Source organism: Glycine soja, chromosome 19, assembly GCF_004193775.1.
Source record: "Glycine soja cultivar W05 chromosome 19, ASM419377v2, whole genome shotgun sequence".
Lineage (NCBI taxonomy): Eukaryota > Viridiplantae > Streptophyta > Magnoliopsida > Fabales > Fabaceae > Glycine > Glycine soja.
This window is the reverse complement of record NC_041020.1, coordinates 13368466-13440554: the sequence shown is the minus strand read 5'-3', so window position 1 is coordinate 13440554 and position 72089 is coordinate 13368466. Positions and strand designations below refer to the sequence as shown.

Sequence of the window (72089 nt, the reverse complement as noted above, 5' to 3'; positions counted from 1 at the left end):
GTCGAAAACAGACACTAATTATAGAACAAATTTTGAGGCAAAACAATAAGCACACTTCTCGTTCACTTTTTTTTCCTAGACACTAATTTTCTTGCCAAATTTTATGATTTTTCTTATTTTTTCCTTTAATCCAAATTACTTGTTTCTTTTTTTCTAATTTTTTTTTTCCAGATGTCTAGAAAATTCAGTAAAAATTTCAGCTCAAAATTCACAGTGATCAATTCCCAGTAATGTTTACAAGTTCGTATGTTCAAGCTACCAGCACCAGCGATTTCAGACTTTGAATCTTTTTAAGCATGGTATATTGATTGCCTTGGGTTTACTTTCAACTTGCCTATATATGTTAAACTCAATAGGCCTGTTTACCATAGTTTTAAGAGTTCAATATTCACTTAGGATCAAAATTTCAGCCTGCAATTCAATCACCAAAACTCAAATTCATAATAGACACGATCATAAGGAAACCTAAAAGTTCAAGAAAAGGTTCACAATCAAAGACTCTCTAAGAATTATGCATGAACATGTTAAGGACTAATTAGCATGCAAGATTTGACTCAAATCAAATAATAGCCAAAAAAAAATTTATATACTCATGAACAAATGAGTTAGACAAAGAAACAAGAAAAAAATAAAATTCAGCACAACATAAGGAATCTTATGTGACAAGTTTCAAGACTAGACAACACTTCTATGACAAAACTACAATAGGTGAACATGTCACTCTAGATTTTTGAGGTTTTCTTCTACTTTAATGTTTTTGTAAGAATTTTATGGTTCAGGTTTCAGCCACAAAAAATAGCAATACAAAACTCAAAGGAACCTAAACTCAACACAATTCATGGTTTAAGAACAAGAACAAGAAATTTGAACCATAGAAAATCAAATCTAGCTTCTATAGCAAGTTTAATCGGTGGAAATTCTAAAAAATCATGTTAACAACATTCAGCACAAGACATGTGAGGAGATACATGGAGAAAAATGAAGAAATAATAATGGAGGAGAAGGTAAAGCTGAAAATTAATGGAGGTTTAAGGAGCACCTAGTTAAAGCTCTTGTGCTCTAATTACCACTTGATGGAAGCTTGCTTGAGAAGATTCTATAGAGGTTGGATCTTTGAGCTTCAATAAGGTCTTTCAATGGTGATTTTCAGCCATGGAGTTGCAGCAGAAGATAAAGGAGAAGAGGTGAGAGGAGGCTCCATCCACTAAAGAATAAGCCATGGAAGGAGAAGCTTCACCACCAAGAGAGTGCCTTGGATAAGAAGATTAGAGAGGAAGCTTCAATGGAGGAAGAGAATGAGAGAGAGAGAGTGGCATGTAAATTGAAGGAGAATAGGGAGAGAAGTTGAACTTTGAAGTGTGTCTCACAAGTTTCTCATTCATCAAAGTTATGACAAGTGTTACACATGTTTCTATTTAGAGCCTAGCACATGGGAAGCTTCCTTGAGAAGCAAAGAAGGTAGCTTCCTTGGGAAGATAGAGGAAAAAAGCTTCCTTGAGAAGCTGGAGGGGGGCTACTCACACCCCTCCTATAGCTAAAGTCACCCCCATGCCAAAATACATGAAAATACAATGGGAAGCTTCCTTGGGAAGCAAGGAAGAAAGCTTCCTTGAGAATCTAGAAGGGGGCTACTCACACCCCTCCAATGCTAAGCTCACACCCATGCCAAAATACATGAAAATACAAAAAGTCTCTACTACAAAGACTACTCAAAATGTCCTAAAATACAAGGCTAAAACCTTATACTACCAGGGAACCCTTAACTTGTACCCTTAATTAGTAAGGTACCCTACAAATCTAAAATGGCCAAAATACAAAGCCCAAAAGAAGGAAAACCTATTCTAATATTTACAAAGAAAAGTGGATCCAACCTTGGCCTATGGACTCAAAAATCTACCCTGAGGTTCATGAGAACCCTAGGGCCTTCTTCAGTAGTTCTAGCCTAATCCTCTTGTAGTCTCTTGCTCATGGCTCTAGCGACTGGTCCCTTCCTAGGGAGGATTGCATCATCAACGGTCTTCTTGAGAGCTCTATGAGGTCTTTTCAAAGAGCATCTTAACCTAATTTGAAGCAATCAAAACAGAAAACCTGAGCAAATCTCTGAGCGAGAAATCTATAGTTTCTACTTCAACCCTCTCTGTGAAAGTGACCTACTTTTGTATTGTGCTTGTAATATGTAATAGATAGTAGATAGAAGTGAAAGACTATATTCCTCAGTGGGATCCTACTATAACGAGAATGATCTATATTTGTGTAGTCAAAAACACAAGAACTCTTTATTGTTGTAAGCCTAGTATAGGTTGGCAAAGTCGAAATCCAATGGTGTTGTTGGTTTAATCAATACTAGGTTTGAAGGACAGTGGGAATACTAGCTGGTTGTTGAAATCCATTGATTGTTGGCCAAGCAGTGGTTGGTTGTCTTAGTGAAATCTCATCTTAAAGGGTAAGGACCAGAAGTATCCCAAGGTTGGGGTAAACCTATATAAAAATCACTGTACACTCTTGTTTTTTCCTCTCTTGGTTTTGATTTTGAACAAGATATGTTAATTATTTTTACTAAGCTCCAAAATAGTTAGTCTTTTCACAAATACATCTGAAACCAAACTTGTTTTTATCAATGTCTTTTCAAATAAATACTCTCTTTTAAATTAGATCTTAGATGCGTTCAAAAACAACTTTTCTTTGAATTGTTCGCAGTTTCATTCTAAATTGCTTGCATTTTCATTCTAAACTAGTTATTTCTGAACTTAAATTAGAAACCTCTTTGTTTTTAAAAGAAGAATTAAAAGTTTATAAAATCCCAAATCAATCCCTCTTCTTGTGGATTTTGTCACTTAATAAGTCAGTTTGTCATTCTTCTTCAACAGCTTGGAAATTGGAGGTGTATGTAGATTTTTGAGTTTGCAGCTTCCTCAATTGCTTTAGGTCAGCTACAATGGAATGATATCGGCATTGGTGCATATTATGATTAAAGATCAGGTCTCTAGTAGCCATGTTGATATAATTGAAGAGTTGGCGTCTAGATTCAAAGACATTAAGAGCTTGAGCTATCTTAGCAAAAGATAGTTGAACTGACTTCAACACAATAAGATCAGAAGGAACATCACCCAACATGAATTGTTCCCCATGGAAGAAATGGTCATCAATGAGTGATCCATTTGAGATTAGTGAAGCAAAAGAAGCAGGAGATTAGAAATATTCAGCTAGAGCTTCTTTAGTGATGTTCAAAAGAATAGGGCATATAAAAGTCGAAGATGGATCAGGAGTAGCCACCAACATAGAGGTATGGCAAAAGACTCATATGGTACTTGGGAGGGTTCTTCAAACAAAATTGATTCCTAGGAGATAATAAGAAATTAGTTGATGGTCATAGAAAGAAGGAATTAAAATACCACAACATCAAGGTACTTACAGGCAGAGGTGTCATACAGACCTAAGTCTCAACCTTACTGACAATGGCTATAGGCAGCGGCTGATTTCTGCAAAATTAATGAGTCAACAACTTGGTAATAGAAGGATAAGATAAATAATAAGTCATATGTCGTACCTAAGTTGAAGAAGGTTCAGGAACAAAAGTTTTCTTGGCAGCAACAGATTGGGTAGTTTAGACATGACAATGGGGCAAGGCAGGAACGGGTATGTGGTTCCTCATCCCCGCCTCCCAAAACCCATCCTCATCCCTGATGGGTATGGTTTTTGGTTCCCCATCCCCATCCTCGGCGGGTATACCCGATACCCATCCCATACCTGTACCTGCCTTATAATTTTAAAAAATAAAATAAGAAACATAAAAAATTAATTTTAAGAAAGAAAAAATGAAACAACAACATTTGATTTTCTATAAAATAGTGTCACCACATATATCCAAAAAAAGGCTCTACCACTCCACCATATGCATATCTGATCCCAAACTTCTAGTCCTATCACCTAATGAACATAAGAATCAATCATGGTCTAGTAATTGTTGTAATAAAAATCCTAGAGTGACTTGAGTATGTGCTTCAGTTAGAAAGACAAACAATGACAAAAGGCTAATTAAGTAATATATGTTACATAAAATAAGGATAATTTAGTTATTACTCATATCTGATACGGCAATAGGTACGAGTACGGGGCAGGTATGTATATACACATGCCCATCCCTATACTTGTTTTTAAATATTGAGTATTACCCATACTTGTACCCATCCCCAATCAAAGTGGGGATTCCCAATCAAATTTTGGGTAGGGTGGTACCGTGGATACAAGTTTTTTTGCCATGCCTAGGTAGTTCTTTTAAAACTAATAGGATCCAATTCTAGATAAGTTCCTTCATCTATATTTTCCAAGTCGATTGTTTCAATTCAATGTTTGACTAAGAAAACAAAAGTGGTAGCCGAATGATAACAAATATACATAAAAGAAGGGTAGAAAAACTTGTAGAAAATAAGCTGGAGAGGCTGATGGAGGATTGATAGTAATATATGCTAATTTTTTCCTTTTCTTTTTAGCTAAAACTAAAGATAGATGAAGGGAAGACTAAAGTTTGCTTGAATTTTTAGAAGCAACAGGTTTTGCATTCAGTTCCACCTAAGGTTTGTTATCAACCTGCATAAGGCAGAAGAGAACCATTGTGTAAGGCCACTAGTTAAGAAAGTTAAGGGTTTTCTTTGGATCAAACTAGAACAAATGGAATTCAAATAGGTTGAGCAACCATTGAGTCAGGTGAGTGAGCTTCTTCACCTATTCAGCAGATAATGAAGGATGCGAGGTAACACCAAATTGATGAGCCATAAATTGGGGATTGTAAAGCTCAACAGAAATCTTGTTATATATGGACCTAAGTTTGATGCCACAGGACAACTCCCTAGTTGATAGGATGCTACCCCAATTGGCTAATTGCATGAATTTAGCCTCCAAATCAACAAGAGGATCCAATTTCATACAATTAGGGATCGCATGATCAATGGTTGGAGGACTCAAAGAGCATCCACATTGTCTAGTATGTTAAAATTAGCTTCTACAAAATAGTAAGCAGAACCTGAGGTGGTAGACTTAATTCGAAGCACTTTGCCTAAGGTAGGATCCTAGGCATCTTGGTCTAATGTTGTAGCTGATTTTGGTTGCTTTGCTACAAACATGGGAAAATAACTAGTAATCCAAAGTTGTAGGAACCAGAGGGTGCTAGAGGCACTAGTTATATTCTGACCAATCTTCATCCTCTCCAAAATAAAAAAAAAAATGGATTTGTAAAGATAAGACCAAAATAACACTTCTATGGCCATTGATTTGTTCGATTGAAGCAACGAAATATGGGGAGCATATTCATAAACCATGGTTTTAGCAAAAGAATAGATGAAGTACTTACATTACCAATACAAGAGAAAGGAATTGTTTTCTGGGGCTAAATAGTGGTTGCCATCTTCATGTGGGTCTTGATAAAGTGAGGATAACCAATAGTAGAACGATCAAAAGAGAAACCCAAATCTTCATTAGTTTAATTGCGCAAAGAAGGAATTTCATCACCAACAATAGGGAAACCCAACATCTTGTAGAGTGATAGTCATGAAACTAAAAGGAAATACAAAGGTATTTATGGAAATCGACCAGAAGCTCAAAAAGCTAAAAATCAAGGGGTAATTCCACTCAACATCATGACGAGTCAAATGGATGGCATCGAAGATGCCCCCTCTCTTCTAGTTGGCTTCTTTTGTGGCAGTCACCCTTTTGAGCCACCTATAGTAGGGATCAGAGCCCCTAGGCCAGGTACTTGGTATAATGCTTAGCTGAAAGCAAGAAGTAGCGGGAATCGAATAGCTGGCATGATGAAGATAGTAGTCAAGAAACGTGATGACATCCATAACATCATCATCACAAGGATGAAGGTAATAATGTCCCTCATGAGCTTTCAACGTATTTTTGACACTCCCAAGGATTTCAGGCTATTCTTGGTCGTTGGAGAAACTGGAAGACAATTTTGAGGACGAGAAGTCGTCATTAAAGCCATCGTCATATTCATGGGGCCTTGATTGAGAGCTATTAGTGCTGGACATGGTGGGGTAAGGATTGAAAATTACTCAAAAAGAAAAGAAAAAGAAAACAAGGTTTGTAGTAAACAGAACTAGGGTAAATTGGATGGTCGAGCAATAATGAAAGGGGGTTATTTAAAGTGACAAGACTAATGAGCAGATGCTGCGTAACGACTAAGTTTTAAATGCAAGCCAGTTGCAGAGATTAGAAAAGGGGGGAAATTGAAACACTTATATCGTAACCCTTTGATTCAATCGATCAACGTCAAGATATAGGGTGCATTTGTTGTCACTCAAAATATGGTGATAAAAAATTAGTTAGCCAAATGGATGAGATTGAAATCATAGATGAATGGTATTGGTTGATATTTCAATTAAATGATTAGATATGTGCATTGGATAGGTAGTTCAGCCAATTAATTGAAAATTTCAAAATTCAATTAAGGTTTTTTAGACAATTATAGATCAAGATACATACTAAAGCCAAGGTTGAAAAACAAGGGGTTACGATAAAAACAATTATTAAAAGTATGAAGTTGGAGAAAGTCCATGATTTAGGAGAAGTTCGTAAGAAATAGGATTAAGATGAAGAACATGGAGCACACGCTCATCTTGCCAAAATAGGCTTAAGGTAGTGAATCAGTGAAGGACAAGCTAGAGTTATCAAAACGAGTTGGCCCAACTCACCACGACCCATCCTATAAACGGGCCAACCCAACCCGACTTACTTATGGTTGAGTCTTGAAAAAATTGTCCTGGCCTAGCCCACCATGGGTTGACGGGTTAAAAGGGTTGGTCCCCTAGCCTACCTAAAATTAAAAAAAATAATTTTTTAAAAAAAAGAGAAAACTCAACAAAAAAAATCAATTTTGTAGAAAAAAAAAATTTGAATAAATTAGAAAAATATTAGTTAAATTAAATCTCATTATCCACACACCACACCCACAACAAGACATATTATCACAAGTTAGAACTAAATAACAAAAATTTAAAAAAATGTCAAACTTGGTCTAGAATAAAATAGTCTTGAACAAGACATTAAATAAACAAAATTGAAGTCTAGAACTTTGAACTTTTAAGTCTTAAAACAATGTTACAAACTAAAAGTCTAAAACTTTGAAGTCTTAAAATAATATTACAAATACTAAAACAATAAAAATAGACTTTTGTAACGTGTATGTCTTTTTAGGTGAGTTGGTGGGTCAACCCATCCCACTACGGGTTCAACTTAGGTGGACCAAGTTGTAGGTGGGTCGGGTTCAACTCTCAAGCTAACTATGCATTTGCTTTCTTTTACTATCCAACCCAGCCCAAACCTGTGGTGGGCCGGGTTGGCCCGCAAGGTCCATTTTAACGGCTCTAGGACAATCCAAACATGATAGAAACACGATCTAGTATCGTCAGTTAGATTTTACGGTATAAATAAGTGTTTCTGAAACATTTATAAGAACCTTCAATCAAATCAACCAATGTAATTATTTTTTCAATTTATATTCTTGCCGAATTTATTACTTTTCAAATTTAGATTATGTTTCAATTCATTATTCAAATTTTTGTTAGTTTCACCACCAACTAAGTACCTTCTTTAGTGACTCAAGAGCTCATACAAGGTTAAGAGATAGATTTCCCTTCTTAACAACTAAAATACTTAATTCAAACATTCAAAATTTGGAATCGTATTGAATTTGAGTTAGTCAAAGTTTCAATTTTTACGTGACAAAAAATATATTAAATTTTTTATACATTCTGTGCATGTGAATTTTTTTTTTCATGACTCTCCTTGAACCACATTTTTCGCTGGATCCAATCCGTCAATTATGATCTATACCCGAAAAAATGTTAATATGCGATCTATCTATTATACTAATAAGATGGATATTTTCATGTATACATTATATTATAACTAATTCGTAAAATAGTATAAAGGTTCCAAATTGGTTGGATTTTTGTGAACCAGTCGATATAGCAAAAATCCAGATCATGAATTTCCTAAAGTAGCAGTGCTTTTATGAAACTTTCCCTAGAGGTGTCAAAAATGTGAATGGTTGTAGGTGTGAAATTTTAAGGAACTGATAATTTGATCAGAAAATGAGTGGTTAATATTGTGAAGACTGAAGATGTTAGGAAGTGGTCGCTTTAACTGAGTTTTATTTGTTTAGTCTAAACTGAGGATAATGATGCAAAATAATGAAATTTCTCCAAACGAGTATTTCCCGCCAATGACAAAAAGATTGGTCTCCATCCATTTTAGGGAATGACAGAAGCATGCACCTTTCAAAGAGTGTACAGAGAACTTTGTTGTAAAGATTCTTTCCGACTATAACGTTATCTGATAGATTTTGTATGAAAATCTTCATGAATGTCTAATTAATAACTAATTAACAAGAAAAAATGAAATTTAAAAACTGTGATTACTTAATTAACAAAACTTGATAAACTCTTTTTACTTTTCAATTCCCGCTATATATGGGTAAACTCATTCGTATAAAACAGTGTTATCAATATATAGTGTTAGACGTGAAGCATGGTAGGTCAGATTGGGGGGTTAAAACCACAATATAAACTTACTTTTTGGTGAACGTGCTAATTAGAAATGAGAAACTGAGAATTAGAAATGTAATTAGAAATGAACAACTTAAATTATGACGGAACAACATTAAATAATTTGTACTAGTAGAGTCGATCAATTGAATCTTCCACTCTGCATAAACTGAATCCCTCAATTCATTTCTTTAACATATAATTCAATTTTCAGATGATATGTCTTTTTAATAAATTAATATAATTTAAAATGTACCACAAGTAATACGAACAGCTTAAATTTTGAAGAAACACAACTGGACAAATAATTAACAAGTATGGGAACCCCCGTTATTCATTGGTTTGACTTACAATCACAACTTGTTATTTCTGTTTCAAATGGCTACAGGTGGGTGTTCAAGCAGGAATAGTTTGATATTTTGAAAATCATGGATATATAATTTCTTAAATTTCATTTGTAGTCTTGTTTTTCGTCTAAGGAGATGACTTTTTCTTTGTCTGCTTAATTGGAAAGTTATTCCTTAATTTGTAATGATGAATAAAATGTTATTCAATTCGTAGGCTTCAAAGAAGCATTTTGTTAAAAGGAGTGTGGTGTTATTTTAATTTGTTCAAGCTTTAACCGGGTGGGAGTATCTTTTCCCTTAATAAATTCGTTGTTAGATATATAGAACAATTAAATATGAGCATTACATCATTTGTATTGTACTTTAAATTACTTCAAACCTATTTCCATCTTCGTCTCCATTCCCGGTGAATATGGATTTTATTTTCTCATCCCCATGCACATTGGAGATACGCTATACCCGTCCCATACTTTTCCTTGTCCAATAATTTTAAGAAATTACAAAAAAATCATAAAAATAATTTAAATTTTTTAAACAAAGTTAAATATATTATTATTCAAGAGTCAAACCTAGACAATCAACTTTTAATGCCCCAATATAAAATCATATCATAATAAAATTCTTTTTATAAAAATCATATTCTTATCACTTAAAAACTATTATGAAACATGAGACCTGAGAAAGACGATAATCTCTTATAATTTATGTTTGTCTTAGAGTTTTAGTTTAGTATTAAAAAATATATAAAATAGACCATTAGTAAGTATAAAAATTTAGTAAAATTAATTATGTAATATACATAATATAAATTAAGAGTAATTTAATAATTACATTGTCAGGTACGGGACGAGTACAAACAATGGGCGAGTATGTACATACTCATATCCATCCTTATTCTTGTTTTAAAAAAATCAGATATTACCCATATTCATACTTGTATCTGATCAAAGCGAAAATTTACGGGTGCAGAACAATATGTGCGAATTCGGGTTTGTTTGTCATGTATATGTGTTTCCTTGCAGCATATATATATATATATATATATATATATATATATATATATATATATATATATATATATATATATATATATATGTCGGAGTGGCCAGAGAGGATCCATATTCCCCATTAGATAGTTGTATAATTGGGTCATTTGATTGGATCTTTCACACCTCACAGTTAAGCTTATTAATTATAATATGAGGCTGATAATATTTCTAAGGTTTAAATATGAATTTATTTTTAATAATTTTTTTTTATTTTATTTTGATGTGCATATATTTTTATTTTTAGTCTCTTCTGTAATTTTCCTTTTCGAACGATAATTCTTTTATGATTTTATTTTTAGTTCCTCTAAATTCACACTTTAAGACTAAAATTGAAAAAATATAAATAAAAACCTACATTCATATTTATTAAGTCTATTTCTAAAATATATATCTCATCTCTTTTCTTCTTTTGAAGAAAATGTATAGCATAGATACCTGATGTTCAAAGTGCAAGTGCGTGACTTGAGAGTACGTAAAGACTCTTGTCTCTTAAGCTATATAGTTTGCCAAGAAACCTAAATCATAGTCATGCATGCATATGTTATAACATTATAAACATAGTTAGGTACGTAAAAATCTCTCGTTGTCCCTAATAAAAAAGTTTCATTACACTTATCAAATGACTTGGCCTTGCCTCTATTTAAACCCTCCAACCCATCATTAAGATCTCAATATCTCTCTTCCTTTCTCTTTATTCTCTCACACAAAATAATGGACAAGAAGCTTGGCAACACGTCTCATGATCCTGAAGTGAGAAAGGGGCCATGGACAATGGAAGAAGACTTAATCTTGATCACCTATATTGCCAATCACGGGGAAGGGGTTTGGAACTCTTTGGCCAAGGCTGCTGGTAAACATATTTTTCATTCTCTTCAACCTTTTTTATTTATTATTCTTTGAGTATTCTCTTTCTATTTTCTTCTTCTTCTTTTTCTTTCGTTCCAACTAAAGCCCTAGGCCAGAGATATGACTCATCATGCTTGAACAGGACTTAAACGTACCGGAAAGAGTTGCCGGCTCCGGTGGCTAAACTACCTCCGTCCTGATGTTAGAAGAGGGAATATTACACCCGAGGAACAGCTTTTGATCATGGAACTTCATGCAAAGTGGGGAAACAGGTGAATTTATAACAATTTTATATATGATTAAGAAGAAGAAATTTTTAAAAAAGAAAAATTACATAGTGCACGTGTGTTCACTACCAAGATCTTATATTTGAAAATTCTTACTGGAAAAATATTTTGAATCATCAACCTTCTCTGTGTTCAAATGGTGCAAGAAGTTTAACATGCATTATTTTGTTTTGGAGACATACGAACTAGAAGGCACATTAATACACTCTTGGAAGACTATTTGAGTGGGAGAGGGTGTTATCGAGTACAGAACTGTAGCCAAGAGAATGGTTGCCAAACAGAGGGTATATTGAACTTATGGGCACAAGTATTTGTTGTATAAAATCTATAACTAAATTTTTAGAGCCTCCAAAATGAGTTTTTCCGATTCTTATCCATCGATAATTCCATATATATATATATATATATATATATATATATATATATGTATGAATGAATTGGTTTTTTCTTTAAAGGGTACATGTTGTACATCTATGCTTAGTTGCTTAATGTTTTCAATCCTCCCCTCTCTCACGTCCTTTGTTAATATGATATATAATATTGATCTGTTTTGCTGATTAAAAAAAATATGATATAACAAAGATAAAAACATAGGTAGTTAATTTTAATTTCCCTGGACCTCCATATGTATGGGCCAGGCAGATGGAAGGGAGGTCCTTGGATCTATCAAGAACTCTAATTTTTAGAGAAGGAAAATCAAACTGCTGATCTGAAGCGATAGAAATACGATTGTAAACAACAAGAAATTAGTGTTATGGGATAATTTTGGGTGTTTTACGGGCTTGTACGGCTTTTTGTTTTTGGGTGAAATTCCGGGCTTGTATCTGTTTTTTTTATACTTGTAATTCATATGGACCGGGCCTACTAACACTGTCTATGTTTTAGTAATTATCTTGCTTCTTCAAAAAAAACAAAAACAATGATAAGAAATTAGAGTTATCTTCCTAACGAAAATAAATAAATTTCACATTTAAATCAACATTTATTCTTTAAAAAAAATCTCTCATTATATTTTCTTAGATCCCACCCTTATTGCCCGTTTGGTTGATATGAAATGTTGAGGAATAAAAGTGAAAGAGTAGAAAAAGAGATGAAAAAAAGAAATTGTGGAGTTTGATTGATATGAAAGACGCGTGAAAGTTTCAAAATATACATAGGGTGCACATGACAGAGTTTCATTGCAAATGTGATCATGAGAAAAGAGAGGTGCAAAATAAGCAGATCATAGCATAGGGGATTGATTTTCTTCTTACAAAATCATCCTTTGCTGCTTGGCTACCATGAAAGCTGAGAGAGAAAAGCAAAAAATAATTATGTAAACATGGGTAAAAATGTATTTTTGTTAATATACTAATTTTTTTTACCTACCAAACCACTTTAATTCAAATATATATTTTTTCTCTTTTCTCCTATATTTCACTTCAACTAAACATTTTTACATTCCACTTTCTTTCTACTCACTCTATTTCCTTTTTTTTCATTTCTTTTCTTTCCACACAATTACCAAATACAAGCTTACAACACTCTTTAATGGTAAAAAATGGGACACGTGGAAGAAAAAGAAAAAGAAATATACCTCTAGGAAGTGTTTACAACTTGAGAAGGAAGAGAAAAAAAAGTAATAGAAATAATTAATGATATATTTATTCAAAAATAATTAATGAATGATATCATAAAAATACAACATATAGATAAAGAAGTATAAGGTTTCATTTAGGTTCCTAAAATTAATATTTTTTTCATTTTTATGGCTATTGATATATTATTATTATTATTATTATTATTATTATTATTATTATTATTATTATTATTATTACTTAGTCTCTAAACTAGATACCAGAATGAGAAAAACATGAGTTACTTTTAGAGACTAAATAAAATCCTAAACATTTTTAGGAACTTATTTAAGCTTTTTTTTTTTTTAATTTTAGAAACTAACGTGATAGTGATACATAATTATAGGGAGACTATGCACTCTTATTAAAATTAAAGTGAGATAGAAATTAATAGCATTGAAAAGATAAATTAAAAATACAAAACTAGTGTAATAAATTAAGGAAACAAGAGGAGAAATATAAGAGAAGGACAAAAGTGATAGATGTGAATATGAATAAAATGATATGAGAAAAATAAAAAGATAGGTATATAAGGTAGTTGTAAAAATTGAGGTATAGAAAAAGAGAAGAAAGATAAAGACAAAAGCAATATATGTGATGAATGACATATATGATGAGGGAAAAAAAACAAATTAAGAGATATAAGGAGGTTGTAAGAATTTGTGTCAAAAATTAGGAGTAAAATGAAAAATCAAGGGTAATATAAAGTGTGGAAATTCTTAAGCAATAATAAAAAAAAAAATCCAATTTGGAAGGTTGTATCAATATTTCGTATAAAGGCGTTTATTTTACAACTGGCTATTTCTATAAGGAACCTTGTGAATCAGAACCGACCAATTTAGACATATAAGGCGTTAGGCTGATCATGGAGGTATGCGCATCTTTACATCTTTATAGTTCGTATGAAAGTGAAATTTCTGTTATAGTTTAGGTGGAAATGGACCCAAACCATACACACTGCCTCTTCTTGGCAAGGGCATATGTTCTTGTAAATTAAAAAGCCTCCCCTTAATTCCAAAAAAAAAAAAGCCTCCCCTTGAGGATAAACTATATATCTAGCTGCATCATCTGCACCATTGATTCTCACTATCCAATTTTTTCTGTCTCAGCCAATAGCACAAGCCATAACCAAATAAAGAAATACATAAAGAGAATTTTGAATTCAAATTCTAATTTCTCAAATTTGTTAGATATAACATTACTAGCTTTAATGACTAGTTAGGAAAGGAATCAGACACGCATTTGACCACGTGCCTTTTCATGAAAGAACTAAAGGTGTATAGTCAAACAAGTTTTTAAGAGGCAAATTACAAGAAAAAGGGGGGGGGGGGGGGGGGGGGGGGGTTGACATTATGTTTAAAAGATGGGGCCTTTTGTAGATAACAAAATGAAAAGGAGTACATGGAAAAGAGAAGAGGAGATAATTGAACCATACCCTACCCGAGGCATGCATTGAGAAATCTGAATTTCTGATCTTGTAGCCCACGCTACAATGCAAAGGCATCAATTCCATACACCAAAGGAAATTCAGCATTGTGGGTACCTCAACATTGGTCTTTTTATAAGTGAGTTAAACATAATGCCACATTGATTCTCAACCATGGAACATGGCCTCCTTCAGACACACAACCCTATTTAATATAGGAGTTGTCACTTTTTAACTAACCAAAATGAAATATGTCAACAATAATAGGCAACTTTTAATTAGATTTCAACAAATTAATACCTTCTTTTTCATGAGATCGATTACACAAATATTTTAGCTTACTTTTTCTCACGCACCCTCGTGTACACTCTGTCCAACCACACCAATATTCTACTGGATTTCTGCTTATCAAATGAGACTAACACTTCTCCAATTTAGATATAAAAGTGCAAATCACATTTAGGTGTCTGCTTATCATACACTCCTAAAACATTTTTTTAGCTTGACATTAATTACTCATTCCCTTTTTTATAAATTAAAAAAAAATGTGATTTCAATAAAATAATTTAGTTATTATATTTAGAGATTTTTAAAATAAGAGGAAGCTAATTTATTTTTGTTTGAAATTATAAATATCCTTTAAAACAAGTAATCTTTTTATATATATAAAGTAATTCAAAATAGTTTTTCATTATAATTAGATTTTAGATTTTTTCTAACTTCTAATTTTTCAATAAAACTAAAATAAAAGTATAGAAAAAATCTAATGCTTTTGTTTTAGTTTTTCCAAATAATTAAAAGTTAGAAGAGAAACGAAAATGCCAAGTGATTCTTAGTGATAAACAAAAATAGAATGAATAATATAGATATTATAAGTGTTATGACGTGATAAAAAAATAAATGATAAATATTTCTTAGTGTCTAAAAAATTGTGTTTAAATATCACACTCTATCTGAAATTTACATTCAAAACAAAATTAGAAATGTTTATAAACAACTAATATGCTATTCAACATCTAAAGAAAAAAAAGAAAAAAATATAAGTATAATTGGATTTATAACGTCATAGAGAAAAGATAAAAAAAAAATGTGCTAATGAGATGTTTAGAATAAATGATGATTGATATATATTATTACTCAACAAAACTAATACAGTACTATTCAGATATCTGTCACTGTCTGTTACAAATTATTCATCAATTCCCAACGCAGGTGGTCCAAAATTGCCAAGCATCTACCCGGAAGGACTGATAATGAGATTAAGAACTACTGGAGGACAAGGATCCAGAAGCACCTCAAGCAAGCTTCCAGCAGCTTCCAGCAACAGAGTAGTAATTCTGAGATAATTTATCATCCCCAAGCTTGCACTAGCCAAGTGTCCACCATGGCGCAGCCCATAGAAACCTATTCTCCACCCAGTTATCAAGGAATGTTAGATCCATTTTCAATTCAGTTCCCAACAAATCCTCATCATTCTAGTTGTTGTACCAATGACGACGACAACAACAACTATTGGAGCATGGAGGATATCTGGTCAATGCAATTAGCCAATTACTGAACGGGAATTAAACCTATAAACATAAATATAAATAATATATATAAACCTAAGTGTCTAAGTTCCATAAATTAAGCTGTAGTCTCTGGCTTAAAACATGTTAGGTTTGTTTATACAAGTAGTTGGATGTTTGGAGTACTTCGGTCTTTTGCGTACCATCAATATTTAAGAACTAAGTTAGTTATGTTCCGTAACTTATGGGCTCTTAATTAAACTATATCTGCACAAAATTATATATATATCAAATGTGATGGTATGTGGACTATAAAAAGATATGGTTGAGAACCACAAACTTTGAAACTTCGAATAATATATTGCCAGTGACAGTCTTGTTGATTTGTTATAGCAAGTCCTATTTTCTTAATCATTGCTTTGTTTTAACGTACCTAGATTTCATAACTTTTGTCTTTGTCTCAAGCTGAACCTAATGATGATAGTAATATTAACTTATTGTATAGGGGTATTTCATAGGATAAAAAATGATGTGCAATTACGTGTAGACCAAATATTACTTGATGACAGATGGTTAAATATTTTAAAACTTTCTCATGTTGATAGTTTTTTCTACTGTTTTTCATTGAACTTTAAAATTTTAATAGTTTGGCAAGTAAATTGTGTAACTAACGTGTTGGGATAGTCAGATAATAGTGTCAGAGATCACCTTCATATAAACGGAAAGACAACCAAGCATGTGCTCTCATGAACTAGCATTTAATCCCCATATATATTAAAAAGTGGTCACATTATAGCCACCTTAGTAATATTTGTTAACAATTCACCCGCTTTTTTCCTTGTGACGGGAACCTAACTCTTGTCCATGACTGCATCATGCAGTGACGTCTTCAGTCTTCACATTTGCCTCGTAAACTCACGTAATCGCCGTATCCTTTTTGATTAAGGAAATTAATAGCAATAATAGAAAACTATCACTATCATTTTGATATGGAACTCATAAATAGTTGCTAACTATTGGTCTCATTTATCATAGTCATAGATAATTTATTTAATAATATTTTCTTTTATCAATAAATATTAATTATTAGTTTGTTTCTATTTGTTAGTAAAATAAATTAAACTCGTAGACTCTTTTTTTTAACCACCTAACTAATCTTATATTACTTGAAGGCTATGATCATGGGTTCATGGCATTATTGGAAGTGGGATAATGTTGTGAGTAATTCTAACTGAAAGACATTGTCATGTTGTGAGTACCAAGTTAGGCCAGTGATGATATCAGAGTAAGAGCATTCGTGGTGTACCAAACTTCAACTTTAGTTTAGCTTCCAAACTCTTATTCGTCCTGGGATTGTGTCATGCCCTATTATGGAAACAAGGACAATTTCTTCTAGTCTTTAACTTTGTACCTATGCCATGCCAAAAGGAACTGCAGCATCTATGAGCCACTCGTTCTATTCAGTCACATGTTTTATGTGCGGAATTCAATTTCAACACCCGCACGTGATGTGATAAGGAAGATTCACGTGGTGGGTCGGCCACTGAGACAGAACATGGTTAAATATTTGAATTTTGAACAGATGAGTAAGTCTTAAGATCCTCATCACTCTCAGTTCGTTACTTAGTACTCCCAGCTGCATCAGTGGGGCCAGGATAACCCCTTGTGCGTTCTCTTCTCTGCAACGGTAATTTTTTTTTTTCCTGTTATTTTGGCGTCCGTGGCTTCTATTTGAGATCCTACTTACCTTATTTTCTAACTAGATTGGTACATTTCAGGATAAAACAATATTTTCAATTACATCTCTATTCTTAAGTCAGGAATCGATTTTCAAACCTTAATCAAAAACTCAAATGCTGAACCTCTAATTGTGACTTCATGTATGTCACAATAATTTCACCCCACCTTTTTAATACCTCTTTTTATATACATTTATTCAAAAGAGCATTTTGGCATCTGCATGACTAAACTCTTGACCACATGCAACACAGGTATAAAAGTGGTGTAGAAAAAATTGTAAAATGGCCATTTTTATTCCCTTTTTTTATAATGATGTAAAAAGATACAAAAATTAGCTATTTCTGTTCAGTTATCTTAACCATTTACTACAAGCTACCCTAGACTAGTCCAAATGGTATACGATGACTCTTAATTTATTTAATCATTGAAAATTATTATGTTCTAAACTAATACTTCAATGTAACGTAAAATTTACTGACGGTATTGATACATGAACAAAGACTTACTGCATATGTTTTTAATTGGATGGATGTATCTCTATTACAATTACGACGAGACTATGTACGGACTTCTCTGAATTAGAACTTGATTAAAAGGATAACCAGATTGAAATAGGCCTTTTAGAATAAATCAAAGAGTTAAATACTTTTTTTAGGTTTTCATTTTTAGATTATGTTTAACAAGATATTTACTATGCTTAAGTAATTTTTAATTTTTTTACTAGTTTAAAAACTTATTTGATTATTCAATAAAAAAATGGTTTCTTAACGGTTGCTCAATAGTTTATAATATTTTTTGAAACAGTAATTCAAATAGTGTTTTTAAAATGTTAGTTTTTCACTTTTTATGCATTCTTTTATTTTTATCTTCAATAAATTTATTTAATTTTTTTATTATCCATAAACCATAATTTTATTATTATTTTTTGTCATTTTATATTTTTTAACTAGTTTGATAACTAGTTTTATCAAATATTTATAATTTAATAAGTTAATTTTTTAGTTTCTAATTCTTAACTATCACTTATTTTTTTCCAACTTTGAGCTAGTATTTTAACTAGTTTTGTTAAACATAGTCTTATTCTCTAATTTTTGTTACTGGTTTTAATTTTTGATATTTACATTCGTCAATTAATATACAAAAATAATGCATGAAGCCAAAAAAATGATACATTTTAATTCTATAAAAATGAAAAAATATATACAAATTTCAAATATGAAGATATAAAAACATATTTTAGCCGTTAATTAATTATGATCCACAACTCCCCAATGCATAATCAAAACGTCCCATGTTAAACTAATACAAAAGCTATTACAATAAAGGTCTTGTTAAGTACATTATTAACAGAACCAGTTTCTTAACAATACAAAATTATAATAACAATCCAAAAAGTATCATTGCATAAAGCATAATCTGCATGCCACCCGTCAAACCAAAAGAAAGGATCCATATAACTAAAATGAATCCGCATATGCCATATTTATACAGGAAGCTAGAACAAGGACTCAGCATGCTGGGGAAAAAAAATGAACAAGCATAATACTAACGAAACCCCACCATTCAAAACATGGAAGAAAACCCCACATTTGCTTGCTTGTGAATAAAATCTGAGATTGGCATTCAAATGCCTCCCATGTATGTTTGGTTGTATCTTTGCATACTTTGCATACAACGGGTGCGTTTTCCCTTGTCCAATCCACTTGCCCACCTTATGTTCGATGTATTTACTATTTACTGTGTTCACTGCATGCCCCACCTTCAACAAGCTTCCGACAGCAATCATCAATCATTTAAAGACAGAGACAAAACGCACCCCCAAAACCTCCCCGACGCCCCAACTTCATTTTCACGGCGTCAACAACTTACCCATTTTCTCCATTACCGTTACATTGCCGCTGCCGTGATCGACCTCCCTTCCCGACAGCGCGGCGAACATATTCGACGGCGTCGGCAAACTGTTGGGTCCTCTACGCCACCCCCGGACTTGCAAGAATTTCGAGGACGAGGATTTGCCCAGCAAAAAACGTGGTCGTACTGCATAGACATGGTGCTTCTTTTTACCATCCATATCACAAATCACGATGGCACCATTCTCTTTTACTTTTTATTTTTTTTATTTTTTCTGTTTCCTTTTCTTTTGCTACTGGGTAGTTATTATTTAGGGTATATTATTTTTTTAGTCGTTAAACTTGAATTTTTTTTGTTTCTTTATTTTTAATCATTTAATTTTTTTTACTCTTACTTTTATTTTTTTAAAGATATTAAAATTAAAGATGAAAAAAAGTTAAATAAGAGCACAAAAAAGTTCAGGACAATGACCAACCCAAAACCTTTTTTTAATAGAAAAAAGATATAACTTATAATATTTTCATAAAAAAATATAATTTTTTTACAAAATACATAGGCAAAAGAAATTTAAAATAGTAAAATTTCTACATATTACAATTATCTTTTATGCATTTTCATATTTTAAAAGTGTTATAAGATTTTTTATTGTCAATACCAGAAAAAATGAAAAGGATATAGTATTAAAATTAATATCAACTAATTCTATTTTTTCTATTTTTTTACATTCATTAAAAATCAATTATCTTATGAGAGCAATATCTATCTTTTTTGAGGAAAAATTTATTTTTTTACAACACATATATAAATAAATAAATAATTCTTGTGGGGGCAATTGTCCTCACATCCTTATACTTGCATCCGCCAATGGTTTAAGGACTACAAAAAGATTAAAAAATTTAAGGATTAAAAATAAAAAGTTTAAGGATTAAAAAGATAGCAAACATTTATTATTATTATTATTATTATTATTTTGTTTTTCGTTCTCATGAAATTGGAAATGTTTGAATGTTCTCCTTGTAAAATTTTAATTAGTACGTTTTTTATCCTCTAAAATTAAAATGTGTCATGTTTTTTCCTAGAGCAAGGTTCGAATATCCAAACCTGTCTGTATCTTCAAGTAACTGCCGGTGACAGCTCCAAAAATCTAGATACATTCTCCTCTCTCCACAAACCAACCGATTAGTTATTTCAATCATTGGAGAAGATGGACACCACTTTCTATTTTGTAGGAAGCACTATCATTGATTAGTTTCAACGGCTACAAGTCATTCGATTATTAGATAATCATGAAAAATATCATCTTATCTTTATTAAATTAAATCTGACTTAATTTAGCTAATTTTCTTATACTTAAAGTCAGTCAAAATCTATCATTCAGCTAACATTGTAAATAACTGAAATGACCTTATCCATGTTCAATTAACTATAAAGTTAGTTGAATATCCCACTTAGCTAGTACTAAACATAGACAGACTGATTTTCTACTCATTCAGCTAACCTTAAAATTAACCAAATTCTACCAATTTGGCTAACATTGTAGGTAGTCGTATTGGCCTTATCCATGTTCAACTAACCTTCATGTCTAGTAAATAATGAGGATTAGTCAGCTGCACATTCAACTAAATTGGTCTCCTTCTCATTCAACTAATTATTATTAGTCAAATTCTGCCATTTGGCTAACATTGTAAATAGTCGTATTGACCTTATCCATGTTCTCCTAACCTTGTTTGGCTAATATTGGTAAGTCATCAATTTCATATTAAACTAGACTAGCCTTCACCTCATTTAGTTGACATAAAAGTTAGTCAAATTCTACCTTAGCTAGTAGCCATTCTGTGGAATCCTTAACAACTGAATTTTGCAGCAAAATTTGGGAGTAAGCAAATGCCCCCTGCATTTTTTACATGAAGACGAATCATGTTGTCACCATTCTTTCTTCTTTTAGTGCATACGATTCTCGGTTAACTTGGTTTTGTTGCATGTGAAAAGTTAGATCTTCTATAACTACTAGGTTTGCAGAAAGTAGGTTTATAATGCTTTACTAACATCGTTATATGCTTCCCCCAACTTCGAGTTGACTAGGTTTACAAAAAGAAGATTTAAAATGTTAAGATAGCACTATTATATGCCCCTAGCTTAAATTGATCCAATACACTTTGACCCATCAACACTTTTAGACAACATTTTCATAAGAAACTAGACTGCGATAACATTAGGTTTCTAATCACAGTGATAATCAACTACTTATCCGAATTCATCATGATCTTTAGTAGAGACTATTCATGGCTCTATTTCTTATATAGATCTACTTTGCTTGTCCATAACAAAACACTAAATTATGGAAACTTTGGTTTCCAAGTGGTTCAAGTATGAATATTCCTGTGTAATAAACATCTTTCTTAGTTAGGGATTCATTTGAATTGAAGGAACCAAACTTGGTTGAATAGGATTCAGCTAAACTAGCTAAACTGAATTTGACTAAACTAGCTAAACCATATTCGGTTGACCTAGCTAAACCAAATTAGACTGAACTAGCATACCAAATTCGGCCGAACTAGCTTATTCGAAATTGGATGAACTAGTTGAACCAAATTTGACTAACTTAGCTGATTCCAATTCGGCTGAACTAGCTTATTCAAAATTGGCTGAACTAGCTAATTCAAAATTAGGTAAACTAGCTTAATAGAATTTGGTTTGGCTAGCTTAACAAAATCTGAATGAACTAGTTGATCCAAATTCAACTAAACTAGTCAAATCAGTTCTGCCTGAATTGAATTCTACTAAACTAGTTGAACCAGTCCTACCCATCTCTTTTCTATCTCCCTAGCTTGTTGAACCTCGTTATGAACAATGAGTTTCACAATATCTACTAACTATTTGGATAACTAAGATATAATATTATGTATCCCCTTATCAATCCATTGTTGTATGAATGAGATTGTCATTGGTTGTTCTTCCACAAAAAATTTTGCTACATTAAAAGGTATTGCAACAAAAGAGGTGTGGTTTGTGTTGGTTGGGAAGTAGTTGTAGTCATCATTATCATAGGCGTTCTCGAGGTAATTGATTCAATTGATTTGTAGGAACCAATTTTCTTATGTGCCGACTCCATGTTATTCAATTTTTTTTTCCAGAATGCAAATGTTCACCTATTTAGTCCCACCCGACATGCAAACTTGTTGTCGCATAAAAATGTAAAGTTAGTCACTATATGTTTTGGTCAACCTTACTTCAACACAATCCCAAATAATGATCAACATGATTTATCCCAAATAATGATCAAATGATCCCAAAAATGTAAAGAGTGCTTAGCGTAGGTGAACAATGAAAAAAGAAGATGAAGTAGAAGATTTGCTTGAAAATAAAGATTGAAAACTGTAAACGAATGATTGTAAATGAAAGCTTGTAAATGGAAGTAGTAAAGGAAAGTTGTGATGTAGAGAGAGAAAAGGTAGAAAGATAAAATATTGAGTAAAATAGGCTTGTAGTGGATTGACTATGTCTCTAAAATTTGAATTACAAGACCTATTTATAGGCTACAAACTCAAATCCCCTACTGGACCACACTTTTCTACTTGATAACTTCATAGGTTTGGGGTCATTCAGCTAGTTTGATACTGATTCGACTAATTATGGCAGTTGATTTCGGCAAGCAGCAACTGAATTCGGCAAGCAACAATTGATTTCGGCTAACATTTTGGCTAACTAATTATAAAGCAAATTTCTCTTTCTACAAGCCAATTGATTAGTTATTTCAAACGTTGTAGAAGATGGCAACTGCTTCCTATTTTTTAGGGAGCACTCTCATTGATTTGTTTTAACTGCTAAAAGCAATTTGAATATAAAAAAATCATGGAAACTATCATCTTATCTTTATTAAATTAAATATGACTTAATTCAACTAATTTTTTTATGCTTAAAGTCAACTGAAATTTGTCATTTGGGTAACATTGTAAGTAGTTGAAATGAACTTATCTGTGTTCAACTAACACTAAAGTTAGTTGAATCTTCCACTTTGCTATTATTGAACATAACATAATAGGTCTTCTACTTATTCAACTAACCTTAAAGTTAATCGAATTTTGCCAATTCGACTAACATTGTAGGTAGTTGTATTGACCTTATCCATATTCAGCTAACCTTCATGTCCATTAAATATTGGAGATTAGTCAGCTACACATTCAATTGAATTGGTCTCCTTCTCATTTAGCTAACATTAATGTTAGTCAAATTTTGCCATTTGGGTAAAATTGTAGATAGTTGCAATGACCTTGTCCATGTTCTGCTAACCTTCTTGTTTGACTAATATTGATAAACCGTCAATTCCATATTCAACAAGGCTAGCCTTCACCTCATTTGATTGACATAAAAGTTAGCTGAATTTCACCTTAATAAGCAGACTTTTTGCTAAATCCACATTAGATGAATTTTACAACAAAATTGGGTGTTAATAGTAAGAAAGAAAATTAGATACAAGAATTTTTCCATACAGCTAATAAAAAAGGTAAGGATTTTTAAATTAAATAAAAGGGTAAAATGAAATTTCAAATAAAATAATAAGGATAAAATTGAGAAGAAAAAGTTAAATAAGCTACTTGAAGTAGCTTATAGAAAATAAGCTTGTATACCAAATAAGAAGAGCTTATAAGTTAGTCAAGGGAGCTTATAAGCTCCTCAAAGGCTTACCACGATAAAACCTTCATTATATGTTGTCATGGCAATTAATTTTTAATTATTTTATGGCAGTTTTCTTTTTGGCAAAAAATAAACCACCAGAAAATGGTTGGTTAAAGTGTGTAAATGTATTAAATCATTTTCTATTTTGTCGCTAATGTTTACATCCTTTAACATTTTTGTCCTTGCCGTTTAAAATCTTCATTATGTGTTAATGTGGCAATTAATTTTTAATTATTTGATGGCAGTTTTCTTTCTAGAAGTCAAAAACCGCCAAAAAATAGTTGGTTAAAGTGTGTAAAATGTATTACCATTTTCTTTAGTCCCTTATGTTTACTTCCGTTAACATTTTTTGTCATTGTCGTTTAAAATATTTGTTGTGTTAATGTGGTAGTTAATTTTTTATTATTTTATGATGGTTTTCTTTCTGGCAGTTTTTTATCACCAAAAAGTGGTTGGTTAAAGTGTGTAAAATGTATTAGACCATTTCTATATAGTTCCTAATGTTTACATATGTTGACAATTTTTGTCCCTACCGTTTAAAATTTCCATTATGTGCTTACGTGGAAGTTAGTTTTTAATTATTTTATGGTATTTTTCTTTCTAGCGGTAAAAAATTGTTGGTTAAAGTATGTAAAGTGGTCAATTTTAAACCACGAGAAATCGCTTCAATTGGATCCCAAATCTTACATTGGTAGAATTGCATGGAACCTTAACAAATTTTACCGTCATGGAATCCACCATCATTAAATATGGATTGCTTTCAACGGTGGTTTTAAAACTGTCGTAGAATATGCTGTGCTTTTACAAAAAAAAAAAAAAAAACATTTTTACGTATAATTTTATGACAATTTTCTAGAAAACCTTTATAGAAAGCTCAACATCAATGACAATTTCCGAAAAACCATCATAGAAATGATTTACAAAAAATATGCTATAAATGATCTACAATATTATCAAACATTGTTCAAATACATGCATTGTTTTTACATTTTAAAAAATATGTTGTCAATTCCTTGCGAATTGTTGTAATCTTTTTCAATTCCAATGATGTTTCATCACTAAACCACTACAACATATAATAAACACAAGTGAATCATATTAAATAATTATTTTTACAAACAAAGTACTCACAAACTTGAACTTAATTACATTGGATACAACTAAACCAAAAAAAATATTGACAGACTATCAATCACAAACTTTGTCCCTCCTGTATCACCTATGAAACACTTTTAAAAAATTCTTCAAAAAAGGATAAATATATAATAGTTTCCCAAATTAAAAAAATTAAAACATTAAATGATACCTGATTGGTTACAAAAAAAATCTCACTTTCAAGAATAACTTCTAATTAAATTCTAATTCATTTTTCAAAATAATAGAAGGTTGGGTTTTTTTTTATTGAAATTTATTTTTTGACTTACTACAATCCATGAAAAGAAGGTAAGTTGAAAGACACTATGCTCCAATAAACACACTAGAAAATGAGCAAATAACAGCCTCAGATACGAGGACCAATTTGTGCTTGTCCATATACAAAATGGTGTAAGAAAATGTAAGTATGTATAATAATCAATAAAATTTATCAGGAAGAATTTTCCAGTATAGTCTACAACAATTAAGAGAGCAAATGGTGAGAAATTTCATATGAAACAGTACCAGCTACACAGTTTGCAGAACCTTTGTTTTTGGCCTCTAATTGTACTTAAGGGATTTAATTTTTCAGTTTTCACTTAGGTTTTACACTCACAAGCAGTCATGATAATATTATCTCATTCAATCTCAAGTAACTATAAAACCAAACGCATAGCATTAAAAAACAGATTCTACCACACTTGTGATTTCCTCACAAAAACAACGTAAAAAACTAAATGAAAACTACAATCCAGCACTACATTTATACATTTAACATGACGTTTTCCTATTTTTTAATCACACTTACATCAAGCGAAATAAACTGGCAATATCATTCAAAGAGAACACTTTTCTTACTAGTTTTGGAATAAAAATAGTTTAGACATTATTATAGGTTGCCAAAAAACATAATAAGAACATGATTGAGTTCAAAGAAAAAAATGTAATAACTTGCTTCATGATTAGTTTAATAGGAACGCTTAGATGATTTCTTCCTACTTGTAGCATTCAACAAATCCAAAGGCTTCCACTTTGTATTTTGTATAGGTGGGCTCTTATGAAAGACCAAGAGGTAGCAAAGAAAATGACTAAATTCATAGAGGTGAATACAATTGGAGTATTTAAGGATTCACAACTCAGGGCTGCTAAGGTCTTAAGGGTAGTTTCTGATAGCTGGGAACAAGGAAACTTATTTGTTCCTTGATTTTATGTCATTCCCACACTAAATTTCTTAAGGACAACTTCTGAATACAATTTTGGCAAGCTACTGATATTGCAATAGCTTCATTAAAATGAGCTTAACATTTATCAATTTTTCATTAGGATGTTTCATTATAATGTACTGAGAATAACAAAACTATATTGATATTGGTGTGAAGGATGTGATCCAAAAGACTAAGAAGTATTTATGCTCTAATTATAGTACTATACCAATGATATAATCTTGAGTCGTGATCATAATTAAATAAGGAAAAAAATCATGAAATTAAAAAATATAAGGAAATTATTCCTTAGATATGATCAATTATTTTTTCCGTTGAACTTAGTTCATCTTAAGTTCTAATTTAATTAACTCGGTTCTAGATATTTAAAATTTATAAAGTTAATCAATAAATCTAAATGATGTGAAAATGACACAATTTTTCATTGTTATATATTAGGTAGTCACTTTCAGTAGCTAACCTGAGTCACCTAACTTGACCAATTTGGCAAGATTTATAAAGTTACTCAATAAATTTACTTAGGATAGTTAATTAGTGTATAAAGAACTAATCTAACAACCCATTCACAGAAATATTCAAATTAATAATAAACTTATGCAATGAAATCAACTTTTTTTTGAAATGATCAAACTCTTGAAACAGATTGGTGGTGGGGAATAGAGATACGATGAGATAACTTTGTGTATGTTCCACATGTGTGTATAAGTCAATGATCTAGATTAAACCATCATAATATAATAACTGCACCCCATTAATTCCAAGGTGCAGTCAACCACTTTGAAAAGAATAACAAGAGTTTTAAAATACATAAATCAAGAAAACTTACATGTATCTAGGTTTCCAATGATGACTCCCTCACCAAATCAGGATCACCCCATTATGCTTTAGCCCATGAAATCCCATGATCGAGTGGTGTGTTGCTTTCTCCCTCTATTCTCAAACACTAACAATACTTTGGGGGTGCTCTAAAAGCAGTTTGGAAAAAAAGGCAAGTACACAATGAGATAAAGGAAGCATAGAGAAGAGAAAACAAAGAAACTAAGTAGAGGACAAGGTTCTTGGTTTTTACTTACTATATATCATCAACTACTTCTTCATCCAAAGTTGCAGCAAAACCATTGATGTGCCTTGTGTATAAGTAATATACCTGATAAGATCTCAAGGGTGAGTGACTTAAAACTTGCACCACAGTAATCAAAATAGTATTCCCATGTCCTGATGAACTTTTCATGAAATCCGAGATCCAAAATTTCGCTCTTAGCTAAAAAATAATTTTTCAATAATTAGTTATTGTAAATAGTTACTTGAATATTTACCATATAGAAGTAAGTTTTAATTAAATGAATAGCATACCTTTACCTTTCCAAGAAGGTTTTTCTCCAACCTCTGAGTGTATGGTAATAATGAATCCCTATGTTTTCAACATGCTCCACGCTGCATTTAAGGATATTCGTATGCGTAAGAGAGAAGAATGAAAAGAAAGCTCATTGATAGAACTCACTATTTACACATAATAACTTGTACCATAGTTTGGATATGTAGCTGCCATGGCAGATGTTATCCTACTTAGATAGGGTAGGCAACCTCCTGGAAATATATATTCCTTCATAAAATCAGGATTACACTTAAATTCATCATATCGATCATCCAGGATTGATATAAAAACTTCATACCCCATTGCCCGGAGGCTCTTCGCTATGCGAAGGTATGAGGGAGGGATGTTGTACGCAGCCTTACCCTTGCATATGCAAAGAGGCTGTTTCCGGATTCGAACCCATGACCAACAAGTCACCAAGGCACAACTTTACCGCTGCACCAGGGTTCGCCCTCCATCATCCAGGATTGATATGAACTAGAAAAATAGAATGGATGTTATAGATTCGGATAAGGGATTGGGAGGGAAAGCCACGAAAACAACTCCAGAATTTCTTTGGAGTTTGAGATATATGTTTCTGTACTGCCACTTTTCTTAAGACTCTGCAATGAAGTTAATATTTTCCCATCTGTTTACCTACTTTTCTTTTCCAGTTCTATAAAAGTCAGTCTACAATATATCCATGCTCTTCCTCAAGATTTTCATAAAAGTGTTTCAAAATCAAAATAACAAAAAATGGAAGGGAACTTACGGTCCAAAATCTCTATATTCAATGTCCCCACCATTTTCCTGCACTGCCGGTCAAATGCATGTCTCTAACAATTCCTTGATCATTGCAACTCTTTCAGAATCATCCTGTATGGAAACATATATACGCACCATTTAGTCTTGGCCTTCTCAAATTTCCTATGTACTCCATGAGTAAGACATAGATAAATCCAGGGCACTTGGACCATTTTGCAAAGTCTTAAGAATACTGCCTGGATGTTAACTAAAATAATAGGATTAACTGTGATTTTTTGTTAGTGATATGGCCATAGTATATATAAGTGATGGACAATCATCATCTCAAGAATTAACTTTTGGAGTTGAATTAAGCCTAAATCCAAAATTTTAAGATGATATCAAACTTTAGAACACCCGAATGCTTGAGATGTTCCAGTCCTTGGTGTGAGAGGGGTGTTAGAAATCTTAAATTGATTAGTGATATGGTAAAACTAGTGTATATAAGTGAAATGCAACTCTTACCTCAAAATTTGGCTTTTGGAATTAAATTAAGGCTAAACCCAAAATTCTAAGACTTATTAGTGAGCATTGCATAGCTCAAACAAAGCTCCGATTACAAATTAAACAAAACTTAGATGCTTAGATAGTTTGGTTTATATTTTCAGTTTAGTAACCTATGGTGTCAAGCTTTATTAATTAGAAAAGTGAAACAAGTCTGATTCTGATATATCTAAGTTTTAATCCTTAGGAATTGAGTGGAAATGCTTACTTGGTGAATCTAAAAAGAGAGCTTGACTGGAGGAGTAGAAATCCATAATGGCGACAAATATTTTTGGCTTGAGGAATTCCCACTCAGCCTCTTCGGATTTGGTAATAGTAATGAAATTGGATCCAAAGAAAATGCGAGTAATGCTTGCACAATGACAATAAGCATAGAGGAATCCATAAACACAAGATGAAAAGAGAAGAAAAGAAAGAGACTGTTGACTGCGAAGAGCGATTTAGCAAGGGAAGAATTGACGGCGGAACTTCCAATTTCCATGACAGGCTTTCCGGGATAAAACATGAGAGACGAGGGATTTGGCGTGGGTTGCGTTTGGATGAACATGCTCCTGCATTGCCCATGTCCGCTAAAGAATATGAGGGTAATGCTAAAAATGAACCATTCATTCAATAGTTAGCATTAATTTAAATACCAAAGGTAATGTACCTGTTACTATTTCATAAAAAAAGTTTTTAATCTAAACATTACATAAAAAAATAAACAGATACAAGGTTAAACAAAATTAATAATCAATGAAATACCTCGAGAACAAAAAGTCCATTATCTACCAATACTGAATAAAAAAAACTGAAGAACTCTTTCATGTATTCATGGTCAACAACTTCTATCATTTCACCACAATTGAAACACACATATGACTACAATTAGAAATTGCAATTTTCGCACTATGAATTTGAATTGGCGATTACCGGCGGTGGCATACTCTAGCGTGGTGTTCCAAAAGCTAGCACTGGACTACAGTGACGATGACCGTGGCGGCGGTACTCACAAATCCCACGATGGAGGAGGTGGGAGGGTCGCAAACGACGAAACTACAACTTTGGATGCCAGATCTATAACTTCTTTGGCTAGATTTGTGGCTCTTGTAGTGTGTGAGAGAGAGTTGTGTGAGAGACTAAGAGAGCGCGAGCGAAAGGCAATGATAGGTTGCAAAAATAAAAAGGAAGCAGTTGATTTCAAAGACGATTTTTAAAAAATCGTTGTTGAACACTTGTTTTCAAATACGATTTTTCGAAAACCATCTTTAAGAAATTTCAATTATTTACAAAAATTTCAATGTGTTTACCGCGACACAAAAAAATTATCTTTGAATTAGTGTTATTGAAGGTCATTTTTGTAGTAAGGGGTATTTGGTAGGGAAAAAAAATTTTATGCCCAAAAATCATGAATGCTAAAAATCATATTTCAAAGAGTTATGCATATTTTTACTTATTATTTTAATTATTTACCATATTAAATAATTTAATAAAAAATAACATGACATTTTTATTGTAACAAGTGAAAAATTAAATTTGAGAAGCAAAGTTTTCATCTCCCCATGTGAAAGTTCCATAAAAACTAATTAAAACATATTCTTAAAAAACATTATTTCCTAAAATGTTATTCTTAAAAAATACATATTAGAGAGAAACTAAATTTTCAACCTATAATTCCTAAACTTTTTCCCCAGCAATCGTCCCTAGTTTCCCTCGTCAACAACATTCCTTCCTGGTATCTCAACCCTAACAAATAACAAAGCAGATCATGTTTCTTTCTCACCAACCAACCAACAACACAAAAACGACACCAAAAAAAAAAGAAGCAAAACAACGTATAACTGAAGTAATCCTAGAAATAGAGAACGAATCTTAGCCTGTGTCCTCCGAAATTGTGTTGGGTTCCGAGAGGGAGAAGGAGAAATCGAAGAGGAAAACGAAGGTTTGGGGAATTGTTTAGCGAGGAGATAGATTGGCGACGTAATAGGGTGCAGAGGGATTCAATCCAAGATCGAAGATGTGACACCCTCTACCCCTCACATATATACTAATAAAGGAATAAAAATTCAAATATTAATTAAAAGTATTTTTAAAACATTTTTAAATACATGTCTTTCAAAGGGATAAAAGGCTTACATTCACTTTCTTCTACATCATACTCAAACTTGTCCAAATAAATAATAAAGTCATCTCGGCTCAAACAAGGTCGTCTAAGCTTCATACAATTAATATAGAACCTATATCCTAATGTCACATCCTATCAGAACATTGTGTTCCCGTGTCCTCTAGCATGAGGTTCTTCATAGTCATCCACCTATTCATCTGCTCCCCCTAATACAAAGTTCAAGATCATCACAGGATCCAAACACAAACAACAAACCGGGAGTGAGTTATCACATTCCTAACTACTAGAGAGAAACAAGACAACATATAGTATCCAAATACAATTTACTTAGCATATCTCACATTATTTCATCACTTTGTCATTCAAAATTCACTTTTCAATCATCAATCACAATACACAAGAATCACACACTCCGATCAAGACATAATAACACATCAATTTCATAATAAACAATTAGCAAGCGTATGCAACAGTTATGCTAAGACTCAAGCCTATATGCAATGTGGTACCATGTCAGTGAAAAACCATGTCGAGCGCCTAGGAGTACATGACAAGACAAACCACACACTAGCAAGTCAAGTCACTCTCACTAGGTAATATCATAAGGAGACCAGCCAGGGTCACAGTGTTTTGCGAGAATGCTCCAACCATATGGGATCAACATAGGCTTAAAGGAACACTCAAACCATGTGACCCCCAAGGCCTACACTCCGAAGAGTCCGTCAGGGCCTTTTCCTCCTGATTCAGGTCCAACTCAGAAAACATTTTAGCACACAGACTCTATCTATGAACTGTACAAAACACATGACTCCTCAATTATTCTCAAAATAATTTTAACTCGTCGCCCTTTAAGGGACTTAACATCAACTCGTCGCCCTAAAAGGGACTTAGCATCAACTCGTCGCCCTAAAAGGGACTTAGCATCAACTCGTCGCCCTTGAAGGGACTTATGATCGTGTGATTGTACAATTTATAGTTCACAACTCAATGCACACAACACTTCAATGCACATATATATCTCAATCATATACATACTCAATTTATCACATACACTTAATCCCAATCACAATGGTATAATCTCAATTTAAAATGTTATCACACCTCATGAATCATATACACTTTATCTATGAATTATGCAATACACACATTTACTCAATTGTTTTCAAAATTATTTTAACTCGTCGGGTTCCCATAGTGGATCCCATCACAATATTCGTCGCCCTTAAAGGGTCTTACAATTGTATGATTGCACCGTTCATAGTTCATAACTCAATACACACATCTCATCTCAATACACATGTATTTCATCATCCGTCACATGTTCAATTTATCACATACTCACAATTTGAATCATCATTTCATAACCTCAACATAGCAATTTATACAAAAGATTTTATCACAACATGGGATGTAAAACCTCTAAAATAGTTTCTCACAATTGTATCAAAATCAATCAATCAAAATCATGGGTTAAACACAAGGACATCATGAGCACTCAAGTTTATCAATCAATTCTCATCAGGACATCAATTGGTACATAGAACACAATAATATTGCATTCATAATCATAAAGAAAAATTATAATTCAATAAACATCCCAAAATAAACCCAAATTTAGTTCTCTAAGGATCCCTACGCATGTTCTCACTAACCCCCAATTGTGAATAACTCATCCCTTACCTCTGAGCGGACTCACGTGTCTTCCGACAGCGATAGCGGTATCTCTAGCAGTTCCCTAAGATTCCTCAAGTTTTTCCTCCGACTGCTCCGATAGAATTCTCGAACGTTAGAGAGACGAAGAAGAGATTGAAGCCTCCACTTGTACTGTCTTCATGCGATTCCTTTTTCTACCTCCATGAATATTATCTCACAAATCCCAACAGTGAAAGTGTGTGCAATTGAATTTCGAACAACATATCCAAATTTCATGGAAATCCAATGGTTAACGAAACCGGGATCGTAATTTTACCGAGACAGTTTTGGGTTTCTGTGGGAAAATAAAAGGTTACAATGCGAAGGGTTTTCCTCTAAGCTCAGGCATGATTTTGTAATTCCCAACGGTGAGAATGCTCGAAATTGGGTTGCGAACGTGATACTCAAATTTTACGACGATCCAACAGTAAATGAGTCCGAGATCATCGTTTTTCCGAAATAGGTTTTGTGGGCTGCGGGAAAAAGAAAGGATTTTGGAGAGGAGAAGAGAGAAAACGAAAATGAAGAGAAGAAAAGACATCGTCAGTGACCTAACATCGCTAGTGCACACAACTTATTATTACTCTATTTATTTATTTTTAATATTTTATAAAAAGAAACTCTATTTTATTCCCTATCAAATGAATAAATCAAATATTTTTTTTATTCAAACCATTATTTTTCATTATTTATTTCTTTAAAAAAACATGATCATTTTTTCTTAAACTTTATTTATTTTTAAATAAAAATTCTTTTTAAATTAATTTATGAAAAATGGGATGTTACATAAGACACAAATTTTGAGCGAAGAAGATGGGGTTCATCTGCCTCAAGTCCTTGTCTACCTTGGTGCCGTCAAAAGACATCGATGACATCATGCCTCCCAAGAGTGACCCTCGAAATCACGATGGTCACAACCTAAGACTAAGTGGCCTAAAGCAACATTTCGTGGCTTCAGAAATCGAAGAGAAAATATAAATTTTAAAATTCTAAGAAATTTTAAATTTTAAAATTCTGAGATATTTTAAATTTTAAGAATTTCAAATACTTCAATTGAAATTCTTTTATTTTCAAAATTTTGTGTTTGGATAAAAAAAATTAAAATTATGAGGATGAAAAAAATGAATGAAAAAAAAGAAAAAATATAATTGGTGTGCTAGTTATACGTGTTCCTCTATTTAGGAGGTCAGAAAGTGTTTCTTGAAGAAGAAGAGAATTTCAATTTCTCACCTTTTAGAAGGAAATTGAAATTCTAGATTTTTAGTTGTTTAAAATTCTGTTTTGAAATTCCAAAATTTTAAATTCTTTATAAAAAACATCCAAACAATGAATTCTAAATTACAGAAATTCAAATTTTCTGATTAATTACTTTCCTCAGTTAGAATTCTCTATCCAAACGCACTCTCAATGATTTGTGACCTTCGCGTGTAGAACCCCCAAATCTCCTACTAGACAAGGTCGATATGCGCCGCCGTAGGCTAATCTCTCACCAAGGACTCTGCTCGTTGCTGCAAACTCCCACAATCCCCACTTGCGATTAAGAAGCGCAGTTTTGTGGTCACAATGACGACAAATGCCCAGAATTTGGTGATGGGTCTGGCTGGGCTGTGTTTGGGTGGCTTTCGTGAACGGATGGGATTGGAAGCACAACCCAAATCATTTTCTATACGAATATATGGTATTGCTGGAAAACTAATTTGTCAAAGTTACCATTTTTTATAACAAAGCGTTCGTGCATAGCATTGTACGTCCACAACTGATTGATTGAATATTGATTTACCAATTTTCGTAACAAAGCACCCATACAGGCACACTTCGTGATTGGATTTGGATTATAAAAATTATACATTAACATAAAGCACTTAAACTGTTAGCTACTCACAAATTGTGTTTTGCTCATGTGAATCTTTTTGTAGGGTGGTGTGTGTTGCTTTCATTTAAAATTTTGGAGTGTTTTGTACTGACCGTTTGGGGAATCTACTAAAGCAATTTGGGTGATTTTAAATTGTTAGAAAATAATTTAATACACATTAAAGCTTTAACCAAAAGCATTTGTTAGTGGTTAAAAATTATCATAAAATATAATTAAATAATAATAAAAATGATCAACAATCAAAATTTAAAAAACTTTAGGGATCAAAATCATAATTAATCCTATATTTTACAATATTATGTTGATCATTCATTAGGACTCTCTTTTAGAATAATAGTGACTATTTAATTATCTTTGTTAATAAAAAGTTACTTATGTACTATAATAAGAAAAAAATTCCTATAAAAAATTTATAAAAAATTTAAATAACATTTTGGTCTCTATAACATAATTGTTATTTTCTTTTAATCCTCTTATCTGTTTTCTGTTTATTTTTACTTTTTTTAATAAAAAAACTGCTTCATTTTATTTTCAAGCATTAGTAGATCACTATTATGTGATGATATCGTTAATGGAGATTGGGTATCACGACAATTGATTCCCCTATAGATTTCGACATGCATGCACCATCCATCAATTTGTCAACAATCAAGAATAAAAAAGAATGAGAGAAGAACATATGCATGCAAACGCCTAATCAATTCAAACCATTAGAAATGCTAGAAAGCAAATGAGTGCATTCATCTGCAGCTCAAGGATAGAATATTAGCAAGAAAGGACCTCTAAGAGCTCAAACCATGAGAGTAAGTGACATTCATCTTGCTACCCGCTCCAAACGGAGACTAGGAGAGACAAATGAAGCTCAAGAAACTTAGAACCGTGTAAGATAAAATAGATTCTCACCTTGCTAGAGATCCACACCGATCAAGAGCAAGTAAGGAGAACATTGTAACCAAAAGAATAATAGAAGCATGAGGAAACAAGATGAAGTGAAGATGATCACATTCATAAGTAAATGGGAGAGAAATCTGTAGGTGGAGCTTAGGTTGAGAAGAGAGTACCGAAGAGGAGAAATTGAGTAGGCAAGAACATAGACTTAATTAATTAAGCAAATGGGATTGGGTGGCCATGGGTGCTCTAGAAAAATTAATACATATATTTAATTAAAAATAAAATATTCATAATAATTAATTATATATTTCAAAACAAAAGGTATAAGATTGTAATGCTTCAATGGGAGAAAATATGCTCGATTTTTAAAATTCAAGTAAACAATTCTTTTGATAGAAAATATTTTTCATATATGTTGTTACCATGTTTAAAGTTTTAAAAGCATAATTGACCCTCAAATTTTGTAATAATAGGAATTAATAAATGTTTCAAAAACAAAAAAGAAAAAATTGAAATTAAATTCCTTTAAATTCTGTTTCATCGAAAATATTTAAAAAACTGAGAGGCCTTACAAAATTATGGAAAATGATAGTTATATATATTTTTTGGGAGCTGAAATGTACCTATTTGATTCTTGAGTAATAAAAGAAATAGCTAGGAAGTGGAAAGAGATAAAACGTGAGATGTGATAAAAAAGAGAGATATAGAAAAAAAAATATAAGAGTTGTAAGAAATAGAAGTGTATAAGGCTTCGTTCCTATAATAATATTTTAAAATCTGTCTGTGTGTGTGTGTGTGTGTGTGCTTGGCTCAAGACGCTGGTGGTGAAAGTCTTGGGAACTTGGATTCACTTTAGCACACTAGGAAAGAAATGGCTCCATTAAGATCATCGATATGCCTAATAGCTTTTACCTAGTGCAATTTTCCATGGAAGAAGACTATAATCATTATCTATATGTGGGACCATGGATTGTGGCGGATCATTACATCATTGCAGAGAGGTGAAGACCTTTCTTTCTCATGAATGCAAAGAAAATTCGAAAAGTGGTCCTTTGGGTAAGAATTTCTAGGCTGCCCATTAAGTTATATGATGCCATATTTCTCTAGAGAATTGGATCCATGCTAGGAACCATGCTTAAGATTAATAAATTGACGTCCATACATTCTAGGGTAAATTCACACGTATATGTGTTGAAATTGATTTGGATAGACAATTGACTTTGCACATTATGGTTAGGGGATATCCCATGTTTCTGGAGTATGAATGGTTGCACCCCATCTATTTTAGATGTGGTCACTATGAGCACAAACAAAATAAATGCGTGGGAGGTAAGAGTGTTATGGAAGAGGATAATGCACAAAAATCTGGTGGTGTTGGGCGGTCCACTCCTTCTTATGAAAATGTCAATGCTGGTGATTATGAAGTGATCAGAATGTCATAAGAAATGGGGATTGAATTATGACTTTGTCAACTTCTCTTGAAACTTTAACATTTCTAAACTTTTACTCAAGAATACTTTGATGTTTAGAGAGTCTTGACATAGAGGTTCAAACACTTAGATGGCTAAGCTTTCTTAGTGATTAGTCACAACACTCATTATTAAATGTTTGATATGATTATGAGAACCTAATGTCAATGCATATTTGCTCATGTTCAAAAGTTTATTAATCAAATAAAAGTATTTCTTACAATACTATTATCATGAAAAACTCAGTTTATGTTATGCAGATGTAGTACTTAGAATGTCGTTGTTTAGAATGATGTGTTCAAAAAGCTATTGTTCAAAATGTTATTTCTAGTTTTTCATGCACAAAACTATTTTCATGTTTTATGAAAACTTTCATACTTTGATGCATATAATTGAATTGGTTTAAAACATATTTTGTTATCACAAACATAATTAAATTTGATTATGCCATTTTACAAAACAATTAAGCTTGTTATGAAAAACTTCTTATGTATGCATTATGATATTTGTCAGTCTGATGCTTAGAACGTTCTAATGCAAATAAGTATTTTAGGAAGTAACTAGCATAATGTAAAAGAGGAAGGAAAAGAAGATTCAATGTAGAGATTTTTATATTGGTTCACCCCAACCTTGGGTTACGTCTAGTCCTCACTTTCAAGATGAGATTTTCCACTAACACAACCAACAACATATTAGACCAGCCAATTGTTGGATTTTTACAATTGCTAACCACCTACTGGACTTTCAAACTAGCCAATTGCTAGATCAGTAACCCATTTGATTTTCACCTTGCTATCTAACTACTGGACTTTAAACATCTCCTCACCACAGCACCACACTAGGTCTTGGCTTGGAGATAACCCACTCAGTCACTACACCTACTTAATCATTGGAGAGACAACACAAGTATTTCCTTCACCTTTTCAGGCTACATAAGTATTATTTCACTCTAGCCTCTTCAAGCTTCACTCTTAGAGACTCTTTCTAAGTTACCCACCTTCCATGGGTTCTCCCTATCACTTCTCTCTCAACCAAACTTAACCCACATGGTTAATTTGGGATAAATAGAGATTACATACATGGAGAATGTGTTTGAAGGGATTTTACAACAAAATAGTACTTATGGGTTGGATCTTCATTGATGCTTTGCTTGTACTTCATTTGTGGACCCGACTATTTGCTTCCTTACAACACATAAAAGGATTATAGAGGGTGGAGAGGATGTGATTTTCATTTGTGTACTATGTAAGTGGTCTCTAAACCTTCTCTTTCTAGTTCTGCAACTGTCCTTTGTTAGTTTATAGGACCCACAGGCCAAACTAGCAGTTATGTGATAGTCGGGTCTTCTTCTTCTATCTCATTAAAAGCTTCCTTTAATTCTGAAATGCCCCAAGAAATAGCTGTTGGAAGTGGGGCCCTTAGCTTTGCAGCAACTTCTCAAAGAAGTAGAAATATGCCAACTATACTTGACTAGACAAATTTAAATTCATTTTGAAGTTTTTCATTTCGAAGAACAAATCTGATATGCTTCTGAAGGTAACATCAAAATTCTGATGTTGTTGAGAAAGGATCTATTATGATATAGGTTCCTTTTGATGAAAATAACATGATATGAAATTGTAGATAGATAAGCTCCATCAACCCAAACACTTAATCATAACACAAATCATGTTGAAGTAGCGTACTCCAACATAGGTAACATGTGAAAGTTGTTTTTGTTGTTGTGTTAGTGTTCTATCTGATCGATTGAGCACTTACCACTAGGCCAAAAGATATAGTTAATAGTCAGGACACGACTCTTTCTATTTAACAGTGTATCAGCCCAAGCGCCATAAGCCACAACTCGACAAACAATCTCCCCCTCAACAATTGCCCCATTGGGAATTAAACTCATGACCTTTACTCAGATACCAATTGTTTGATCGAGTGCTTACCACTAGGCTGAAAGCTATAGCTGATAGTCAAGGCATAACTCTTTCTACTTAAGAGTGTAACAACCTAGACACCACGAGTCGACTGTGACTTGACCCACATGGGCCTCCGCCACAGGACAATTGATGCCACAACTCGATAAACATTGTTCTTGGTTCATATGTCACAAAGTCTCCTCAGTCTTCATTCTAATGTTGAACACTAGATCTTCTCAAGGACATTCTCAGCTTTCAACTTATGCATCTTCAAATGCAGTTAGCATTTACTTTTCTGATGTATCCTTAGTGTATGTGGCATCATATAGAAAGTGAGATGCTATAAACCTCAGTCTTTTGATGTGCCTTTTGTATGTGTGGCAACACATGGAAGACACAATGTTGATTTGTATCTTATTCTGATGACAACTCTAGTCTTCTGATGAGCTAACTCTATTTTGTGACTTCATATGGAAGACATGTAGTTGTTGCACCATTTTGATGCATAGATCCTTCATGATCTTGATTTCAATACATCATTTTGATGTAGTTATCTCATAATCTATCTTGTCTTGTTTCTAGTCTATCTTTAGAATATCATTAGGTGGTTCACATTCTCAAAGTCCTCAATTATATGATTCTAATGTTGACTTTGGTACAACTTCACTCTTATGTTGTTTGCTCAATGTGATCTTTGATAGATCTTTTGAGTAAGGCATTCTTGATGTCTTTGCAACATGATAAGATCGAGATATTTAGAGGGGAGCACTATGACATACATTATTCTAAAGCTTCTTTCAAATCTTTTAAAGCTTTTAACTTGAAATTATAGTTGAGTCATGTATTCTAAGCTTGTTCTAAACTCATAAGAATGCTTACTATTGATCTGCTCTTTGTATATCTTCCACTGAAACATTAGTAGATATGTTGGTCTGCATAGGTTTCTTGCATATGATGTTATACTTTGAGAGAGTTTTCTAATGTAGATGGAAAACCACTGAATGTTCTTGTTATAGGAATACTTTGATGAGATTGTGTGATAGACTTGTATTCCAAACATTATGGTGTTAGCTTGTTGTAGCGTGTTATGCTTGCTACTATTTTTGATTTTTTTGACCCTTTTAATGGCTAAATTGGCTTCTATCCTTGACATTAAGGCACTAGTCTCATGTCACTTGGACTACTACATTATAAGAAATCTTCAAAGCATTACAACTATGTTATATTGTGAGGATAAAATGACATCTTTATCTTGATCATCAATTTTATCCAAGATACAAAACATATTAGCTAACAACTTCTTCATAAAAAATTTAGATTGTTCTCTTAGACTTCCATAGACATTGAGATAATCTCAAATTCACTTTTGTAGCTTAAGCAATCTTAGAATTACTATACACATATAAAGTTGTCCAGGTAAACCAACATTTGCAACTTTAGGCTCAATTTTGTCCATGATTCAGATTGTATCAGACCACGACTTCTTCATGAAAGTTGAAGATATTTTTTCAAGCTTTCCATAGACACCAAGGATAACTCAATTGTATTTATGGAAATCTAGATGTAATTTCTAGTATGAACTGATCTTGTTGATGAGATTTCATTTTGAGTTTGTTGCAGCAATGTTTTCTTTGTGAATGCTCATAATAGTTCTTTCTCGTAACTTGAATTTTTCTCTTCATCTAGTGCGCATGTTGACTTCCTTGCAGTACACAACTAAGGACACTTTGAGTCTTCTTTTGAGATTTCAAGCCTATCATCTTTCCGAGTGACTTATGAAAACTCTTAGTTCACTTTAATTTTTGTTCTCTACAAAACTTGTCTTTTCTGAATACACTTAAGCAAACTCATCAGTAGGCATAAACTCAGAAGGCTTATAATTTGAATTCAGAAGGTTGTCATAATTAAAACACAAAGGGTTTTGGGCTTAATGGGTGAAACCTGTAATATGGGGGATAAAGCTAATGTTCTTAAGGATTCAGATCCAATAGGTGGTGTCGCAACCTACCCTTTTGCGGGCGTGCGAGGCGAGGCTCATGGGTGCGTCTTCCATAGGAAGAAAATGCGCGGAGTCGCCACCAACGTTTATTGAAAGGAAAACGTTTAGAAAAACCAAAGGAAACCAATCATGAAGAATATTCCAGATTCGGGAGTTATCTTTACGTTTGAGGAAGATATTAGCACCTCTCACGTTTGTCCCAAAGGACAACAACCTTAGATTAGAATTGTGTGAAATTATGTATCTAAACTTTTTTTTTCTTTTTATTTTTTGAGGTCGACAAAAGCGGGGCTCTTGCTCCTACGTACCCTCCATCGAAGAGGAAATCAGACCTACGTAGTTCTCGCAAAAGGCAGTAAAATGATGTGTTGATTTTATGCCTTTGAACGGTTCATGTTAACCGATAAAAGCAAAGAGGACCGTTTAAGGCGTTGGACCTTAAAACGGTTTTCAGTGATTTTTGCGGACAAAACTTGATTTGTGAGTTGATTTTAGCCTTAGTTTCACTTTGGTTATTAGTTAATTCATTTAAGAAAGAAAGATCCCAAAGAGAAACGTCTGATTGATTTTTTTTTGTTTTATTTTACTAAAAGATATTTTTTGATTATTATATTATTATTTTACCTCTTTTTGATTTCCAATGTGGTTACGGCATGAGCGAACGGTCGGATTTCATTTTAACAGAAATTAATAGATATTACAATTTAAATGATCGGTGGAAATTTATTTTATGTTTTGATTAGGCGAGAAAATGACTTAAATAAATGATTAAAGCACGTCAACAGGGGGTACGGAAAGTAAATGAAATGAAAATAAAAGTACGTGAAACAAGTGGGAACCACCAAGGGTACATAAAATGAATTAAAAAGTTCGATTTCGGGAACTTACCAGTTGAAGACCGAAGAACAATGAAGAACGAACGAAGGATGGCGGAAAATCTTCATGGAGTCACCCACGGAAACGTTTCGGACGCGTTACGGAAGCGCCTCGGCTTGGATTTTCTTCACGGAAACGATTTTTTTTACTAATTTCAAGTGAACCTCAGATACCAGGAGGGTTAAACATTTTTGTTCTTCCCTCCTTCCCCTATTTATAGGAAAAGGAAGGAGAAGCTTGCCACCCAACTCGCCCAGGCGAGCTAGGTTGCTTCCTCCAGAATGCACCGCCTTCTGGAGAACTTCCTGGAAGGCCCAAGTGGGCCTGGTTTCTATTTGCACCCCCTTTTTTTTTTACTAAATACACCCCTTGCCTTTTTTTGCTGATTCTTTTTCTGTAACGTTACGGAAACTTACGAATTATGTAACGATACTTGTTTTCCTTTCGTAATGTTACGGAACCTTACGGATTACGTAATCATCCCTTTTTTGCCTTCCGGAATGTTACGGAACTTTACGGATTGCGCACTAACACTTCCTTTTAATTTCTGGCATGTCGCGGAACTTCATGGATTGCTTAACGATGGGTGTCAAGTTCCTAGAAGTGGTCAAGCAAAGGTTGCATGCCATCAAACAATGGTCCCCGGACGAAATTAGGGTATGACAGGTGGTAATATAGGAAACAAAGTTGTTGAGAATCCCAACGATGTCTAGGCAGAATGTTGACAAATTGGAAAAGATTCCTTATGGATCAATTAGAAAAGAATCTAGGCCAATGGTTGTTAAAAGGTTTGCAAGAAGAAAGTATTTTCGAGGGGGGTAACAAGGAAAATAGGGACATGCCTTTAAGAAGTAGGTCTAAGGGAATCGATAGAAAGGAGTTTGTGGTAAGCACAAATCTAGAGGGTGTTGTTATGCCACAAAAAAAGGGAGTTTTAAATGAAGAGGGAGAAAGGTTAGTAGCTTTGGCCAAGCCAATCCTTACTCAACATATTCCTTTGTGAAGTTGTTTAGATATAGCACGGTCTCCCTCGTAGGCCCTATGTATAGTTGCACACTAATGGAACAAAGTATATGACACTTACTACATTAGAAATTGCCTTCACTGAACACAAACCATTAGAATGAAATTAATTAACCACAAACTTGGCATATGCTATCAATTGTCTCTAAATAGTAAATAATGCTTCTCCATTATGCTATGTAGGGATCCTACAAAAGTTGTCCATTTTCTAATCAAAGTTAGCATGCAAAATAAGAGACTTAAACGACCATCTCTCCCAATATTTGTCTTTGCTCAATCTACTCTTTAACAACCTGCCTCGTCGCTATGATATCACTACTCTAAAATGCGTAATTTCAATTTTAAATGAAAACTACATTAATTTAATTATGAAAATGAGGGCACACACACACACACACACACACACACACACACACACACACACACACACACACACACACACACACACACACACACACACACACACACACACATATAACCATTATATGTCTTTCGCATGTCATAACAAAATTCAATTTTTACATGTATCTAAAACCTGAGATTTACATGCCCAATAAAAAAGAATCAGGGAACCAACTAAGGGAGAGTTGATAACAAAACACAATTCTCGTCCACAATAAATTCCAACGTTATCACGTTGGCTTGGCGGCTCCAACAAAAGAATCTCCCTCCAACATCACCTATTGCTGCTCATCTGCTCGCATGAGCAAATGTTCGTGATCATCACATGTACCAACCACACGATACAAAATTGCAAGGTTGAGTTTATTATAAAAGATCAACAAGCACTAGATGACAATAATTAACAAGAAAACAATAACAATAACCACAATCATTCTGAATAATTCATCAGTTTAACATACACTTAGCAAACTAGTCATCGACTTTTTCCACAATTCAAATCAATTATGCTTAGAATGATGCATGCACCTGACTCAACTCTCAAATGCAATGTGTAACGCCCTAAAATTTCGCTAACTATAAATCAATATTTAATTTAATTGTATTTATCATGTTATTTGATTACATGATTGACTTGAATGAGTTGAGGTATAGTGTAAATTAGTTGGCATAGCTCCATATGGAGCTAGTAGCCCTTGGATCTTCTTCATCAATGGAGTCCTTTGCTTCTTGAAGATCAATGGCAGCGGAATAGAGAAGGAAGAAAGATGATTGGAGATGCCACTTCAAGGAGAAGATGAGTCAAGAACAAGCTCACCACCATAAGAAGTCATGGATAAGAGCTTGAAGGTAGGAGAAGATGAGTAGAGGGAGAAGGAGAGAAGGTGCACGAAATTTTGTGCCTCAATTGAGGTCTTAACTTTGAAGTGTAATTCTCAAATGATCAAAGTTGAAAAAATGCACACACATGGCCTCTATTTATAGCCTAAGTGTCACACAAAATTAGAGGGAAATTTAAATTTCTATTCAAATTTCATTTGAATTTGTGGAGCCAAATTTTGGAGCAAAAATTTCACTAATTATGATTAGTGAATTTTAGCTATGGTTCAGCCCACTAATCCAAGATCAAGTCCAAGATTCTCCACTAAGTGTACTTAGGTGTCATGAGGTATGTAAAGCATGAAGGGCATGCACAAAGTGTGACTATATGATGTGGCAATGGGGTGTAGCAAGCAAATGCTCACCTCCCCATCTAAAATTTAATTGGATTGGGCTTCTACCAATTCAATTAAATTTATTTCACAACACACACATCAAATATTAACTTAATGCATATGAAATTACAAAACTACCCCTAATACAAAAACTAGTCTAGGTGCCCTAAAATACAAGGGCTGAAAATCCTACATTTCTAGGGCACCCTACTTACATTATGGAGCCCTAAATAAAAGGCCTAAAAATAATGAAACCTTAATCTAATATGTACAAAGATAAGTGGGCTCATACTTAGCCCATGGGCCCGAAATCTACCCTAAGGCTCATGAGAATCCTAAAGCCTTCTCTTGCATCTCTGGCCCAATCTTCTTGGAGTCTTCTATCCAATGCCCTTGGGGGATAGGAATGCATCATTAGTCATGTGTGATTTGCTTGATGTGGATGTAGAGTTATATGGAGTTTTATTGACCTAAGTTGAAATTATGAGATTTCAAATTTTACCTAAACCTATTCTAGCAACACCGTGATCCTGGATTTGTTAACCATAGGATCGTCTTTAACTTTGTGTTAATTTATTTTATAAAAAATTCACCCTTACAATTTTTGTACCATGTGGTTGGTACTTGTGATGATCGCAAACCTTGTTCATGGGAACAGATGGACAACAGTATAGTACGTGAAGTGAAATTCTTTTGTGGAGTTGCCAAGCCGATGTGATGACGTTGGGATTATTTTAGGAGAGAGTTGTGTTTTTTTAATCAACTCCTCTGTAGCTAGTCCTATAATTCTTTTTGAATTGAGGATGTAAATCACAGATTTAATTATGTGTATGAATTAATTTACTTTCCATTATATGAATTAATTTACATTCTTGATTGATGTAATTTGTTTGCCTTTGAGCCAAATTGATGTTATTCTGGGTATGAATTGGGTATCTTCCAACCCTGTCTTGCTAAACTATTTTGATAAAATTGTGGTGTTCAATGATTCTAGAGTGAGTAAGGATAGGATGTTTATCTTTGCCAACCAAGTTGTGACATCTTTAAAAGAAGATGCTCAAGTGTACATGATCTTGTCTAACCTGGAGATAGAGAAAAAGGTTTCCATGGGTGACCTCCCTATTGTTAGAGAGTTTCCTAAAGTGTTTCTTGAGGATATATCCGATTTACCACCTGAGAGAGAGATAGAGTTTTCCATTGACTTGGTACCCGGTGCTGGACCCATATCCATAGCCCCTTGTAGGATGTCTCCTGTAGAGTTAGCTGAGCTTAAGAAAGAGTTAGAGGAGTTGTTGGATAAGCAGTTTATGAGACCTAGTGTGTTTCCTTAGGGAGCACCAGTGTTGTTAGTTATGAAGAAAGATGGGACCATGAGGTTTAATGTAGACTATCACCAATTGAGTAAGGTGACGATTAATAATAAATACCCTTTGCATAGGATCGACGACCTTACAGACCAACTGGTAGGAGCTTGTGTGTTTATCAAGATAGATCTTAGGTCAGGTTATCATCAAATCCGAGTGAAGTTTAAGGATATTCTGAAGACTGCTTTTAGGACCCGTTATGGTCACTACGAGTATCTAGCCATGCCCTTTAGTGTGACTAATGCTCCTGGTGTGTTTATGTATTACATGAATAGAGTCTTTCACCCTTACCTTGATAGTTTTGTGGTAGTATTCATAGATGATATTTTGGTATACTCCAAGTCTATTGAGCAACATGAGGAGTACTTGAGGATTGTGCTGCAGACCCTTAGGGACCAACAACTTTATGCTAAGTTGTCCAATTGTGAGTTTTGGTTGGAGAAAGTTAGTTTCCTAAGGCATGTGATATCTGAAGGAGGTGTAGTAGTAGGCCCCTCTAAGATAGCAGTTGTCCTTGAATGGGAAAGTCCCAAGTTTGTTTGTGAGATTAGGAGTTTTTTGGGTTTAGTGGGATATTACCGGAGATTCATAGAAGGTTTCTTCAAGTTAGCTTTACCTTTGACCAAACTGATTCGTAAGGGTCAAGCTTTTGTGTGGGATACCCAGTGTGAGCATCGTTTCCAAACCCCTAAGGAAAAGTTGACGACCACTCCTGTGCTAGTTTTGCCTAACCTAAGAGAACCCTTTGAGGTGTATTATGATGCATCAAAGATGGGTTTACGAGGAGTGTTTATGAAAAAATGGCCAAGTAGTGGCCTATGATTTTAGACAACTTAAGACTCATGAGAGGAATTATCCCACCCATGATCTGGAGTTGGCTGCTGTAGTTTTTGTCCTTAAGATGTGGAGGTATTACCCGTTTGGCTCCAAGTTTGAAGTGTTCAGTGATCATAAGATCCTCAAGTACCTGTTTAGTCAAAAAGAGCTAAACATGCGTCAGAGGAGATGGTTAGAGTTTCTTAAGGATTATGATTTTGAGCTTAGCTATTATCCCAAAAAAGCCAATGTAGAAGCTGAGGCCTTGAGTAGGGAATCCCTACATGTATCTACCTTGATGGTTAGAGAGTAGGATCTCCTGGAACGGTTTAGAGACCTTAGTCTTGTGTGTGAGGTTACCCCCAATAATGTGAGACTGAGAGCTTTGAGGATTACTAATGAGTTTTAGGAGAGATCAGAGAGAGCCAGAAGTCTGATCCTTTTCTGAAGACTCAGTTAGGAGCTATAGCGTCAGGGAAAGATACTAGTTTCAATGTGGAGTCAGATGGAGTCATGAGACTTCAAGATAGGATCTGTGTTCCCAATGTTCCTGAGCCTAGGAAGATGATCTTAGAAAAAGGACATAGGAACAACCTGAGCATCCACCCTGGAGCTACCAAGATGTATCAGGATCTGAAGACAATGTTTTGGAGGCCCAACATGAAGAGAGAGGTTAGTGAGTTTGTGTATGCATGTTTAGTCTGCCATAAGGCTAAGATAGAACATAAGAGACCTTTAGGTAAGTTACAGCCTTTAGAGATACCCAAGTGGAAGTGGGACAATATTTTCATGAATTTTGTTGTAGGACTACTTGGAGAAGTTGACCTCCTTGTATATTATATAGATTGTTAGATTACATTGTGTGTCATCTAGCATAGTGTCTGATAGAGTGATCGAGGTCGTACTTGAATCAAATAAACATTAAAATGCAGTAACTAGGAAGTGATCCTAGGTCATTTCCCAACGAACAATGATACACCAAATGTTCATAACAAATAGTAGGAAAATAGTAATGAAGGGGGGGGGGGGGGTTGTTTGCTTTTGTAAATTAAACAGCGAATAAATGTGAATTAGAAAATATCAGAATTAAAACACATTGCTTCCCCTTGATTCACAAGTAAGTCTCTTATCCTAGGTTACGAGAGTTTATCCTTATTCAGTTCAACCACTTAATCCAACCCTAAATTAAATTACTAAGCGAAATTTAACATAAGGCATTCATTATGTGATTAAGCAACACATACACCAATTACTCATAAACGATCATTAAGCATGAACGTAAATTAAGCATAGAGACAATTAATCAAGCACTAAGCATGCATGAATTAATAGCAACAAATTCAGAGTAATTAGCGAAGAGGAAAAAATGAACAGAATTTAATAGTAATAATAGAATCTCAAAGAGAACTGTGTTTGATCCTCAAGAGAAAACAACGCTGGGGACTTAGCCTTCCATTAATCAATAGAGAACGAAATTATAGATCGAAGAACAAAATTTTATTGCTAAAACAAAAAGTTAGAACTGGAATTGCAAAAACGAAAAAAAAGGAGAAAGAGAAGAGAGGGCCTAAACTAGAACCTTGGTGCTGTTATATAGTTTTTCAGCCCTGAAGCTCACAAATCTGTTTTAAATCGAAGCCCATAAATAAAATAAAATCAAATCTAGATAAGATAAGATAAGATCTAGATGAAATAATATCTAGATGAGATCAAATCTAAATAATATCGAGATAAGATAAAGTCTAGATAAGATAAAATTTTGTAGAATAAAATAGTCTGCCTTCTTCAAGTCCAAGCCCAATGCTTCATTAATTCCTGAAATTAGATTAAAAAACATCAAATTAGCTGAATGGGTCCAAATAATAAAACTGCCTAATTAATTTGACAATAAAGATTAATTAGTACTTAAAATGGTGCTAAAAAGGTTAAGAAATAGGAGAAAATAATGGCACATCAAAACCCCCCATACTTAGCCTTTTGCACTCCTGGGCAAAATGAAATAAAGAACAAAATCCAAGGATATCAAAGAGAGACAAAGAAAAACATTTACATATTTCTCACTGAACATCAAGGAATGAAAGGAATGGGTAACATCTAACATGAAGAGATCCAAAGAGTCAAGACATTCGTGAAAATCATCCAAGCAACCCAATCATGGCAAAATAGTTAATCAGCTCAAGAATGAAAAGTGATACAGCCTCACAAGATATACTCTATCTCTCAAGTGTCTAGGCTATTGTTTACTCTCGAAGCACCCATGAAAACAAACACCACATAGACTTGGCAAAATTCTAAAATTGACAAACAACTTGACAAACACATGCATATGAGGATCAAAAAGGTCTTTAAAGGTTGTAATGGGGCCAAGGACAAGGTAGGGGAAAAAATATGGAATAAGTAGCTAAATCCCAAAGGAATAGAGGAGCAATGGGGAATAAGTGGAAATTAAGCACAAGTAGTAAACCCAAACCCTCTAATATCAACAAAATCATCCAAGGCTCCCAAATCAAGTCCTCATAACAAGACCTCATTTATTCAACTTCACTTCTTTTCTTCTTCTCTTTTTTTTGAACAGTACGAATTTGCAGCAATTGAATTTTTTTTTCCATTTTTTTGAAACAGTACGAATTTGAAGATTAAAGCAAGAACTAGGCAATATATATACATCAAGCATGGCCAAAAATCATATCTTTCAATGAAACATACCCCCTTCCCCCCACACACACACACACTTATTCCCAAAACAATTTCAAAACTCCAAAATTCCTTAAGGGTAAGGTGATATCATGGTTTTCCACTTAAGGCTTGTAATGAGCTTCAAAACAAAGAAAGGGGAACATAGGCTCAAAGGGGCTATCAAAGGAATTAATTCAGGGTAAGTCCATTTGGCTAGAAGCTTATAAGAACAAAATTGCCTAAATCATTTCCAAATATGCATGTGAATTAGGAAGCATGATCAAGAATCAAGCCAAGGCTATTGTGCAAGCAATCAATGGGGCAAAACACACCAAAAGATTATGATGATGGATGGCTCAAATTCTCACAAAGGTAAACTTATCACTTTCAAATTGAGCTTTCAAAACTATCATGACATGTAGAGGAAAAACAAGGATTTCAAATCACAAAATGTCAAGAGACTTTTATTTTCAGAACAATTACCCATTTCTTGAACATATCCTATAATTCAAAGAAAAATATGCAAAGTTGTACATGCAAACAGAATTGACCTAAAATATTAAACTAGAAACCCAACAAAACTAACAAAACTAGCAAAACCAAAACCAAAGAACACTCCCCCCATACTTAAACAACACATTATCGTCAATGTAGCACAATTAAAAGATTAAAAGCAATTAAACCATCAAATAGAATCGGACAAATGTAATAAAAGTAAAGAAGGATATAGGAAAAGAAAAACTCCATAAGTCATGGTGGAGGAAGAGTAAGGTGGAGTAAGGAAGTATCTTCCACCACTACGTCCACTAAAGAAGGGTTTGTGAGGAATGGCTTAAGTCGGTGTCCATTGACCTTGAAGCTCTTTGTTGTGGAGTCACTTTTGATCTCAACTGTACCATAAGGAAAAACATTAGTAACAACAAAGGGACCAATCCAATTAGACCTCAACTTACCACTTATGAGTCCAAGCTTAGAATTATACAATAACACTTTTTGCCCAACCATGAAGTCCTTCTTAATTATCATGCTATCATGGAACTTCTTGGTCTTTTCTTTGTAGAACTTGGCATTCTCATACGCTTCTAGGCGGATCTCATCTAACTCACTCAGTTGCAACTTTCTTTCCTCACCAGCTTGATCCATAGAGAAGTTGCAAGTCTTCACTGCCCAATATGTTTTGTGCTCAATCTCAACTGGAAGATGACATGCCTTTCCAAAGACAACCCGATAAGGAGACATTCCTATGGGTGCTTTGTAGGCAGTCTTATGTGCCAAAAGAGCATCATCTAGCCTGGTACTCTAATCTTTCCTGCTTGCCTGCACAATCTTCTCTAAAATTCTCTTGATCTCCTTGTTAGAAATTTCTGCCTGTCCATTGGTTTGGAGGTGTTATGGTGTGGATACCCTGTGTACAACCCCGTACTTTTTAAGCAAGGCATGCATTGATTTGTTGCAAAAATGGGAGTAGACAGAGAATCAAAAATACTATACAGTATATATAAATGATCATCCGGGAAATCATCCCGAATAGGTGAGTCCTCATCAGACACATGTTCGATCCGACTCAAATGATCAGCATCCAAATCGCTCCTATCACGGATCTCCAAGTCAAATTCTTGGAGCCAGAGCATCCATCGGATCAACCTAGGCTTTGAATCAGCCTTCTTCAACAAGTACTTTAAAGCTGCATGGTTAGTATAAATAATAATGCGAGTACCAAGCAAATAAGAACGAAAATTTTCAAGAGCAAAAACTATGGCTAGTAGCTCTTTCTCAGTAGTAGTATATTTCGCTTGGGCAACATCTAAAGTCCTAGAAGCATAATATATCACCCTAGGAAATTTATCAATTTTCTGAGCTAGGACAGCCCCCAATGCATAATTGGATGCATCACACATAAGCTCAAAAGGGACTATCCAGTCGGGTGCTTGGATGATGGGGGTGGTAGTCAGTGCTCTTTTGAGGCAATCAAGAGCCTCTTTGCATTTATCATTAAAGTCAAACACCACCTCCTTTTGCAACAAGTTGGATAGTGGAAGGGCTACTTTGCTAAAATCTCTTATAAAGCGCCTGTAGAATCCTGCATGACCAAGAAAAGATCGCACCTCTCACACGCAAGAGGGGTAAGGCAATTGTGAAATAACATAAATTTTTGCAGGATCTACTTCAATGTCCTTATTGGAAATAATGTGGCCTAAAACTATACCTTGCTCAACCATAAAATGACATTTTTCAAAATTTAGAACAAGGTTAGTTTTAGTGCATCTATTCATAACCTTTTCCAGACTATCCATACAAACATCAAAAGAGGATCCATATACAGTGAAATCATCCATAAACACCTCTATGCAATTTTCTAAAAAATCACTAAAAATACTAATCATGCACCGCTGGAAGGTACCGGGGCATTGCATAGACCGAAAGGCATCCTCCTATAGGCAAAAGTGTCGAAGGGACAGTTGAATGTGGTCTTTTCCTGATCCTCAGGAGCAATAATGATTTGCATATAATTAGAAAAACCATTAAGGAAACAGTAGTGAGATTTACCTGCCAGGCATTCAAGCATCTGGTCAATGAATGGCAGTGGAAAATTGTCCTTTTTGGTAACCTGGTTCAGCCTCCTATAGTCGATGCAGACTCTCCAATTGTTCTGCAATTGAGTAGGAATCAACTCCTCCTTCTCATTTTTTTATCACGGTGAGGCCGATTTTCTTCGGGACTACCTGGACGGGACTCACCCATTAGCTGTCGGAGATAGGATAAATGATTCCAGCTTGCAAAAGCTTGGTTACCTCCTTCTTCACTACATCAAGAATCACCGGGTTGAGTCTTCTTTATGGTTGTCTTACTGGTTTAGCCCCATCCTTTAAATTTATTCGATGCATACATGTGGATGGGCTAATACCAAGAATGTCCGCCAGGGTCTAGCCTATAGCCTTCTTATGCTTCTTGAGAACTAATAACAGCTTCTCCTCTTGCTCATCAGCAAGGGAGGCAGATATAATTACTGGAAAACTTTTGCTATCATCCAAGTAAGCATATTTTAAATTTGATGGTAGAGGCTTCAATTCTGGTGTGGCCGGCTGGATAGTGGTAGAAAGAGATGGTTTCTCAACCTGTATCTCATAAAGAAAGTCAGAAGTATGTGTACTTCCTAAAACATGGTTAGTTCTATCTGACTTTATAAAATCAATCTCAAGAGGTAAAACATCAGACATGTAATCAATATCAAATTCAGATTAACTCTCAGCATCAAATTCAGACATATGATCAAGTACAAATTCAGATTCAATGCATGAAGAGTGACAGGCATGCGGATTAGAATGAAGATCAGTCATGTATTCATCAACAATATGGTCAATTATTTAAACACGAAATATAGAAAGATCTTTAGATGGGTGTTTCATGGCATCAAGAATATTAAAATGAACAGTTATATCACCAAACTCCATAGATTGTTAGATTACATTGTGTGCCATCTAGCATAGTGTCTGATACAGTGATCGAGGCCGTACCCGAATCAAATAAACATTAAAATGCAATAACTAGGAAGTGATCCTAGGTCGTTTCCCAACGAGCAATGATACACTAAATGTTCATAACAAATAGTAGGAAAATAGTAACGAATGGGGGGGGGGGGGTTGTTTGCTTTTGTAAATTAAACAGCGAATAGATGTGAATTAGAAAAATATCAGAATTAAAACATGTTGCTTCCCCTTGATTCACAAGCAAGTCTCTTATCCTAGGTTATGAGAGTTTATCCTTATTTAGTTCAACCACTTAATCCAACCCTAAATTAAATTACTAAGCAAAATTTAACATAAGACATTCATTATGTGATTAAGCAACATATACATCAATTACTCATAAATGATCATTAAGCATGAACGTAAATTAAGCGCAGAGATGATTAATCAAGCACTAAGCATGCAAGAATTAATAGCAACAAATTCAGAGTAATTAGCGAAGAGGAAAAACTGAACAAAATTTAACAGTAATAATAGAACCTCAAATAGAACTGTGCTTGATCCTCAAGAGAAAACAACGCTGGGGACTTTGCCTTTCATTAATCAATAGAGAACGAAATTATAGATTGAAGAACAAAATTTTATTGCTAAAACGAAAAGTCAGAACTGGAATTGCAAAAACAAAAAAAAAAGGAGAAAGAGAAGAGAGGGCCTAAACTAGAACCTTGGTGCAGTTATATAGTTTTTCAGCCCCAAAACTTACAAATTTGTTTTTAATCCAAGCCCATAAATAAAATAAAATCAAATCTAGATAAGATAAGATAAGATCTAGATGAAATAATATCTATATGAGATCAAATCTAAATTATATCTAGATAAGATAAAATTTTGTAGAATAAAATAGTCTGCCCTCTTCAAGTCCAAACCCAATTCTGGATTCAAGCCCAATGCTTCATTAATTCCTGAAATTAGATTAAAAACATCAAATTAGCTGAATGGGCCCAAATAATAAAACTGCCTAATTAATTTGACAATTAAGATTAATCAGTACTTAAAATGGTGCAAAAAGGGTTAAGAAATAGGAGAAATAATGGCACATCATAGAGATTGTAGGTTTACCTCTAGATTTTTGGAGAGTCTGAACAAAGCGTTGGGAACCAAACTTAGGCTAAGTTCAACCTACCACCCTCAGACTGATGGCTCGAATGAATGGACCATTCAATCACTGGAGGATCTTTTGAGGGTGTGTGTCTTAGAACAAAAAGGGAGTTGGGAGAGTTTTCAGTCGTTGATAGCTATAACAATAGTTTTCATTTTACCATTGACATGACTCTTGATGAAGCTCTATATGGTAGAAGGTATACGAGACCCATGTGTTGGCTAGAACCCAGAGAAAACCTCACCTTAGGACCTGAAGTGGTAGAACATACCATGAAGAAGGTCAAGTGGATCCAAGAAAGGATGATGACTTCTTAGAGTAGGCAGAAGAGCTATCAGGACAAGAGAAGGAAAAACCTAGAGTTTGAGGTTGGTGATCATGTATTCTTGAGAGTCAATCCATGGACTGGGGTTGGTTTAGCTTTGAAATGCCGAAAACTCACACCTCGTTTTGTCAACCCTTTCCGAATTCTCAAAAGAGTTGATCCTGTGGCTTACCAAATTGCATTACCCCTGTCGCTTTCTAACCTTCAGAATTTCTTTCATGTGTCTCAACTCCGTAAGTATATCCATGATTTATCTTATGTGATCAAATTGTATGACATACAATTAAAGGAGAACTTGACATATGAAACTTTTCCTTTGAGGATCGAGGATAGGCGAACAAAGCACTTAAGAGGGAAATAGATTCCATTGGTCAAGGTGATCTGGGGAGGTGCATCAGAAGAAGACGCCACGTGAGGACTAGAGAGTCAAATGCGAGAAGCCTATCCAAACTTTTTTGAGTCAGGTATATTTCGGGTACAAAATTTCTAAAAGGGTGGGAGAGTTGTAACGCCTCAAATTTCGTTAACTGAAAATTGATGTTTAATGCACTTCTTATGTTATTTGATTATTTGATTGATTTGGATGAGTTGAGGTTTTGTGTGAATTAGCTATGTGTGATTGCTTCAAGTGGATGTTAGGTTATGTGGTGTTTGATTGACCTATGTTGAAATTGTGAGATTTCAAGTTTTACCCAAACCTGTTTCGGTAAAACCGCAATCCTGGACTCATTAACTATTGGATTGCCTTCAAATTTGGACTGTAGGTTTTTAACCTAAACCTGTGTGCTTTAACCATTGGGATTTCTAAAATAACACTTCTGAGTATCTCACATAGCGAGACAAGCGCGCTAAGCACAATTCCAAGCCGAGGATAAAATTCATGTAGCGATATCAATGCGCTAAGCGCAATTCCAACCAGTAGAGAAATTGTCCTCAGTGTGAAATGTTGCGCTCAATTCCAAAAGTTGAATTTTGCTAAGCGAGAAGAGCTCGCTAAGTGAGATCCATAAATTATAGAACAGTGCCCTGAAAGGACTTGATGATACTCCATAAAGTAAATCCATGGCTGCTACTAGGTGGATTGTTGTTAAAGTAAGTCATTTAAACAATGCTTCTAGTTATATTTAAATACTGTGTAGACTAATTTATACTTAACATTGAATATCTAAATTTCATAATGTATTTAGTGTAATAGACAAAAAGGAAGCACTGAGTGTGGGTATTACGTCATGGACTGGATGTCAACTATAATCTTAGGAAGTTTCCAGAATAATTGGGAAACAATAATTGTTTAATTCAAACGTATTTCATTTTGTTATAATTGGTATTATATATTATTGACTTATGTTTTATTATGTCATGTAGAATTTCAATGATGCTAGACCATTGGAACTAGAGAGATTGAAGACGCTTTGCATCCAGTGGGCAACGTATTATTTGAAAGTTCAAAATTAAACAATTAATGTTTAAACAATTTTGGAATTGTAGTTTAGTTAATTTACATTTTTTACAATTCATGTTATATGCGCATTAAATATTCTTTTAATTTATAGTAAATAATCAATTTTTTATGGAATTTCTGGTAAAAATTGTTTGGAAATTATCTGTTGTGGTTCTGCTTTTAAATTTGTAGGTTAATTTGGCGTTATTAAAAAATAGACAACACATTAAAAAAATAAAAAAATAACATCGGTTATTACTAAAAATCAATGTTGTTTTATGATAAAAACCAATGTTGTCATATATATTAACATCGGTTTTTGGTAAAAACCAATGTTGATATAAAGATATATGATTTTTTTATAATTCTTACTGTATAACATCGACTATTTAAATAACTGATGTTGTCATTTTATGTTAACATCGGTTTTCCAAAACTGATGTTAACAGTATTACTTTCAACGTTGGTACTTTTAACATCGGTTAATAACAGATGTTGAAAGTCCTTAATAATTGACGTTAAAATCCTATTTTCTAGTAGTGGATGGACCTTTTGTTATTGCTTAACAAAGTTGTCAGCAAAGACTTCAAAGTAAACGGTCACCAGCTCAAGCTTCTTCATGAGAACCCTCAAGTGGAAGAGGAGTTTGTGGCGGACCTCTCTTTAGTCTTGCCAATTTTATGTGATGATGTGCCATGAATGGCACTTGAGGAGTTTTCTTCTTCCTTGTTTTATATGTTGTCTCTTTTTTGCATTTCATTGCATGCTTACATTGAGGACAATGTGCACTTCAAGTGTGAGGGGAAGGGTTTACAAAAGAAAAAATCTGTTGTTTTGTTGTATTTGTTATATTTTCTATTTTTTCTATAGTCTGTATTTTGTTTTAGTTTCTACTTCTTGTATCTGTTTTTTGTTTCTGTTTTGTTGTAGTTTTTGGTTTTGCTGTAATTGTTCTGTTTTGCTGTTTTACTATTTTTACTTATAGAAAATGAAAAAAAAAATTGAAGATTTTGCAGTTGATGTATTTGCTATTCTAATGTTTTTGTTGAATTTAGACATTTTTTCATGTTTTTCATAGGATATCTAACTTGTATAAATTGTGAGAGATGTATCATTTTTTGTTTAAAGGTTTCATGACTGTGTGAACCATTGTTGCAATTGTTGAAGTGATAAGTAGGCTTGGAAAATAAAATTTAAGGTAGATCATGTGTGATAGAATTATGCCTTATGAGTTTTTGGGCCTTTGCAGATGGATTGCACTATTCCATTCATGTTGCTTCATGTGTGATTTCATCCTTGTTGATGCAATCCTACCCCCCAAGGGTATTGGATAGAAGACTTCAAGAGGCTTGGGCTAGAGCTACTAAAGAAGGCCCTAGGGTTCTCATGAACCTTAGGGTAGATTTTTGAGCCCATGGGTCAAGGTTAGATCCACTCTTTGTAAATATTAGAATAGGTTTTTCCTTCTTTTGGGCCTTATATTTTGGCCATTCTAGTAGTATAAGGTTTTAGCCTTGTATTTCAAGGCATTTTGAGTAGTCTTTGTAGTAGGGACTTTTTTTTTGTATTTTCATGTATTTTTGGAATGGGGGTGAGCTTAGCTATTATAGGGGGTGTGTAGCTAAGCTCTAGCTTCTCATCTCAAGGAGGTGAGCTTAGCTATTAGAGAGGTGTGTGTAGCTAAGCTCTAGCTTCTTTAGGAATCTTCTCAAGAAAGCTTCTCAAGAAGGTGAGCTTAGTTATTAGAGGGGTGTGTGTAGCTAAGCTCTAGCTTCTCAAGGAAGTTTTCTCAAAGAAGCTTCTTAAGGAAGCTACTTAGTCTATAAATAGAAGCATGTATAACACTTGTTGTAACTTTGATGAATGAAAGTCTTGTGAGACACAACTCAAAGTTCCACTTCTCTCCCTCTTTTCTTCCTTCAATTTCATGCTCCCCCCTTTCTATTTCTCTCCCTCTTTCTTTTCCTCCATTGAAGCATCATCTCCAAGCTTCTTATCCAAGGCTCATCTTGGTGGCGAAGCTCCTTCTTCCTTGGCTTATTCCCTTGTGGATGATGTCTCCTCTCTCCTCTTCTCCTTTGCCTTCCACTGCATCTCCATGGTGGAAAATCACCATTGAAGGACCTCATTGAAGCTCAAAGATCCAGCCTCCATAGAAGCTCCACAAGCAAGCTTCCATCACTTGTGCTAGATTACTCTAGGCTTTGCCTTGCCTTTCTTGTTATTCCTTGTTTCACATGCATTGATTGAGATGATTTAAGCCTTCTTTCTTTTAGCTACTAGCCAAATAAACCTACCATGCATTGATATCCATTGTCACCCTCTTTCGGCCTTTAACCCTTTCTTTCATTTTGTAGCTCATTACAAGCCAAAAAGTGGAAACCCATGTTGTCCAAAACATTAGAGAGAAAAGTGGCTTTGGAATTGTTTTGCGAGTAGGTTTCAAACAAGTGGGGGGGATTTTTTTTTTCATGCATGTTCCTTTATGTTTGCCATTTCATTTTCTTTTAATTTTTTGAAAAAAGAAAAACAAAGAGAAAAAGAAAAATAAATCAAAAACAAAGGAAAAGAGTATAAAAAGCAAAAAAAAAAAAAAAAAGAAAAGAAAAGAAAGAAAGAAAGTGTACAAAACAAAGAAGAGAAAAAATGCAATGAAGTTTGTTGTGATTCATTTTCATTCTTGTAAGTTCTTTTTATTTTCATTTTTTTTGTTCTCCACTTTGTTTTTTTTATTTCTTACCCTCCTTTTGCTTGTTTGCTTACTCCACATTGCTCCTATTTTCTCTTAGTTTTAGCCTAAATGTCCTTCTCATATCCATCTTTACCTAAGACATACATTACAATCCAATAAAAGCCCTTTGGATCTTTTGATGCATGTGTGGTTCAAGTTGAATGGATTAGAGTTTTGTCAAAATTTTGGTGTGCTAGTGCATGTGCTGCTTGAGTTTAAACACAAACCCATACACATTTAGTGAGGTTGAGTGTTGTTCTTTGAGAAATTTTTTTCACCTTGGTGCATTCTTAAATTTGACTTTACTACTTTTCTACTTTGCATTTTATGATCATGTGTTCATAGATTTCTTTTTACCTTGATGTTATTCCTCCATTTTCCATCTTTCTCACTTTTGTGCATTGTTAGGATCCATTGAAAAATATGTGTGCCTTGTCCATGCCTTTCTTTTAGTTTGTGGTTTTACTTTAGTTTGATCTTTCTTAGTCTTTCTTTTAGTTTTGCCCCAGAGTGCAAAAGATAAGTGTTGTGGAATTTGATTGAGCATTTTTAGTTTATTATTTTCCTATTCTTCTTAGCTTATTTTCCTTTCTTTGACTCTTATTTTCTCACATTAATTCAGTTTTGGTCTTAGGCTAATAATTGGGAATAATTGATGATTGTTGCTTATTTTTAGGCTTTGCGCTTAATTAACCTAACTCGTGACAAGGCATTGAAACCAATGGTATAATAGACATCAGGGATACAAACATGTTATGATAGCATCAACAAATCGCCATAACCCATGTAAAACAACAATGTGAGTAAGTTTCAAACACAAACAACCTTAGAACCTACAATACAATTAGGTACTCAAACATTCAACATACAAAGCACAAAATACACAGAGAAACACAACAGACACATAACTCACTAGCCGAAAGGTTCGACTTGCTCTGATACCACTAAAATGTGACAACCCGCCTTGTCGCTACGATATCACTAACTCTAAAATGTGACATTTCAATTTTAAGTGAAAGTTCTATTATTTGATTATGAAAATGGTGATAAATGTTTTGCGATATACATCCACCAAATAACACACAAATACGCGTGTGTGTGTGTCTGTGTCTATATATATATATGTATATATATATATATATAACCACTATACATCATTCACGTGTCAAGGTCTAATTTAGTTTTTACATGTATCTAAACCAGGAATTTACATATCCAATCAAGAAAATTAATGAACCAATTAAGTAAAAGTTGATTAAAAAAATGGAACTCTCTCCCAAAATAAACTCCAACATTATCACGTCGACTTGACAGCTCTAACAAAAGGCTTTCCTCCAAGACACCTACCGCTGCTCATCTACTCCCACGAATGGAAGTTCAAGATCATCACAGGCACCAACTACACGGTACAAAATTACAAGGGTGATTTTATGGTAAAAAATCAACAATTATCACATGACAATATTTAGAAAGAAAATAATAATGAATAATAACATTTATTCTCAACAATTCAAAACAATTATGCTCAGAAGGATGCATGCAATTGACTCAACTACCAAATGCAATGCGCCACCACTCCCCCCCAGGTTGATCAACATGAGTCTCAAGGGAGTTCCAAACTGAGTGTTATGCCCCCAAGTACCATCATTTTTCCTCATGAATAACCACATGTACTTACCGACAAAGTTTATAGTGTTCCCATGAATGCACATGGGCACCATCAATGCACTAACCTTGAATAGTTAAAAAATTTAGATGACCTTTTTCCCTCTCAAGGAACGCTTATAATTTTTAAACCAAATCCTCTTCCCTCTACAAGGATACTTAGACAGGTCATTCCATCCCCATGTACATACACAACATGCATTCATCTCAATGACATCATCAACATCAACATCATTTCATCTCATCTCAATATCATCATCAACATCAATATCATCTCATCTCAATATCACCATCAACATCATCTCATTTCAATATCATCAACATCACAAGCAATCACATTCCACATATATGCATATAACTTGTAATGCCCTGATATTTCACTAACTTAAAATTGATGTTTAATGTATTTCTTGTGTTATTTGATTAATTTTGATGAGTTGAGGTATTGTGTGAATTAGTTATGTGTGATTGTTTGATGTGGATGATAGGTTATGTGGAATTTGATTGACCTATGTTGAAATTGTGAGATTTCATGTTTTAACCAAACCTATTATGGTAAAATCATGACCTCGGATTCGTTAACCGTTGGATCGCCTTCAAATTTGGAGTGTAGGTTCGTAAACCAAGTCTTCATGCTATCATTGGGATTTGTAAAATATCAGTTTTGGACATCTCGCTTAGTGAGACAAGCGTGCTAAGCGCAATTCCTAACTTGAGAGAGAAATTTGCTAAGCGAGGCAGGCACATTAAGCACAATTCCCCACCCAAGAGGGAAACTCACTTAATGAGACAGGCACGCCAAGTGCAATTCCAACCCAATGAAGTAATTCACTAAGCGCGAGAGGCCACGCTCAATGCCAAAAGTGAATTTCTGCTTAGCGAGACAAGCTTGCTAAGTGAGATTTGTAGATTATAAATATATCCCACAACATAAAATTATGCGTTTTGAGCTCCCTCCCTCTAAAATTTCAGTCCAAAAACCCCTAACTCCTTCTCCTTCACCACCATTACTTGCCGTCAGACCTCCGCACAAAGAGGAACGCTTTAATCGGATAAAAATCCTCAGAGTTCACCTCAAGGATTTTGTGGAGAACGAGCTCCCAATCCTTTCTTTCATAGCTTCTCTGAGGTAATCTTAACTTCTATGCCTTTTCTCCTAGTTAGTTTGAACTTCTCTAAGTGTCTCTTGTGTTTTGGGTACCGTAATAAGATTTTTAACACTTCCTTCAAAAACCCCTTGAAAATAAGACGTTGTAAAAGCTATCTTTTTATAAAACTGATGATGTTTTCGTGACCTTCACGTGATCAGAATTTCAAAATGACGTCTCTTTGTAGTAGAAAATGAAACACCCCTTAGCCCCTTTTATTTTGATAGGGGTATTTGTCCCCAAATGTTGATATTAACCTTGTTTTTGAAATCTATACTAAATTTTCGTTGATTTGGTATATCGAAATTTGTGTTTGGACCAACGAACGTGAACGTGAGAGGATTTTGAGCGAAGAAAAGAGGAGCTGACAAAGAGCTCACGCTAGGTGAGAGAAGTTTATTATAATTTATGGCTTTAATACTATAATGGGGGTCAAGGAACCCAATTATGGGTATGTATCCTTGTGCATGTTGGTTTTCAAGAAAAAAAAATATAATGTCTTCGACTAACGGGATGCAATACATTTACTATTGATGAATGATATTATCATCTTATTAGACTTATGTTGTTTGAAGACCTGAGAAGTATGAAGCTCAGGCATGAAATTTATATGTATGTATGTGAGGAATGTGATTACTGATGATGTTGTTATCGATGATAATGTTGATATGAGGTGATGTTGTTATTGATGGTAATATTGATATGAGAATGATGTTGTCATTGATGATATTTTGACATGAGGTGATGTTGTTATTGATGATAATATTGAAATGAAATAATGTTGTTATTGTTGATAATGTCATTGATATGAGATGATGTTGATGTTGATGATGGTATTGAGATGAGATGATGTTGATGTTGATAATGACCTTAAAATGAGATGATGTTGATGTTGACATTGATGATGTCACTATGATGATGTATGTTGTGCATGTATATGGGGGGGGGGGGGTGTTGTGACCATGATGGATATCCCTAGAGGAGGAAATAGAGTGGTTAAAGAGTTTTAAGCATCCCTGGAGAAAGAAGGGGGTGACTTAGAATCTTTAATTATCCACGATCAATGCATTGATGGTGCCTATGTTTTATATTTCATACTGTATGGAAATAATATAAACTTTGTTAGTAAGTACTTGAAGTTTTTCATGAGAGAAAATACTTGTACTTGGGGGCATGTCACTCAGTTTGGAACTTCCTTGAGACTCAGGCTGATCACCATGAGGGGAGGAGGGAGTTGCTTGTGCATGAAGGGTGACCTTGAAACTTACTGCCTAGTTTTCCTATGTGAGAGTGTCATGTGAACACGCTTAGGCTATTTCCCGATGAATGGTATCACATTGCATTTGAGAGTTGAGGTTAGGTGCATGCATCATACTAAGCATGATTGATTGGAATTGTGGAAAAGTTGATGAATAGTTAAGTGTAGGTTGAATTGATTGGTAATTGTGTATGAGCATGTCACGTGTTATTGTTTCTCTTGCTAATTATGGGCATTTGACAATTGTTGGTTTCATTTATAATAAACCCACCCTTACAATTTTGTATCGTGTGGTTGGCATCTGTGATGATCGTGTACCTTCCTTCGTGGGAGCAGATGAACAACTGTAGCTTACATGGAGGGAGATTCTTTTTGTTGGAGCCGCCAAGCCGATGTCATGACATTGAGATGATTTCGGGAGAGAGTTGTGTTTTGTTAATCAACTCCTCGGTAGCTGGTTTCGCAATTCTTTTGATTTGGGGATGTAAATCACAAATTTAAATATATGTATGAACTAATTTATTTTTCATCAACTGAATGATATATACTAGGCTAATTAAATATATATATATATATATAAATATATATATATATATAAATATATATATATATATATATATATATATATATATATATATATACATACATACATAGATAGATACATACTCAATCAAGTATTTGTGCGTTGTTTGATGAAAGTGTATCATGAAAAATTTACGCTCGTTTTCATTAACAAATTAATGGAGTTTTCATTTAAAAACTGAAATTTTTGCGTTTTAAAGTAGTGATACTGTAGCGACAAGGAGGGTCGTTACATAACTCATGTCTGGGATTCACATTCCCCAGGTCTTTAGACAACATACCTCACATATAATAATAATTCGTAATATAACGAGATTGATATTTTAGAAAAAAATTATAAATTAAAGAGGAGGACTATGGTATACAAAACAAACTCTGATGCCCATTTAAAATTTGATAAAGAAGTAAATAGAAGAATAGATATAAAAGTTTGGACAGAGTCTCCTCTGTAATTACGACTTTTCCCAATAATTTCAATCATTACAACAACAACATCATTCACAATTTGATTCATCATTAGCAAATATATCGCATCCCATTAGTTTAAAACATAATTTTTCTTGAAAACCAGCACGCAACAGGGATAGACATACATCCCCATAATTAGGTTTCTTGACCCCATTTATGGTATCCAAAGCTATAAACTAACCATAAACTCCCTTCACGTGTCTATATTCTCCCGTTAGCTCCTTGTGGTGTTGTTTTGAGATCTCTTAGGTTCACGTTCGTTAGTCCGAATGCAAAGCTCTATATACCAAATTAAATACAATTTAGTATAGATTTCAAAGGCAAGGTTATCATTAACATTCATGGTCAAATACCCACTCAAATTTAAAAGGGACTAAAATGGTGTTTTTCAAGTCCACATAAAAAGACGTCATTTTGAAATTCCGGTCATGCCAATGTGATCGGGGTTCAATGACCATCACAAATAAACATCAATTTTATAAAAAGGAAACTTTTACAATGTCTCATTTTCAAATGTTTTTCAAAGGAATTGTAAAAACATCCAATAACGGTACCCAAATCACAAAAGATACTAAGAGAGGCTCAAACTAACTAGGAGAAGGCATAGAAAACATGGTTACCTTGAAGAAACCGTGAAGGGATGGTTGAAGGCTTCATTCTCTACCGAATTCTCAAGTTTAGTTTTGGAGATTCCGCTACAATTAAAGTGTTCCTCTCTGTGCAATAGTCTGGTGGCAAATGGCGACGGCTCATGGTGGTCACTGATGGTCGTGGGTGGTGGAGGAAGATGTTTTAGGGTTTGGGTGAGTTTTGGAGAGGGAGCGAAAAATGCATCCTTTCTTGTTGCTGGTGATATTTGTAACCTACACGACTCGGTCAGGCAAAATTTTGCTTGCCTGGGCGAGCTGGCCCAACTCAAACACGTCTAGGCGAGTTCTTGGCGAATCCCTGCTCCAACATATTTCCCTGCTTCTATTCAAAGGTTATATCTCACACTCTAGATGTTATTTTGGAAATCCCAACGGTGAAAACATGTAGACGTGGGTTGTGAGCCTACAATATAAATTGGAAAGAAATCCAACGGTTAACAAATATGAGATTGTTGTTTTACCAAAACAGATTTTGGGCCAATCTTGGAATCACACAGTTATAATTGTAATGTAGATCAATCAAACTCCACATAACCTAACAAGCACACCAAGTAGTGGCACAAGAATAATTCACACAAAACTTCAAATAATCCAAATTAATCAAGTAATTAAATAATACAAGAAATACATCATACATTTATTTTTAGTTATCAGAATTTCAAGGTGTTACATAAGACATGGTTAGTCTACTCACAATAGCCTCAATGCATTATTGTCACCTTAGTGAACAATAATACTAGACCAAAGATGCTTTTAGAATAACATTTCTTTATTCAATGAATCTTGCCTATTCTAAGGAAATTATTACGCTATAAAACTAAAACATAATAATTGAAATGACTCCTTTATATATAAAATATATAAACCAAAATCATGATTCAAATATAATCCAACAAGTATAATGTTGTATTGATCCACTTATCTATGCTGCAAACTTGTACTTTCTTTTCACTTAGGAGTCGGGCAGCATCTGTTGCATAAAAATAGGTTGTTGCTATTGGATTTGTTAACAAAAATTACTTTGTGCAGGTACACATAATCTACTTAAGAAACTATTTACTATTGTAAGCATGTAAATTTGTTCACTAACTCAACTATATTGTACCCTTTCTTTCATCATTATTTAACTTTTTCTAAAAGGAGATTGTTCCCTACCTCTTATTGCACCACAATGGAGAAGATATTGAACTAATGCCAAAATTGAACTCAATACCATTTCATTCAACTAGAGTATCTGAGTATATTATAGACATTACTAGGGATTTATTTTAGTAATTACTTTTATATTACTTATTGTTATTGCTTTCTATTTTTATGTTATGTGTAATGATTTTATTCCTATAGTATTGACAGCAAAGCTTGTTAATTTCTGCACATTGTGGCCATTATTATCGTATTATGATTCGAGTGTTCTATTTTAACAAACTACAAGATGTCTGTCAAACAATGTAATGAAAACATGATTATTATACATGTGTATAATAGAATCATGTTTTTGTTGTGATTCATATGACAAGGAAAGTGTAATTATGTTGCACACGGGTACTATGGAAATTAATATACTTTCATTGCAATATATGACATGAAAAAATATATATATACAATTGAAGTATGATTCCATTGTGCATGTATGCAATTGAATCACACTTCTATTTCTATACTTTTGTTTTCCACCCCATACATTGTAACAGAATGTACGAAGGAATCATTATTCTGTAAGAAGAGTATTTTTGGAATTCAGTAAAAAGTCACTCACATGAGTGGTGAAAATAGAAAATTCGGGGATGAGAATAGCAACTTCTGTTCGAAGGCAGCTGGGGTGCAGGTCCACTTTTTTGTCGTAACAAGGGTGATGTAATAATCAGCTTGGTCAAAATAGCAAAACTCGGGGATGAGAATAGCAACTTCTGTTCGAAGGCAGCTGGGGCGCAGGTCCACTTTTTAGTCGTAACAAGGGTGATGTAATAATCAGCTTAAATTATGACGAAACACAACACGACAACTTAATAAATACGTATTATGTCATTTAATTTGCATTACAAAACTCTAAACTACAGTAAATATTTGAATTTTCCCCTCCGCATAACCGTTTTTATATAACACCAAGGCTTGAGATATTTCTAAAATAGCCTCCTGATCTCGTCACTTTTGAAAAAAAAATAATGTATTTAGACACCTGATATGCCCTCGTGCATGTGCGTGACTTAAGAGTACGTACGTAATGACTATTTTCTTAAGCTTTAGTTTTGCCGAAGGAAACCAAAAACATAGTCATGCATGCATGTGTTTACATGATAAACACAGTTAGGTACGTAAAATCATATCTTGTTATCCCTAATAGAAAATTTTCATTAAAATTAACTAATAATTTGTCTTGCCTCTATTTAAACCCGCCAACCCCCGTTATTAAGATATCAGTATCTCTCTCTCCCCTCTTCCCCACCCAACCTTCTCTCTATCACACACACAAGTCAATGGATAAAAAACAACAGTGTAAGACGTCTCAAGATCCTGAAGTGAGAAAAGGGCCTTGGACAATGGAAGAAGACTTGATCTTGATGAACTATATTGCAAATCATGGGGAAGGTGTTTGGAACTCTTTGGCCAAAGCTGCTGGTAAACATATTTTTCGTTCAACTTTTTTTTTCTTATTCTTTGTATTCTCTTCTTCTTTTCTCTTTTTCGTTCAAACTTAAACCCTATGGTGCGAGAAAATGATTCATCATCTTGCATGCTTTAACAGGTCTCAAACGTAACGGAAAGAGTTGCCGGCTAAGGTGGCTAAATTACCTCCGTCCTGATGTTAGAAGAGGGAATATTACACCCGAGGAACAACTTTTGATTATGGAGCTCCACGCAAAGTGGGGAAACAGGTATTTCATAAATACGATGAAAATTGATAAGGAAACAAAGATCTTATATTTCACATAAATAATGATATCCTTACCCAGAAAATAAAAAATAATTTTTCGTCAACCCTTCTTCAGTTTTGAACCACGAAAGAAGTTCTTTGCTCTCTTTTGAGTTGTAGTATTTGGCTTTGGAGGCATTCATTTGCACTAGGAAGCACATGAGTACAATATTCTTGGACGACAATTTGAGGGGGGGTCGTGAGTGTTATCGGGGGAGAGAATTCTAGCCAAGAGAAAGGTTTCAACACATGGGGATTTGTTGGATTTGTGGCCACAAATTTCTTGGAGAAAATCTATATATGAATTTTTAGAGTTTCTAAAAGGATTGGTTGTCTCGGATTCCATCCATATGGAAGAATTGGACTGTTTTCCTTTAAAGGGTACATACATACAACCATCCTTACTGTTGCAATGATCCCCGCTACCGTTCCCTCTCTCTTACATATGCATACATATGGCAGGCGAAAGAGAGGTCCTAGGCCTTTTAGATCTAACAAGAACCACATGAATTAATGAATTTTTCCTGTTGATTTTGAATTATGTGCTCCTTTCTAAATTTTTCGTAAATTTGATGAATGGAATATTTTAATTTTTATTCATAAACAAATTGTACCATGAAACCTTAACTTCTAAGAATCTATCACTTATCTAAAAAATTGGAGGTTTGGCTGTATGGATTCTGTAGTTTTATTTCAAAATAAAATAAATCATATATTATATGATTTTTTTTTATCATATACACTAGATAAGAAAACAAAATAGTTTTTTAGAAACACGTTATTTTATACTTACTTTTTAAATAATTAAAATTATTTAAGATGATGTATTTGATACTCTTTTCCCTCTGGGTTTGTTACATAAGATAGAAAAATAGCTCATCATACTAAACTACATTAAAACAAGAAAAATAAATCGATGACCAAAGGAAGAGAAATATGATTGTAAATAGTTAAAACTAGAGCAATTCCTGTGCTTTCCCCAGGCAGAGGAAGATAAAACAAACAAATGGCCCGTGTTTTAATAAAAGAGAGAGAAAGCAATAAAATATTGAAATAAAGGATGTGTGAACAGGTGACTGAGTAAAATCGAGGCTGGATGATTTTTAAAAAACTATTGATAGAAAGATTACATTAAACAAGAAATAGATTGTATTAGAAAGGTTGTTTCTCAACATAATGCTGTTTTACATAATTATAGGTTTTTTTTCTTATTATACTAGCAAATATAATTATATATATAAAGCTGTTTTATTCTCCTAAAGGGTCGTCTAGTTTACAAATGACTATTTCTATAAGGCTAGTGAACGAGGGCAAAATAAGTTGGACATGAGCACCTTCCACTTTAGGTTGAACTCATGGAAGTGGGCATATCTTTATAGCTTTCTAGTTCGGATGAAAGAGAGTTTGAGTGAAAATAGACCCAAACCATACACTTTTGGCTTTTCTTAACAAGGGCAGGTGTCCTTGTAAATTTTAGAGCCTCTCTTTGAAGATAACCTTACATAGTGCATATATAAACTGAAGATACACTTACATGCATGCATAGTGCATATATAAACTAGCTAGTTAGCACCACCCTTACACGTACCTTTCGCAGTATCCCAAATTCCTTCTCAGCCAATTAAGGAAACGAATCATCTACTAGTAATATAAGACAAGCAAAATGTTTAATTCAAACTAATTTTGCAAATATATATTACATTTGTTGTATAAAAATGACTAGCTTTTATGAGGCACGAGTATAATGAAATGTGGGTTTTCTTGAAATAAACAGAGATGGATAGCCAAACGAGTTTGAGGTAAATTATTACTACAAGAAATGAAGGTGACATGTTTAAAATTTGCTATGTAGAAAATTTGTATACGTGTGTATGCATGTACATATGTGTATGAACGGATATCGATGGAGAAGAGAATAGTAAATGTTTTAATTGAACCATACTCTCTCTACCTGAGGCATGCTTTGAGAAATCTGATTTTCGGGTCTTAGAGGAGCCCCTGCTACAAAGCAAAGGGCATTATCTTCATACATCAAAGGAAATTTAGCATCTTACGTACCTCAACACTAATCGTTTTATAAGTAGAGTCAAACATAACGTCACATTGATTCTCAGCCAATGAACATGGCCTCCATCAGACACACAATCGTATTTAATATAGGTGTTGCCACTTTTTAGTTAATAAAAAGTGTGGCAGTCATTTTTAGGCAGTTTTTGATTAAATTTCAACTTAATAATTTCTTTTTCAAGAAATTAAACAAATTCTTTAGTTTAGCTTACTATCACTCATGCACACTCGTGTACCCTCTTTTCCACCACATATTTCAACATATTATAGATTTCTTGTGACTCTCCGCTTACTCTGATCAATATGACTATAGTTATATCCACTAGTTTGATTTTTATTTTTTCGTAAGGAAAATTTATTAAAAGCAATAATTTTTTTTAAAAAATAATTGCTTATCCAATTGTTTGATGTAACTAATTAAAGTGCAAGGCATTTTCTTTGTCACTATTTACTCATCCATTTAAAAAGTTTAGAGGTTTTCCCAAAATTTCGTTACAGCGTATTCACCAATTGATGCAGGTGGTCCAAAATTGCCAAGCATCTACCTGGAAGGACTGATAATGAGATCAAGAACTATTGGAGGACAAGGATCCAGAAGCACATCAAGCAAGCTGAGAACTTTCAGCAACAGAGTAGTAATAATTCTGAGATAAATGATCACCAAGCTAGCACTAGCCATGTTTCCACCATGGCTGAGCCCATGGAGATGTATTCTCCACCCTGTTATCAAGGAATGTTAGAGCCATTTTCAACTCAGTTCCCTACAATTAATCCTGATCAATCCAGTTGTTGTACCAATGACAACAACAACATTAACTATTGGAGCATGGAGGATAGCTGGTCAATGCAATTACTGAACGGTGATTAAATATTATCAAGATAAAACCTAAGTTCTGAAGTTCCATAAGGCTGGAATGTCTCTGGATTAAAACATATTATTGGGTTTGTTTATATAAGTAGTTGGATGTTTGGTTTTGCGTACCATTATTAGCTATGTGCTGTAATATATACGAGATCTTATATTAAACTATATCTGCATGCTTTATATATATTTTAAATGAGGTGCTATGTGCATTGTAGAAGATACAGTTAAGAACCACATAGTTCAAAACACTTAATATATTTCCAGTGGCATGCTTGCTTACCTATTATAGGAGGTCCTGTTATTAATTATCTCCATGATTGTTTGTTTAAACGTTACGTTGATACCATAAATTTTGTCTGTCTCACGCGCTCAACCTAATGATTATATATACACTTTGAACAAAGATTTATTCCCTGTGAAATTAGTACTTTTAGTTATTGGATAAAGGGATTTCAGAGAATAAAAAGGATGGGTCAACCATCTGTAGACAGGTGGTTATGAACATCTTATGTTGGTAATTGTTTTTCTTCTGTTTCTCATTAAACTTTAAAATATGAACGCAATAATGTTGTTTGCCCCTGTAGATTATGTAACAGAGCGTAGAATCTGTTTGGGATGGGTCAGATAGTAGTGTCAAACTCATCATCATATAAACGGAAAGACAGCAAGGCATGTATGGGCATGAACTTGCATTTACATATGGGAAAATAAAAATCCCCATACATACACACACATATATATAATATATAACCTAACTAAAGCCACAAGAAATTGACGCGTGGTCACAGAATAGCACTTGTCCATGTTGCATTTGGTGTTTTCACATGTGCCTCATAAATTCACCCCATCACCGCATGCATCTATCCTTTGTGATCAAGAAAACACATCAACATTACCATAATCATGGATCATCCATCGATCATTACATAAATCAATTGCCCACTAATTAATTTACCCCTTTATATTAATTAATAGCTACACTAGTTCTCGTTAATTTATCATAGACAGTGAAAGCTTACATCATGGCATACTGTCGAAATGCTTCTTAAGCTACGAGGTAATATTGTAACTGAAACAGTTTGTCATGTTGTGAGCACAAAGTTAGGTCAGTGAGGACAGTAGAGTAAGAGCATGCATTCACGGCGTACCATACTTCAACTTTAGTTTAGCTTTCAACACTTATTCTGACAAAGAGGGGCTGAGAGGATAACTAAGAGACTAGTCCTGGGATTGTGCCATGTCTTATTAAGGAAACAAGGACAATTGCTTGTAGGCTTTAACTTGGTGCCTACGCGATACGAAAAGGAACTTGCAGGATCTATGAACCACTCGTTTCTATTCAGTCACATGTTTTATGTGCAGAATTCAATTTCAACACCCGAAAGAAAACTCGCACGTGGCGTGATGATAAGGAAGATTCACGTGGTGGGTCGGCCACTTGAACAAAACGTGATCAAATTGAACACAGGACCCAGTTGTAAATATTCAGAATGCACGATACATATACACACTATAATATTGCTGACATTTATTGTACCTCTCTTTTTTTTTTTTTTTCCTCTCTTAAGTCATATTATATCACCTATTGTATTTATAATTTTTTTTCTTACCTCTATCTCTTTGCAGACATAGATAGACATTAGGGTACTGTCTATAAAATAGTATTCCTTACTTTATGATTCTCGATCGTCACTTTTTTAGTTTTAACATTCACCCTTTCTTGCATCTTTTTATACTTTCTATTTATTTATATTTTTTTCTTCTTATGTTTTTATTAGATTGATATCACCCGTTATACATCTGTAATTTTCACTCCTTTTATACTTTTCCTACTATCTATCTTCTCATCCCACTTGCTATGAATGAGTCTGACTAAAGTTACTCACTACTTAATACTTGTAGCGATTTCGATGGAACCATCCGTCCTTTTCAGTTCTCTTCTTTATGATGTTTTCTTTTTCTAACTTCGTTATTTTAGGTCACTTCTTTTATACCTCTCTTTACATTTGTTGAAAAGAATATTTTGTTTCTTTTTTACACTCTATATTACTCGACATTTTTCACGAAGTGTGAAAACAAAAAACAATGACATGAACGAACATGTTTTATTTTCCTCTTATACAATGAAGCG

At 33.8% G+C, this 72089-nt stretch overlaps 3 protein-coding genes and 1 long non-coding RNA gene across 8 annotated transcripts; 3 read left to right on the top strand and 1 right to left on the bottom strand.

The window, feature by feature from the left end:
- The first annotated feature begins 10535 nt into the window (after positions 1-10535).
- On the top strand, positions 10536-16024 carry LOC114399668 (myb-related protein 305-like). The gene is made up of 3 exons (XM_028361876.1): positions 10536-10795; positions 10934-11063; positions 15333-16024. Exons 1-3 carry the CDS (start codon positions 10657-10659, stop codon positions 15676-15678), a joined length of 615 nt encoding a protein of 204 aa, XP_028217677.1. The 5' UTR covers positions 10536-10656; the 3' UTR covers positions 15679-16024.
- A 10897-nt stretch (positions 16025-26921) lies between these two features.
- Positions 26922-30090, bottom strand: LOC114399792. 5 transcript variants are annotated; one of them, XR_003663824.1, is made up of 7 exons: positions 29828-30090; positions 29124-29505; positions 28380-28483; positions 27778-27840; positions 27607-27687; positions 27327-27400; positions 26922-27218 (listed from the first exon to the last, which is right to left on the bottom strand). It is a non-coding gene; the product is annotated as an uncharacterized LOC114399792 (long non-coding RNA). The 5 variants fall into 5 exon arrangements; XR_003663823.1 differs by having other exon boundaries at positions 29124-29466; XR_003663826.1 differs by having other exon boundaries at positions 27613-27687; positions 29124-29466.
- A 15198-nt stretch (positions 30091-45288) lies between these two features.
- LOC114398611 lies at positions 45289-45696 on the top strand. The gene has a single exon (XM_028360789.1). It carries the CDS (start codon positions 45289-45291, stop codon positions 45694-45696), a length of 408 nt encoding a protein of 135 aa, XP_028216590.1.
- Positions 45697-66519: 20823 nt separating this feature from the next.
- Positions 66520-70244, top strand: LOC114399870 (myb-related protein 305-like). The gene is made up of 3 exons (XM_028362085.1): positions 66520-66731; positions 66859-66988; positions 69613-70244. The coding sequence occupies exons 1-3, from the start codon at positions 66590-66592 to the stop codon at positions 69959-69961; spliced, it is 621 nt and encodes a 206-aa protein (XP_028217886.1). The 5' UTR covers positions 66520-66589; the 3' UTR covers positions 69962-70244.
- Positions 70245-72089: the final 1845 nt, after the last annotated feature.

Excerpts from the sequence above, each read along its gene's own strand:
- LOC114399668 (XM_028361876.1), top strand. The coding sequence starts at position 10,657 with ATGGACAAGAAGCTTGGCAACACGTCTCATGATCCTGAAGTGAGAAAG. Across the intron at positions 10,796-10,933 it reads CTCTTTGGCCAAGGCTGCTG|GACTTAAACGTACCGGAAAG; the intron begins GTAAACATATTT and ends ATGCTTGAACAG. Across the intron at positions 11,064-15,332 it reads CATGCAAAGTGGGGAAACAG|GTGGTCCAAAATTGCCAAGC; the intron begins GTGAATTTATAA and ends TTCCCAACGCAG.
- LOC114399870 (XM_028362085.1), top strand. The coding sequence starts at position 66,590 with ATGGATAAAAAACAACAGTGTAAGACGTCTCAAGATCCTGAAGTGAGA. Across the intron at positions 66,732-66,858 it reads CTCTTTGGCCAAAGCTGCTG|GTCTCAAACGTAACGGAAAG; the intron begins GTAAACATATTT and ends ATGCTTTAACAG. Across the intron at positions 66,989-69,612 it reads CACGCAAAGTGGGGAAACAG|GTGGTCCAAAATTGCCAAGC; the intron begins GTATTTCATAAA and ends CAATTGATGCAG.
- LOC114398611 (XM_028360789.1), top strand. The coding sequence starts at position 45,289 with ATGAATTGGGTATCTTCCAACCCTGTCTTGCTAAACTATTTTGATAAA.